This window comes from Babylonia areolata, chromosome 1 (assembly GCF_041734735.1).
Source record: "Babylonia areolata isolate BAREFJ2019XMU chromosome 1, ASM4173473v1, whole genome shotgun sequence".
NCBI classification, from domain to species: domain Eukaryota; kingdom Metazoa; phylum Mollusca; class Gastropoda; order Neogastropoda; family Buccinidae; genus Babylonia; species Babylonia areolata.
This window is the reverse complement of record NC_134876.1, coordinates 83,579,582-83,651,670: the sequence shown is the minus strand read 5'-3', so window position 1 is coordinate 83,651,670 and position 72,089 is coordinate 83,579,582. Positions and strand designations below refer to the sequence as shown.

The 72,089-nt window shown below is 40.1% G+C and overlaps 1 protein-coding gene across 2 annotated transcripts; it reads left to right on the top strand.

The window, feature by feature from the left end:
• The first annotated feature begins 11,607 nt into the window (after window positions 1–11,607).
• Window positions 11,608–67,442, top strand: LOC143288523 (uncharacterized). 2 transcript variants are annotated; one of them, XM_076597118.1, is made up of 17 exons: window positions 11,608–11,767; window positions 19,355–19,409; window positions 35,033–35,132; window positions 37,836–38,156; window positions 47,082–47,217; window positions 47,991–48,127; window positions 53,106–53,209; window positions 55,569–55,733; window positions 56,342–56,527; window positions 58,912–58,992; window positions 61,324–61,424; window positions 61,930–62,289; window positions 63,557–63,608; window positions 64,370–64,468; window positions 65,169–65,530; window positions 66,261–66,393; window positions 66,979–67,442. In XM_076597118.1, exons 2-17 carry the CDS (start codon window positions 19,368–19,370, stop codon window positions 67,357–67,359), a joined length of 2,760 nt encoding a protein of 919 aa, XP_076453233.1. In that variant the 5' UTR covers window positions 11,608–11,767; window positions 19,355–19,367; the 3' UTR covers window positions 67,360–67,442. The 2 variants fall into 2 exon arrangements, with proteins under 2 accessions (XP_076453233.1, XP_076453224.1); XM_076597109.1 differs by lacking the exons at window positions 11,608–11,767; window positions 19,355–19,409 and adding an exon at window positions 28,339–28,837 and having other exon boundaries at window positions 61,948–62,289.
• Window positions 67,443–72,089: the final 4,647 nt, after the last annotated feature.

The following is a 72,089-nucleotide window of genomic DNA, read 5'->3' as shown; positions in this document are numbered from 1 at the left end:
ATGCCAAAAGACATACAAAAGTATATGTTTTCTTGAAGGAAAATGAATGGAGAACACCCAAAGTGCACATGTGCAACTGAGTGTGGTTGTGTTTTGGATTTGTCTCCGGCCGTGAAAAACCATAAGACTCTAGACATTTTCATTTGTTAGATATCCCAGAAGCGCTTTACAATAGCCCATTACATCCTAGATCATGGTGAGACCCTTTGTGTTTCGATTTTATTCAAATTTGTTCAAAATTCGGCTAGTTTTTACTTTTTGAACCCTTACATTGAGCTTCCAAGATGGCGGCCTCCAGCTCACCTTTCAAAACAAACCCTTCTTCCCTTGCATCCTTCTCATGCTGAGATGGTCACGACGATCTGCTCCCACCAAATTATCTCCTGGCTACTACCTTGCCTATTCCTCACCTGTTTGAACCCTCTCACCCCCTATTTCAAATCCTCTGTTGACTTCCATACGTGTTCTCCTTCCGCACCTATGTCAACTTTGAGTGGCGACGATTCAAGTGCCCCCTGTGGTGCCTGTGATCGACCTGTTACATGGGATGACAGAGGCGTTGAGTGTGAATCTTGTGGTACCTGGTTTCACGCCTCCTGCCAACTGATTGGATCCCAAACCTACCAGACTCTTGTGTTATTTGTGCTAATGCTAACTATAGCTCCACCCTTTTCAATCTACATGGTGTAGAGTAAGAAGAAAGAAACAATTCCTCCATCCACTCTATCCCTAACACCGCCAAGGATTTTGACCCTATCCACTCATCAACCCCCACTAGAAACAGCAACTATGGAAAAGAAAAGAATAGACCTCTTCGCTTCCTGAATATCAACTTTCTTAGCGCCGCAGGCACATAGTGTTTAGCACAGAGACATTCTTAGATTCTTCAATCTCAAGTTCAGAATTCTTTCCCCAAACTCACCAACTCTTCAGAAAAGATAGGAACACTGGTGGCGGCAGCGTCTTCATCACCTTCAGGAATGACATTCAATGCGCCGAAGTCCCAGAACTTAGCACGGATGGAGAACTGTTGTGGGTCAAGATTCCCACCTTCAGACGGCAACCTCTTTACCTGTGTGCCTTCTATCGACCAGATGTTTCTGAAGCCGATGGCCTGGCCCAGTTCGAAACCTCCATCAGAAGGGCTGCAGTGATGAAAAACGCTCAACTGCTAGTTGCTGGCGACTTCAACCTTCCGTCCTACGACTGGGTGAATATGACCATGAAACCAAACCCCGCTGTGCGCTGCTTCACAGTGACTTTGTTGACCTCTTGGGCGACACTGGCATGGAACAAGTAGTTAAAGAATCCACCAGACTAGGTAACACCCTGGATATTGTACTTACCAATTGTCCATCACTGATTCCACGAGTTGAGGTGATACCTGGCCTCTCTGACCACCGCATCGTGTACTTTGAATACACTACGCGGCCCGAGACCCTGAAGAATATAGCCCGTCCCATCCTCCTCTACCAACGAGCCAACTGGGAGGCAATGAAACAGGACATGCTTGATCTCCAGGGTGAATTCAGGAAGACTGAGGACACGCCTACAGAAGACCTCTGGCAGCACTTCAGGTTGGCACTCTTAGACAGCATGAAGAAGCACATACCCACCAAAATACCCCGATTGAAATCTTCATACCCCTAGACCATCTATGAAATAAAGAAAATCATACGTAAAAGAGACAGACTTTATAGAAAATGGAAAAAAATCTGGCAATCCTGAGCAAGACAAAGAAATCAATAGCCTGAATAGAAAAATCCAAACAGAAATGCGCCGGTCATACTGGCGATACCAGGAGAACATCTTTACTCAAGCCCCCTCCACTTCCGAAAGCGACTCCAAACCTCAAGGCGACTCTAAACCTCACCACAAAAAGCTGTTTACTTACATCAAACACCAACGCTCAAGCAGTTCTGGTGTTGCAGCTGTCAAACCCAATACAATGGAAAGCTCATCACTGACCCAAAACTCAAAGCTGAAGAGTTAAACGCTCAATTCTCCAAGGCGTTCAGCGAGGGAACAGCGTACTCGGAAGCAGAGTTCAGGACGAAGTGTACAATGCCTGACTCCCCTGACGACTACCCAGCCATGGACGAGATTTCCATCAGCGTTCATGGTGTCGAGAAACAGTTGGCAAACCTCAACCCCCACAAAGCTACAGGGCCGGATGGCCTCACACCCCGTGTCCTCAAAGAACTCGCCAAGGAAGTGGCTCCCATCCTAACCACTATCTACTCCTCGTCTCTCCACTCTGGACAAGTCCCTTCTGACTGGAAAGAAGCCACAGTTGCCCCCGTCTTCAGAAGGGTGAGCACTATAAACCCTCCAACTACCGCCCCATCTCTCTCACCTGTATATGCTCTGAACTTCTGGAACACATCTTAGTGTGTGCCATCATGAACCACCTTGAATCCAAAAACATCTTGTCCAGCCAACAGCACGGCCTCCGTAAACACTTCATGCGAGACCCAGCTACTCAGTTCATCGAAGAAGTCGCCGCAGCCATGGAACGTGGTACTACAACTGAGGTCGTGGTGTTGGACTTTGCCAAGGCGTTCAACCGTGTCAACCATAGCCTGCTCTGCCACAAACTCAACCACTACAGCATACGAGGGAACACCAACCGCTTCATCGCAAATTTCCTCAGCGGCCGAACGCAGTCCGTAGTGGTTGATGGTACCCGATCCAGCTATATCGACGTGAAGACCGGCGTCCCCAAGGGCTCCGTTTTGGGACCCTGCCTCTTCCTGTGTTACATAAACGACCTTCCCTCCAAGATTTCCTCTCCAAGACTTTTTGCTGATGATACAGCAGTCTACAGGCTTATCACCTGTGCAGAAGACCCATCCAAGCTTCAGGACCTCTAACGCCTGGAACAATGGCAGAGAATGGGACATTGTCTTCCACCCAGACAACTGCAGTGTACTGCCCTTCATTCGAAGCCACTCTCCTCTTCTCTCCAACTACACCCTCCACGGCCAGACACTGGAGAGAGTCACCTCCACAAGGTACCTCGAGGTCATGTTGGAGACTAAGCTGGACTCAGCACATTGAGAACATCTACGCTAAGGCCAACAAGACACTAGGCTTCTTGAGAAGGAACTTGAAGGTGTGCTCCAGCCGTACCAAAGAGCTGGCCTACAAAGCAATGGTTTGTCAAATTATGGAGTATGCTTGCACTGTATGGGACCCAAACTCCAACAAGCTCATCACAAACCCTTGAGAAGGTCCCGGAGTGATGGGCAGCCAGATTCGTCACTAACCGCTACCGCAACACTTCCAGTGTTACAGACATGCTGACGCTTCTTGAATGGCCCATGCTCGAACAACGACGTCGCTGCGCCAGACTCGCAATGCTCCACAAGATCCTCAACGATCAAGCTTGCGTCTCCTGCACCGACCTCAAGCGGCAGCCTCAAAGTGGTCGTCGCAGCAATCACAACCAACAACTACAAAGAATCCGATGTCGTACTGACTACAGAAAGTATTCTTTCTTTCCGAGGACCGTTGTCGACTGGAACTCCCTCCCAGCTGATGTTGTCAGGCCCCCTCCTACAACACCTTCTGCTTGAGGGCATTGAGGGCCCTCCAGGCACAGTAGACCCCCGCCCCCCCTCCACTAGGTCCTTCACTCCCCCCCCCCCCCCCCCCAACTAATGATTAATTGCATACGGATTAAGACTATGAGTACGAAATTCTGACTAAGAGCACACACTTGCACTTGCAAAAATGTTAATAATGGTTAAAGTTATGACCGCTGAACATTAATGGAAGAAGAAGAAGAAGAAAATTGCTTCAATATTGACATGATGAGATAACTCCCCATAAGGGGAAGATAACTCTGATTTTTCTTTTTTTAGAAGAAAAACAACAACAAAACAACAACAACAAAAAAACAAACAAAAACAAAACAAAACAAACAAAACAAAAAAACGCACAGAATATATGGGGGAAAAATTCAAGCAAGTTTGTTTTATGGATGGAAATAGTACTAAAATATTAGCAAATGTATTAGACACAACAACCAAGTGCACTTACCTTGTTTCCTGCACTGACTAAAATGTTGTTTTAAACATAATTACATTACAAAACCATTCACACACACCCACACATACACCATCCCACCTAAACACCCCAGCGCATATACTACCACACAATATCATAACACAAAACCTCACTGTAAACAATATTTTTGCTTGAAGCTTTCGTCTGAGGGGGTTTCATTGTTGCTGGAAAACCCCTAAATGAAGCTTTCAACTGAGCTAAAATATCATGGGCTTTTTCTGTACCCACTTCTGACAGGACCCCAACCCCTTCATGCTGATGTACCTTGTAGAATGTAATAATCATCAAGATAACCAGAATCACTTCAGTTGATCAAAAACAACATTACATTCGTTTTCTGTCACTATTTTTGTAGTTGCTATTGTCAACGTTGTGCGGAAAATCAAACAAAATTATAGCCACCTCTTCTGTACTGTACGTTCTGGCAGCTATGTTGACATGCTCTACATCTTTTTGCTTTATGGAAAAAAAAAGAAGAAAAAAAAAAGAAGAAAACCCGCATCAAAATCGAGCTGAAACTTGCTAAGACTGTACACTCCTCGAGGCTTCGCCATTTGCAAGGGAGGTAAGCGTATGCAATTTGGTGGCTGGACACAATGATTATGCAGTTACCTCTGAACGGTCGGGAGTGAAAGGCAAAAAAGACCCACAAAGTTTATTCGTTTTGTTTCATGTTAATCAGTGTCTTACACAAACCTGGGTTAGGCCCCCAAGGACTGATCAGTGCATTGCCAGGTTTACGAGTTCAGGCAGTTTGGGTAAAATTTTCACTAACGACATGAAACAAAAACTGAGCGATGTACAATCTACCCAGTACAATCAGTGCTGATTTTCATTTGTCAGCTCATTGCTTAATGGTTTGCCAGAACTTGTGCTCTCGTCAAACTTACCATAATCTCTGCAGACAATGCAAGCTTTTGAGTTAGGTTCATAGGCCTGCATGGTTATTTGCCATTATTTTTGCTGCTTTCTTAAACACAGGAGTGACCAATATAGTCCAGGACAGATACAAAAATGGTCAAAATGTCTGCAACAAAACCGTTCTTTTCACGATAAAATAGAATAAATCATACTGATCACGCTGATATAAACTTGATCGCTGTAGGTGGCCCGGCGGGAACATAATTAGATTTTAGTTTTTATTAATTATTTGTCACACTTCTAGCCATAAGAGAGCGCCTTACAAAGATCCGCAAGGCAAGAGCAAGCCAGAGTTACGCAAGCGCGGTATAAGGGGTCGTCAGAGGAAAGCGTTTAGCGCGGTACAGTACTTGTGGCTGACTGCTGCCGCGCCGATGCTGTTCTATACCTCCGTTAGTAGGTCACTGCTGCTGATGACAGATACCGTACAGAAAATAAGAGAACTCTTTGGGGTCAAAAGGAAACAAAAAATTTTAATTTCATCTATTATATACTAAATTGGTAGAAAACGCAAATTTGCTTTTATGAATGTTTTACAGTTTCTTACCAGTCCTGACATTTCATAAAGAATGAAATCGGTATTATACTGACTGCAAAGGTGAATTTACGAAGGCAGCACGGGATCATTTAGTTCGTAAGAACAATCATGTTCACATTTTACGCAATGGACAACTTGGAAATACTTCATGCTTTGCTTATTAACGTGTTGTATATGAATATCTCAATACCTGTTAACCAGGTTTGTTTCAATGAACATTGTCGGAACACTGTCCAGACAATTAATTCAGAAAGCATGGAAGGCAGATGATGGCAAAATCGACCAACATCATGTCTTGATGTAAAAAAAACGGTATGAAATATATTTTTTTCTTTGGAAATGAAGCGGTATTTGCAAATGTGACTCACGAACCCTGGCGCAGTAGACATGTCAGTTTAGCGTGGGAAAGAAATGTATCTGGCTGGAGTATGAATATGGCAAAATGAAGTGCATCAGATAGTCATGAAGAGCAAAGACTGCCTGGAAAATAAAAATGGGTCAGTCTCCAGAACTTTGTTGGAAATGGGGGTCTCTCAGTCTGATTCAGAAAAACAACAACATGTGTTTACAATGATTATTCAAATGTTTCACATGTTATTAGGATTGCAATTCATTAGAAAAATGTCTGCAACAATTTTGAGAGAATATGGTTTGTTCTTGTGTGTTAAATGTGTTGAAAATTATTAAAAACATCCAAAATTTCGGCGCCATTTTGTGACATGGCAATGTGTCTGAACATGAAGTGACGTCAAAAACAAATAAGTACAAACCTGATTAAAATCCAGTACATACAGATCTGATCTATATTCATTCGTTGCGATAATAAAGCATTGATCATCAGTAAAAATGGTACATTAAGTTTGAAACATTACGCAAAAAAACCGCGTGACAGACGTAAGCAACCCGTTCCTCTTGACGTATTTTTATTCATTCAAAGGCAAGCACATTCATGAATACACTACACGTTCTTTACTTGCAACAGGTGGTCAACACATCTATCTTCTGCAGCACATACACTCATTTTCTGAAGAAAAAAAAAAGTCTATTCAACTATTTAAATGCAATCGACGTCGTATATTAATTTTCAGTTCTGCTTTTCTGTGTCAGTACTTCTGTGCATGTAAACGACCCAATAAAAATATACACGTAAACAAAATTAGAACTGTTTCCACATAAATCATGCAGATTCATCGTGGGAAAGCGTAAATCGGTTTGACAAACACCATTCAATCGTGTGTGTTTGAACACATATTCAGAGAATGTGTTGTTTCCGACAGCGTGTGAGATGTACATATGTTACACGGAAATCTCCGATATGTTCATTCGCACCCCGTGGTTGCTATATTAAAAAACAAACAAACAAAAAAACTGTGTATGTTAATTTCGTCGTTGTTATGGTTTGTTTGTACATTTATCTCTGATCCGATTAAGTTTAGACACAATCACTGTTTCTGACACATGGCGAGATGTGGTAATATACGGATACTGGCGTAAGATTTCGAACCAAGTCAACGCGTGTAGTTCAGTAAGACAGTTTTCAGTTGAAGACTTGTTGCATCAAAAGTTCCAAACAACAAAGTTCAAAGTAGAAAATCACCCCCTTAAATTACCTTGATTTTGGCTTTTGCTGTCTGGTGAAGTGTTACCACGAAATGATGCAGTTTATCAGTTCACAAGACAGACGAAGTGTGGAACGAAAAAATTTGCTGTATCCGAAAAATGTCAGTCCTACACGCTTATTGTTTTGCAAAATTTTATTAGAACAACCACATTTTACATCACACAAGTTCTGAAAAACCAAAGTATATATTGACTGTGAATGACTCTTAAAATTAATTAAGTTTGAAGCATTTCACGTTTAGTTGTGCTTGAGATGAAGTCAGGTGTCACATTCGGACACGGAACACATGTAGTTTGGTTTTGCTTTACACAGATAATAAAATTCCTTATTTTTAGTTGTTGTTTGTTGTTGTTATTGTTGTTGTTGTTTGGTTTTGTTTTTTCTCAAAGTCTTACTTTTATTACATTTTGTTTTTCAGCAATCCTACATATTTGTTCACTGTGAGGATAACGCTAATCAGTTTTCTGTTGATTGACCGGATAGAAAGATACAAAGAATTCGGTGTTTTGATCACAATTCTTCAGATAAAGAGGAAAACTCTTGTCAAGTGATATAAGTAATACAATTCCCATTTCATAATAAGATGAACGGTAGTACTTTAAACAGTTAAACACTGGGGAAAATTGATGTGAAAATGGAGTGCCTGTACTGTTTCTGAAAAATAAAATCATCCAGGGTGGGGAAGTTAGTTTAGGTATTTTGGGTTCCATGTTACATATGTCATAAGGTTTTAGGTAATCATTAATGAAATACATAATTTTGCACAGGCTTTGTTTGAATGCACTGCACTGGCTAAGGATTGCATGATAGATTCATTACTATCATTATTATAAATCCAGTAATTCAAACATTTGCGTCGGGAAAGTTAGTTTAGGTAACTTGGATTCAATGTTACATGTGTTACAACAAAGTTTTACATAATTATTAATAAAATTTATGATCCATTGTTATCATTATGATTATTATTTATATCCCACGCTAAATCAACGTCTACTGCGCCAGGGTTTGTGGGTCACATTTGCAAATACCACTTCATTTCCAAAGAAAAATATGTATTTCATACCATTCTTTTCACATCAAGACATGATGTTCAATTTTGCCATCATCTGCCCTCTATACTTTCCCAATTTATTGTATGGACAGAGCACCGATAATGTTCACTGAAACCGACCTGGGTTAACACATATTTATTTATATTCTACACGTTAATAAGCGGAGCATGGAGTATATCCGGTCCAAGTTGTGCATTGCGTAAAATATCAACAAAATTGTACTTACGAACTAAATGATCCCGTGCTGCCTTCGTAAATTCACCTTTGCAGTCGGTATAATACCGATTTCATTCTTTATATGTCATGAATGGTAGGAAACTGGAAAACATTCATAAAAGCGGATTTGCGTCTTCTACCACTTAAGTATAAAAAAAACCATGAAATTGAAAATGTTTCTTTCCTTTTGACCCCAAAGAGCTCTGTTCCTAGCTTACTGTTCAGAATCAGTTGTCTGCCGCAGTGACCTGCTCACAGACCAGCATCAACGCGGCAGCAGTCAGTCACATGTACTGTACCGCGCTGAACGCTTTCCTCTGGCTACCCCTTATACCGCGCTTGCGTAACATTCGCCTGTGCTTGTCTTGCGACTCTTTGTAAGGCGTTCTCACACAGGCAGAAGTAATAAAAATATTCGATTCTGGACATTAAAAATCAAAATCTACTTATGTTCCCGCCCCCCTATAGTGGTCAACTTTATATCAGTATGATTAGTATGATTTATTCTATCGTTAAAAGAACGGTTTTGTTGCAGACATTTTGACGTAACGCAAATTTTAATCTAAATTCCCTGGCCCAATAGAGGCCATCTTCTAATCATCCAGTGCCTTCTAAATTTTCGGACGCACTCTAAATATCTAAACGATCAGTTGGTTCTGCTAACTCGTCTGCAGCTCAGGCTAAAGTACGTGGTGGGAGTCCATCAAAATAAGGTCATATTGACTATCTACTTTTACATGTGCCAGCATATTTCTGTTCATCTTCTCTCTGAATCTCCAAGTCTTAATTATTATTATTATTTTTTTTTTACATATCTTGTTTCTGTTCTGGATTGACAGTCGTATGTGCAAAAGAGACAAGTAGAGAGAAATCATTATTCTTTCATAGTCCTGCCATTGTTCCAGTATTGTTCGCCATGTCAGATCTATTCCATTTGTAAAAACAGGTCTGCAGTGGCACAGACTTTCCCCATTCCATCAGTGCAGCATGATGGACCCTTCTGGAACTGAAGATCCTGTATCCACATCTTTGGTGGCTTCAGAAAAGTTGTGAAAATTTGGGTTCTTTCTTCCAGTCATGCAATTTACTTCACTGAGGAAAATCAAACTCTTCCATTAAAAAAACACAAACAAAGCATCTTTCAGTTTGCTGAATGAGACCTCTAGGAATGGAAATGTGCGTAGCAATGAGAGTACTTAATATGTGTGTGTGCATGTGTGTGTGTGTGTGAACCAAGCCGGGTGTGAAATTGCTGCCAAATGAGGCCATGTTCTTGTTATTTTCATTTCATTTCTCTTTTGTTAGTTTATCTGTCTGCCTTTTCTCTCTGTCTCCATCATGATTGACATCTGATTTTTGTCAGTTAATTTTCTATTACTGAGCATCACTGATCAAATTTTTGCATCCTAAATTGTATTTGCTTTCATTGTACCTCTGCTTTGATTTCCTTCACTCTTCTGTAGCATATGGTTTAGGCTCTCAGAGTGTTGGTTACATGTGTTGGTAAACATGTACCTCCTTCCCACCCTGCAGATGTGGTATGTTACAAAAGTTAAAGGTCAAAGCTTATATCAGTTCATACCGGTGCTCTGACGTCTCCTTGGAGACTTCATCGGAGAGATATCTTGGAGTCATTGTTGACTCTGATCTCTCTTTTGATGTTCATGTTAATGAAACCATTAAAAAAGCCAATAGATTGACTGGAATGTTAGTTGGGAATATACAGTGTAAAAGAAAGAACATTATGGTGCCATTATTTAAGTCATTAGTCAGGCCAGTCTTAGAATATGGGAATGTTGTTTGGAATACAGGCTTAGTGAAGCATATAGACAGTATTGAAAATGTTCAACAAAGATTTACTAAAAGAATCACTGGCTTTGCTGATATGGACTATGAAAATAGGTTGCAAGCACCTCAGTTACCTAGTTTAGAATATAGAAGACTATGTGGTGATTTAATAGAGATGTATAAAATGACTCATGGATTATATGACAGCAGAACTATAAACTCTTTGTTTACATTGAATGAGAACACTGCTACAAGTACAAGAGGCCATTCCTATAAACTGTTAAAAGTTTCAGTAAAAACTTCTTGATTTGCACATTTCTTTGCTAACAGAGTGACAAATGTTTGGAATAATTTGTCACAAGACGTTGTTTCCACAGGAACAGTAAATACATTAAAAAATTATCTTGACATTCATTTACAGAATTTTAAATACAAAACTCATCTAGATATTTCTTGACTTTTCAAGCATTGCGCACTTAATGCTGAAAAATGCACTATGCGGGGTCTCTCTTTTTCTTCCCCACTTCAAACGGGCAAGAGGCCTTGTCAGGCCTGCACGCCTTGATATTGATATGATATGATGTACCAGCTGCAACTAACATACACATTTAGCAAGTAGGCCTGTTGTCTCTCAAACTAAATGTCATCGAGCTTTTCGACAACGATGAAAACATGCCTGATAATTTTGTATCGTTTTTATGAAAAAGATCACATAATGTATCTTCGTGTTCAGTTTGTCGATTTAATACATAAGTATTAGGTACGCCCATCATTGATGTTTGCCCCGAAAGATTGTTGCAACAGCTCCATAGAAAAATGAATTCAGTAGCAATGCACAAAACAGCCTGTCAAATCCTCCGTTGTTTTGATGTTGTGATCGCGCGTGCACTTCTGTCTGAATGGGTTCGGTACTCGTGTACCGTTATTGTTCCCAGATTTCCGAGAAGCTTACACTCCTGGCGCAGCGACTGCACCATAAATGGCTTGCGATCGATTGCGAAGACTGTCGTCGTGAATGTTTACACACAGATTACATATAGTTGTCCTTATTTGTTCCGCAAATACTTGGACCTGTAATAACTCAAAACACGCAACGCTGGGAGAAGAAAAAGTACTGCTGCGATGGTTTTTTAAAACATCTTTCATCAAGTGTACTACCAACCTTGACCTTTGACCCTTCAACCAACGCCCGCTGACTCGGCTTTGTTCTCCAGCACGAGAAGTCGGAAAATACTTCGTCAAGTAAATAACTTTAATATATTTTCATGTATACTGATTGTTTTTATTTCTGTATATAGAAAAGGAAGATTTCGCCACAGTCTAAATCAAATATCATGTTTGTCGAAAAATCGGTTGCCATGTTGGATGGATCTCCCATGTGACAGAGTTGGTCCGTGGAGTGTCTGTGTATAGGTTGGAAGTGGGAGCAGTCAGAGTGTACTACATTTCTTTGTAAAGCGGAGAGACTGAAATTCAAATGTTATAACATATTTGAAGGCGGTGACAATAGTAGGAACCCCGGAGTCACCGTTTGTATTCATTGCAAAATCAAGAAAGAAGGTATGATGTGAAATTTGTTTCTCACGTTGCGAATTCACCCGCCATGATACGATCCACTTGTAGTTGTACTGTGTTGACTGGATCCCAGCCACATTATATGTGATGTTTTAAAATGCTTTTAGATTATTTACTGGAATCTTAAATGGTTGGTTTTAGAAAATTGTTCGAGCTTTCATAGTTTCTACCTTCTTTATTTGAGTTTTCTTGTTCGTTAAATGTCGGCATTTGACATTGAAGCATGTGCTGTTTGGGAGTTTGCATCATGTTAATATCATTTCGTTGTTTTCAGTTTTGACAAGTAATCTTTGCAGTCCAATTTTTTCCAAAGCATTTATGCAGTGAGTTTAGATATAATACTTGTTAATTAATGTACTTGCAACCGATTTATAAAGGTTTTATGCAGATGCGTGCAGTTCAGTTTCTACACGTGTCCCGGTCTCTTTGTAGCAAGTCAAGGCCATGTCCTATTTTTAGAAACCCAATTCAGAAGATGGCGGCGCCCATGTTCCAAATTTCTGATTTCACAGTTTATTAACACTTTAGGAAATATTAATTTTTAACCATCATTTATTGTGAATGTAAACTGAAATGGCATTGTAGACTGATCATTCACCGACCACATCTGTCACTGCTGTTAGTGTTCCTCAGTCGACTTATGGTTCGATTATTGTCACTGATGTCAGTATTGACACTCGTCAGTCAGGTGACAGTTGAGTATGATGATTGTCTGTCAGACACCAGTTTCATTGAGGAGCTCAGAATAAACCTCTCAGTGGATGATGATCACAAGAATTAAAGTACTTGTGATGAGTTATTATTATTATTATTTTCTTTTTTTTTTATTATAGAAAAAGGAACATGTGTGCACAACTTAAGACGTCAACTACAACAGGCAACAGCCTAGGGGGAAACTCAGTGTGCTTTGTGTACTTGCACTTTTCTTTGATTTTAATAAGAAGAAATGCCTTTTTAACTCACTCTACCCTCAGTCAAAATGGCCGGGTTTCCCTTTCAAATCGCACTATTTTAAGCAGTTTTTAAAAAATCACAAAAAATCATACATAAAACACATACCAGTGGACAGATATAACAATGAATTTACTAAAAATGCTTACCTTAGGTGAAGGAACCACATGTTTTTGATGATATAGGTAATCCAATATGATACACATTGGCAGGAAAACCAAAAAAAATTTTTGAACACAGGTAATCCACTTCTTCATGCTCTGAATCCTCCTACACTGGTTCAGTCACACTCCTGTACTCTTGGTTTGATGTGCTTATGATACTATTTATGCATCCTGTATAAAAAAAAGAAAGAGATTTGATGAGAATATATTGGAAAAAAAACACACAAAAAACTGATTGCTGCTTGCAGTCTTGAAAAACACACTGGAAAACATTTGCAGGACTGTACACTCATTGGAAAAAACACCACACATACACTCTTTTTTACACAATGCACACACTGTAGACACTTCAGTGACACTGTTACTTGCTGAAGTCTTGTTTGGTGTGGTAGATTTCAAAACAGGGCACAGCACATAGGGCTTTCTGGCACTGTCTACACTGAAACTTGGTGCGCTGCACCCTGTTCTTCAGGTGCTCTCTGGTGGCTCCTCTTGCCTTCTCCTTGGCGTAGCACACAACATAGTGCTTGCAGCCTGTGTTTTCCATAAAGTGTTAGTGCTTGCAGTCGAGGCAGTTGACTTCCTCGTTGACCGGGGCAGCAGCACGATTCCGCTCCTCACCATCCCCAACTGGAAGACTGGCGAGGTCGTAGCATACTGAAATGGCAAATTGTTCCAGTGTCAGCGGTTTTTTCCCCAGACTCCTCTGCAGCTTGTTGTACAGGCAGTGAGACTGGATCATTGTGAGGGTCAAAAGGTGGAAGGCCAACTTCTTCCACCATTTGATGGTCTTCCGGTGGTCTTCCGGTGCATAGGCATGTATGAGATCATCTGGTCACTGCGGTCAACACCAGCCATATCGCCAATGTAGTCAACAACAGCCGTGGGTTTTCTTTTGTGTTCTGACCGTGATCTCACTGTGGTCATTTCAGGGATGTGCTGAGTTGTTATCATATGCACATCCGTCTTGTCCTTCCACCGAATGACCATCACCTGATTCAGTCTCCTGTAGTCCATCTGGACGCGGGCGAAGGCTCCGGTCACCAAATCCTTTGGCATGCCCACCCGGTTAGCCCACACAGTGCCTACACATCCAGTGTTGACAGCAGTGAGACTGTGGGCCAAGGTGGGCGAGCAGTAGTAGTTGTCCACATAAAGGACATAGCCGCAGTCTTGCATTTGGTCGAAGACAACATCATGGGGGCGGTTGCTGAGACCCGGCTTGTGGCAGTAAACCTCAAGGTTCCACACATACCCCGAGGAGCTCTCACACAGCTCATAGAGCTTGATGCCCCACTTTACCAGCTTGTCCTTCATGTAGACCTGGAAAGATGACCAGCCTCTCCAGGGGCAAAGGGCCTCGTCGATGCAAATATTCTGCTCCGGGATGTACACAGTCTTGAAGAGCTGAAACATGCAAACAGTTTTTACTGTTGTGGATAATCACAATATGTATGATACAGCAAACCATCCCCACTACTTCAGCTAATACTACCACTATCTACTAACATTTGCTATCATTTGAACTGATATTTAACAAGTGGGGAAGAATAAATACACACACACACACACACACACACACACACACACACACACACACACACACACACACACACACACACACACACACACAGGCATGCACACACACACACACACACACACACACACACACACACACACACACACACATTCAAAACAAACACACAAAAAAGAAAATAACTTACATGCACAAGGTGGTCAATCAATGGTCTCAGCTTGTGGAGTGGATCATGGTCAGGATGGTTTCGCTCCAGGAATGTAGAGTTGTCGTTCAGGTGGAAGAACGACAGGATGGCTCTGAACCTGTCGCGTTTCAACAGCTTGGAGGCAAATCCAGTCTTCATAACTGGATTAGGGTACCAGTAGTCCACTATCCTTGGTTTCTTTACTATCCCCATGTGGATGAGGATAGCCAGAAATTTTCTGATTTCATCCAGTGTCACAGGCTTCCATATGTTGAATTGTGACCTTGGGGAAAGTTCTTCTCTTTGCTGTACCTGCTGGATATTTTTTGCAGCATAACGGTTTGTCTCTGTTTTCATGTGTTTTAGTATACTTTTATCAATGAAGAGACTGTAAAAATCAATTGCGCTTAGGCACCGCGAAAATCCGACCCCCAACAGAGAAAGGAAAGACAGGATCGACTTAGAGGCAGAAAAAATCGAACGAATCGAGGGTGCCGAGTCGAATCGAGTACACAGAATGTAAGAATACAATAAACACAAGCCGCATGCAACAAAATAAGGCCAAAAGGATACGCTGAACAGCCGAAAAAAAGCGTAAGACGAGACAGAGCGTAAACCTGACAAGATGGCGTGTAGAGCCTTGGCCAAAGGAATGATTAAGCGCTTATAGTTTTTAGAGGCGTTTAATTGGCTGAGAGCGGTGGGCCCGTCTTTTCACTGTTAGCCGCGCGAAATTTGGCCAAGCAGAGCAAACCAATAGGCCTAGTTTGCATCAGTTTGACATGGTAAGTATATGACACCAAACATGGAGTATAATACAAACTCCTCCTGTTTGCAGTCCTCCCAAGGTGGCAATTTGAGGGGGCCCTGAAATCCTGGTGTCAAACCGAAGGGTGGGTTGAGTGGAAAATTGGCCAAATTTCTACTCCAGTCATACATATAATCTGGATCTATATGATCATCAAACAGATTGTCCTGATCTATTTCCATCTCCTCGGGTTCTTCTCCATTAGTTGGAGGATCAGCCACTGCAGCAGGCGCATGTGTTGGTGTCGAGTTTCACTGACCTGTCATTCCGCCTTCATCATCGTCAGTGTCTGCCACTTCGTCATCGTTTTTGTCAAGAATATAGTCAGAATCAGAGTCCGAAATTTCGTCACCTCCATCGTCGAACATTCCAACAACAGCATCTTCATCATCAGACCCGGTTTCATGAATCAATTTGACTGCTTGAGCCATTCTTATGTTCCGCACGAACCGGTTTCGTCTTGATGTCGCCATGTTGAAAACCAAATGGTGGTGAGCGTGAGGGTGGTTCGCTTCACAAACAAAGAAAACTGCTATAGAACGAACAAACAACGGTCTAAGGGAAGGAACTCGCAAGAAAAGTGTCTGAGCTATCTGAAAATTGTGAGTTATCGCCCTTAAATTAAGATCGGTAACGTTAAAAAAGGATCAAAACCTGTCGTAACAATGCGTCCGACAGGCTTTCAAGTGAGCGGAATAGCATCGGAAACCGGCGGCCGACCAGATGTTGTTGAGTTAATGAATTTTTTTTATTTCACTGACATAAACAGAAAAATATATGAGTACAGCAACCTTATGTTTTAACCTTCGCTGGCTATCGTGGGTCGTACACAACCCAGAAGGGTACAAAAACGCAAATATCTCAGCCAGTTCTTAATATTTTTTCTAAGAAATTTCAGAAATGCTTCCTGCACCTAAAAGGCCAACTTTTGCCAAGAAATGAAAAAATTCATTAATTAGTTAATGAGTAATTAAAGGTGGCGTTTTAACTACAGACGGATGCTTGTGTGGGCCATGTATGACCCATGCTTTTTAAAGAGGAAAAAATGTGGTCACCCCTGGAAAGCTCGTGTGGGTCATGCACGACCCATACCTTTTTAATAGTGATTTCAGAAGGTTTAATTTGCAATTAGTGAAAGAAAATAAAGAAGTTTTACTTTCAATAGCCTCACTACCCCACTACTCTCCCACTACCCCCCCCCACACCCCCCTCCCCGCCCCGTCTCTTTCGCCTGTCTTCAGCTATAACCCCCTTCTGTCCCTTTCTCTAACAGCATGTACCTGTGTGACTGAATATCTTTGTGCGTGTATAGGATGCTATGAGTCATCTCTCTCTCTCTCGCTCTCTGTCTGTCTCAATCTCTCTCTCTCTCTCTCTCTCTGTCTCAGTCTCTCTCTCTCTCTCTCTCTCTCTCTCTCTCTCTCTCTCTCTCTCTATCTTTCTATCTCTGTGTGCATAAGTAGGGTTTGTATGAATGTGCATGTGGTGTTAAGCGTTGGTGTGTGTGATCAGTTGTGTGTGTGCGTGTGTGTATGTGCGTGTGTGTGAGTGCGTGAGCATGTGTTTCTTCTGAGTGTATGTGTTTGTGTGATTCTGTGTGTGCGTGTGCGAGCGCATGTGTGTGTAATCAATTGTTACGATATGTTTTCCTTGTCTATATTTTGTTATAAGCTTTGGAGGAATATACAGGTTTTTGTCTCTTTACAAAGTATGGGTCATGCATGACCCACACAAGCTTTGGAGGAATATACAGGTTTTTGTCTCTGAGCTTCCGTGTGTAGTCAAAAGCGACAGCGGTATGGGTCATGGACGACCCACATGAGCTTCCGTGTGCAGTCAAAAGTGACAGCCAGCGAAGGTTAAAACTAAATTTGTAACATATGAGATCCTTTCATAATATATAATTGTTTGTGTATGGTGATGTGTTGTGGGGAAAGGGGAGGGTGTGACTGCTTTTACATTTTGCATTCTAAAAAAATTTTTGTGTATCTTTTATTGTATCGTGAAGTGTGTGACTGGTGTGAAGAGTTGGAAATGAATTTTCAGTATTGTGGTATTGTTTTTGTTTATAGTGATATCATGAGTAGTTTTAAGTATGGATATCTAATGTGCATGTGTGTCTGAAATTTCCTTGAAAGTTTTTTTATATTGTTCTTGGATATCTAATGTGCATGTGTGTCTGAAATTTCCTTGAAAGTTTTTTTATATTGTTCTCTTTCAGTCTTTGTTTCTGGCTTTGCCTTTTCTCTCTCTCTTTTTTCTATCAGCTCTTTTGCCATTTTTCTGTCAACTATTTCTTTGAGAAAAAGTAAATATTGTGTTGGTCTCAATCACAGCAAAATCTTTTTTATGAATATGATTCATCAGTTAGAACATTTTAACTTATTGTGTTTCTTGATGTATTGGCCATTTGTGGATTTTGGTTGTGTATGTATATTTTTAGATATATGATTTGGGGTGTTTCAGATGATTATTTTTATATACAAAACAAAACAAAAAAACTGGCAAAAATAAATATATTAATTATCAAGCTTTCAAGGCTTATGTGCGTGAATGTATCTTTTCTTCTCTACTTGTGCCTTGTTTTCTGTTGTTTTATTTAATCTATTTATTTAAAAGAAAGAAAGATGCCTGTGCAGTATGTGGACATACTCTGATCACTATGGTCATTGTTTTTACAAATTTAAGTACTGGAAGTTTTATTCAGATAAACTGAATCATGATTCTAGATAAATACGGTGTACAAAGTGATCAATGCTCATTGGATAAACTTGATGATAAAGCCTGTTTTGAATGTTTTTCCACAAATGTATGAGAGGTTAGTTGTGATGACATCTTAAAGCTGTGTGGAATAGATTCACTATGATAATTTCTGGCTGTTTCCATGCACAACCTGTTCAGTACTATGCTCCCCTCTATTCCCCCAGTATGCAGATGGTGTGATATGCACATTAATTTCTGGTAGTTGTATTTTTGTATTTGACATTGGAAGTGTAAGCAAAAACATAACAACACCATTCTATGTTAATGGACGCAGATAAAGTTTTAGGTCTAGTTTTAACCAAAGACAAAAGTGAAGTGGGCTATTAGATTTAGTTTGATTTTCATGTTAGTTTTTTTTTATTTTTAAGACTGCCTTGCGAATAACATGAGTCACTGTGCTTTGCCAGCACTACAGCAGTGACACAGTACACCCTTGCTCTGATACTGAATTGTGGCATTTTTATCAGCTGATTTTACCAAAATTAGAAATTGAGAAGTATTCTGGCAAGCTAATTATAACTGTTAAACCTTAGATCTACAAATGAATGCTTATTCATGGAAGGTGTCACATATCAGTTTTCTGTTTAAAAAAAAAAGAAAAGTATTTACTGTTGTTTCTAATAAATGGAACATTGCACATTTTAATTTCTTGATCTTTACATCTATCTGTATGTCTATCTGTCTATATATAACTATATCTGTCTGCATATACATGTTCACATTCCAAACTCACTCTTACACATTTAGTTTTGTTCCAGACTCAAGCCACTGATTTCTATAGTAGTTGTTTTTTTCCAGTGTATCTGTCAGTGCAATATTTTCTTTTAAAAAAATGCCACAGTTTTCAGATTATGGAAACTTTTTTCTTATATTTTTTTTTAAGACCTCAAACTTGGCTCTGTAACAAAGTAGATCATTCTCATTTGAAAAATAAACAGTAGTCCACATTGGCTCAAAACCAGCCCTTAGGTTAAGGAGAAAGTGGTTTAACTTTTACTCAGTTTTACTTTTAGCTGAAGTGGATCGGGGGATGCACATACCATGACAGACATATTCACACAACATGCTTGCTTTGTAATGGTTCTCAAGGCTAAAATGTAAAGGAAATTCTAGCCTTGCCATGGATGCTTTGCTAATTTTTTTGTTTGTTTTTGTCTCACAGGATAACACTTTTGATGATGACTTCGGATCAACAAGAACCTGATCTGAACAGTTCTGTAAGTAAAGATTCCAGTAAATCTGCAAATTGATATGATTTATTATTTATAAATGTTACAGCTCACAGGGTGTTAATGTATAGTTGGTGTCAGTTGAGTTGACAATTGTCATATTGTTAAATTGCCAGTTGATGATTGTTAAATCTGTTGCTGAAAATGTGAGATGTTTTCATAAAACTTTTTATACAGGACATCTTTGATAATCATTAATGAATGTGGACATGATAAATCTATCTGGCTGTACTGAAACAGAACATGGATTTTATTCAACCACACATTTAGCCTGCAGGCAATACACATTACATGAGACAGGATTGAAAACTGCAGGTATAGTAATATTTATTTTCACTCACATATGTAATCCTCAAAGTGAGTCTGTGAATCATCCTGTCTCAGGTGTGTGTAAGTGTGTGCATGTTTGTCTGTGTTTGTGTGTATTTATTTGATAGTCTGGTGGACTTAGACATTTGCATTTTCTCAGGCAAATGACTTGAAATGGTAGTAATGTAAAACTTAGCATTATCAATTCATTATGATGGATATTGATAAAGCCAGTAATCAGTCCAGTCACCCCCTTCTTAAATTACTGGTAGTTACAGTACAAATTCAAGATTCAAAAGTCATGGTAACTTGGTACAGTGATAATATATACTTGAAACTTGTGGGCATGATACAGCTTGTCTATGAATAGAATTATAGATGCAGTCTTTATCAAACTTTGTACCATGTATTATGGCCTTTTGAAAATAGTGTCACATATATATGTGAATCCTATTGAGATTCAGTATCACATGTCAAGGACACACCACAGCATGCTAGCAAAGGATATCAGTTTGATAAATCATAGAGTTTGGATTTTGCATATTCATTTATTGTGTCCAGTCATTGTCAGATATGGAATGTTGATTGGTCATAGGGAAATCTAGACCCCAAATCAAAACTATGGAAAGACAAGGGCAGGGCATCAAGACATCAAGGTGGAACAGTGGCCAAGTCTCAGTCTTGACTACCCAGTTCTAGAAAATGTTGTGTGACCTGAGTTTGATTCCCGCATGGATCAGAATTTTAATTGCCCCATCTCTCTCTCCACTGGAGCTGACCTGAGTGATGTTCTGTGTGCTAGTATTTTGGATGAAGTTATGAACCAAGATTCCGTGTGCAGCATGAATTTTGAACATTGATATAAATGAATGTAAAATGTTTGGTTTCTGATTGTTGGCTGAGGCACTGATGGCCCTGTCTCTCCAGTACCTGTTCAATTGATATCAGTAATGGAGCAAGGCCATCACAAGCTTAAATGTTTAAATTCCCATGTGGCATAGGCATGTAACTTGGAATGGTGATGTACTTTCCCAGAATAGTGGGTATTAATGAAACTTGAAAATTAGTGAAAGTATTAAGAAATAAAGATTGAAATGCAGATTGAAACTTGTAAAATGTGTCTCAGTGCATACGTGCATGATCAGAAACAACGGTGATAGTGAAACGTACCAACGTCCAAATGAGAGAGAATCTGGACACACATTCGAACAAAACACTTTGCATGCTGGTAAAGCAAACGAATCTTTGGAACTCCAGCTGTTGATTTAAAGCTGGTACATTAAGTGCAGCCATGTAGTGTATTGCCACACTATTGACATAATCACAGCCACACGCCAAAAAAGCATTTACATCAACTGCAAAGAAAATTTGTCTTCACGGACGAGTATGTGCGGCGCTTCTATTTTTGGCTTGCACCATCACTGTGCGTGTGTGTGTGAGTTTTGTGGTTGGAAAGATCGTTTGTTTTTTGTAGTTTGGTTGTTGTTTTTCTGCCTCATCATCTGTACCATTTCAGTGGCATTACTCCCATGCCGCTCATTTAGATTCCCCCATACACGACCACACCCGGGTTCGTCTGTCACAGTTCCACCGTTGGCAGTCCGCAGGGAACCATTGATCTTAGATCACCAGGCGGCCACACACCAGAGGAGACCCTGGACTGCTGCTGAGTCACTTTGGTGGTGTTCAGTGGTGCCTGTTCTGATTCAACATACTTAGGACACCACCTACTAAGCCCCCTACTAATGACAATAATGTCTTAGTCGCGGAGCCAGACTGAGCGTCCCTCCCAGAGTGGAGACCGCCACCACGCCTCTCAAACAACAGGCCCCTATGAATCTGCTGACACTGAAGACATTGACAGGACTTGCCCCAAGCACAGAAGTGGAGGGGTATCGAAACCGAGGTCACCATGAGAGCAGGGCATGAAAGGCCACAGACTTTGAGACTGTTTTATTTATATTGATGATGATGAAGGAGGAGGAGGATGACGATGTTGCTATGGAGGTCCATTTTGGTTTGGGACTGCGTGACAAGGCTGTACTCTACGCTTCCTGTCATAATGATATCCCGGTGTTAACCAGACCCGAGAGATACAGACACTTGCAGTGTTGGTCAGGTAATTAGAGCAACACACCCAAAGATGCATCCTTGAAGTGGATGACACTCGACTGTGTGGTTCCAGTCTCCCCATATAAGCCAACAGCACACTCAACTCTGGTTAGGAGCTGGCTACGGGCCAAAAAACCCACCTCCGCTGAGATTCGAACCCACATCCTCCCAGCTGTCAGTCCGCGATGCTAACCACTTTGCCACGGTAGCTGGTAATCCTACACATCCTTGTGCTGAGAACTGGAGGTCCTTGTTAGATTTATGTGCATAAACGACGTGCTATAGAGCGTCACTGCTGATGAAGGTGAACAAGATGCTTTGGATTAGATACTCCATTTCATGCAGGGCAGCATGGAAGTAATTATTGAGTGGATGGCTTGATCAGTCAGTGTGCAAATGACCCTCTTATTCCACCTAAAGTGCTAAAAGAGATTAGCAGGGAGTTATCTGTACCGCTGTGTCAGCTTTTTGATAAATCACTAGAAACTGGTATACTTCCAAAAGATTGGAAAAGCGTTGAAGTAATAGCAATTTTCAAAAAAGGGTGCAAAATCAGATGCTAGTAATCATAGGCCAGTATAGTGGTGGTGGTGGTGGTGGTGTGTCCATCGAGATCGATGATGACCATCATTGTCATCCAGCTGGGGGAGGGTGGTGGTGGGGTGGGGGGGAGGATGCTCATGAATCTATCTGTGAATGCGCAGATGGCTTAATAGTCCAATCTGCGCACGAAATGTTCGCTGACAGTTGGGGCAGACAAAGACAGGCATATCATTGTCAGGGAGCTTGTTTGCCCGTGACTTTCTGGCCTGCCTCTTCTGAACAGCTGCAGCAGTCCTGTTGGCCTCGCACAACTTGGCGCCTTTGTGCACAGCAGCGCGCCATTTGTCACGGTCCACTGCAGATTCCTCCCAGGAGTCAGGGTTGATATCAAACGCTTTAAGAGAGACTTTCAGAGTATCTCTGAAGCGCTTCTTCTGACCTCCGTGTGATCTCTTCCCTTGTTGCAGCTCGCCATAGAAGAGCCTTTTGGGCAGCCGATGGTCTGGCATGCGCGCCACGTGTCCAGCCCAGCGAAGCTGGGACTGCATCAGGATGGTGAAGATGCTGGGAAGGGTGGCTTTTGCGTGCACCTCTTGTGTCTGGGGTCCTGTCTTGCCACTTGATGTTCAGTAGCTTCCTGAGGCATGTTGTGTGGAAGTGGTTCAGCTTCTTGGCATGTCGTTGGTACACTGTCCAAGTTTTGCAGGCGTACAGTAGTGTGGGGAGAACTACTGCTCTGTAGACCTTTAGTTTGGTCTCAAGACTAATGCCTCTTCTGTTCCAGACATTTGCACTGAGTCTGCCAAAAGTTGCGCTTGCTCTTGCAGTCCTGACGTTCACTTCATCGTGACAGTGTGCTGCCAAGGTATGTGAACCGCTCCACCGCACTGAGTCTCTGACCGTTGACTGTGATGTTGGGCTCAACGTAGGGTTTCCCTGGGGCTGGCTGATGGAGAACTTCAGTTTTCCTCGTGCTGATGGTAAGGCCGAAGTTCCTGCTGGCAGTGGCAAACTTGTTGACGCTGAGTTGCATGTCAGCTTCAGATCCAGCGTTGAGGGCACAATGATCAGCAAACAAAAAGTCTCTGATGATGTCTGTCATGACCTTCGTTTTTGCTTGAAGCCTTCTGAGGTTAAACAACTTGCCATCTGTTCAGTACTTCAGGCCGATTCCAACATCGCCATCTCTGAAGGCATCAGTAAGCATTGCAGAGAACATGAGGCTGAACACCGTCGGAGCCAGGACGCAGCCTTGCTTGATACCGTTTGTGACAGCAAAAGGGGCAGATGTTTCGCCATTGTCCTGGACTCGAGCCTGCATGCCTTCATGGAATTGGCTGACCAAGGAAATAAATTTCTGGTTGTCCAGAGAGGCGGATTCCAGACGATCTTCCAGCAGCTCCACAAAGGACTGTTTGATGGTGATGTTATTCAGCTTAGTGATGTTGAGCCGTTTTGGAGCCTTCTGGCCTTGGGGGCGTCTCTTGGGCTGGATTCGAATATTCAGCTTCGAGACTACAAGGCGATGGTCTGTCCAACACTCGGCGCCGCACATGGTCTTTGTTACACGTACATCTTGCCTATCCCTTTTCCTGATGATGACGTAATCGATGAGATGCCAATGCTTTGAGCGTGGGTGCATCCATGACGTCCTGTTACGGGTAGGGAGGCAGAAAACTGTTTTGGTTATCAGCAGTTCGTGCTCTGCACAAGTCTGAAGCAAAAGCAATCCATTTGGGTTGCAGTGGCCCACACCATGCTTTCCAGTCACTCCATCCCAGGAGATGTAGTCAGAGCCAACTCTAGCATTGAAGTCCCCAAGAATGATGAGCTTGTCTGCTTTAGGGATAGCAGCTTCGCCTTCACTTCATCCGGGTTGGTCATGGTTGGGGCGTAGGCACTGACAATGGTGAGGTGCTTCTGGCCAGATGCCAGTGGGAGTTTCATGGTCATAAGCCTATCGCTGACTCCCTTTGGGATTCCAGCTAGCTTGCTGACAAGTGCTGTTTTTACTGCAAAACCAACGCCAGCCTCACGTCGCTCTTCGCTTCCTCGTCCACTCCAGAAGAAGGTGTAACCAGATCCCCGTTCACAGAGCTCGCCTTCACCTGCAAGCCGAGTTTCACTCAAGGCTGCGATGTCAATGTTGTATCTGGCGAGTTCGGATGCAACTAGTGCCGTTCTCCTTTGGGGTGTGTCCGCGTTATCTCTGTCCAGGAGAGTCCTTATGTTCCAAGCACCAATGGTGAGAGGAATGATCCTTGTTTTTTTCTTTTCTTTCTTTTTGTTTCGACCGCTGATGTAGGGTCCCCGCCAGCCGCGGTATGCTGGCCAGGGTGATATGGAGCAGGCAGTTTTTAGGGCACCTTTTCTAGCCCCTTCCTCATGCCAGGGAGGCGAGCAGTGCATTCCTAAAGAGGGCTGCTCAGACACTCAGACGGCTGCCGAGCTCCATCGCTGCTCCTGTCGACGAAGAACGACCCTATGGCCTGAGCCGCCTGCGTGCAGGTCTGCGGCTGCGACTGCCAGTGTACCCACACTTGTCGTTTTGTCGCTCGCCTGTCGCCACAGGACTTGGGGGTGATGAAATGATGAAGGATGAAAGGTCATTTTGGATGACTGATGACTTGCGCGATGAGTTTGTTTAAAGTGAAGAGGAGTTGCGCAACGTCGACCTCACTCTCTCGTCCGGGTCCACCAATTTCCAGTGGCAAGACTAAGTCGAGATGACTGGAGGATGAGCACGGATGCAGTGGATGACCAAGATATCCTTTCGGTGTCTCATCTTGCTCTCTGCACTCCACAGTGCGTTGCTGTAACCGCCTTCCTCTCCGTTGAACCGATAGGTTTCTTCTGCAGATTCTGCCGGATCCAGACTTCGCATGCATGGGTAGACACACCCCGGGGGCCAACTGCGTGTGGCATGCACACAGCACAGTGGAGCTAGATGGCCGTCGGTGGCTCTCCTGAGCCGACGCCCTTTTATGGATCTCCATAAGGGTGTCTAGCCACCCGCCTCACCAGTCCCGGAAGGGAGCAGTGGGAGTGCCGGTTTAGTCGCCGGCAACCCGACCCTGAACAGGTTGTACTGGATTACAGGTTACCAGTAGCAGATCTAATGACCTGACCTGACCTCTGACCAGTATAGTAAGCTTAACCTGTATTGTATGTGACATGTGCTGTAGTCTGTTATAAGAGATGCCATCGCAGAATATTTTACTGATAATGATTTATATGCAGAATGTCAGCATGGTTTCAGAAAAAGACGTCCATGTATAACTCAGCGACTAGTTATGGAAGACCTTACCAGCTTAATGGATGATATCCACCATAGGATGCTGGGGGGTCTTTCAGTATAAATAGCATCCCGGAATTCTGGAAATTCTGTGCTAGAAATTTCCTCTTTTCTGTCACTCTCTTTGGTTCAGCCTTTTTTCTATCTTCACTGTTGTCTCCTTTTGCAGCCTTCCCAGTCCATTCCCATTTCTTTTTTCAAGCAAGCCTTGACACTTTTCTCTTTTCCGCTGTCTGTGATATACTGTCTTTGCTGTTTTGCTCTGGCGATAAGGTAGTGAGATGTAGACACTGGGATGGGCACTAGCTGCCCATTCTGCAGTGTTATTTGCCTATATGGCCTTTTTTATGTATTTTTTATTTGGCTTTGAAGTAATGTTTTTTTTCCTTTTTTTTTTTTTTTTTTTTTTTTTTTTTTGCAATCTGGGGATGATAAATTAAGCGGAATGGCTGGCGTCCTCAGCATGGTCGAGTCTTATTTGCCACAAGGGGCTAAATGGTTGGGATACTGTGTCATGAACTGTTTTGTGGGTTTGTCAGTGTTTTTTTTGTAGATGTGATTGTTTTGTGTTCATGCGGTTGAGCATTTATGTGGTTTGACAGTCCTGATATTGCCCTGTGCAGTCGGCTGGACTATAAGCAACAAGAATAATGGATGATAATTAAGCAGTTGATATTGTTGATTTTGATTTCAAGAAGGCGTTCAATTCTGTCCCGCATAAACAACTATTGATAAAACTCCAGTGTTATGGTATCCAGGGTGGTGTATTTCAGTGGATAAGGATCTTTTTGCATGGTGGTTCACAAAGGGTATGTGTGGGTGAATATATATCAAATAAAATTGACGTTCTCAGTGGCATCCCACAAGGCAGTATTCTGGGTCCCATCCTATTTATAATATTTATTAATTATCTGTCAGATAAAAATTAATGATCTGTCAGATAAAATCCAAAGCATGTATAAGGTATTTGCTGATGACACACATATCTGCAATAAAGCAGCTGATAATAATGTCCTTCAAAAAGATATAAAGATGTTGCATTGCCCCTGTGCAAGAATGGTCAGATACATGGAACCTCTGCTTTAACGTATCAAAATGTAAGGTTATGCTCACTGGCAAACAAAACCCTGGTTATGACTACACTATGATTATGAATATATTGGTAATCATGTTAAAACTGTAGAGGCATGTAAAGAGGAAAAAAGACCTAGGAGTGACGTTTGATGGCAAAGTTTCCTTTGCGCCTCACATTCAGAGAATTATAAATAAAGCTAACCAAATGATTGGACTTAAAAGAGTTTCTACTTCATCTTTTAAAGATAAGGTTACTCTTTTGAAATTATATAACTTTAAAAGGCTTTTGTTAGACCTCATTTGGAATATGGGAATGTTGAAATATCAATCAATAGTTATTGAAAATATTCAGATTATAGCTCCTAAAATGTTGAAGGAATGCCAGAATATGACATTTGGAGGAAGATTAAAATATTTGAATTTGCACTCTCTGAAGGGACGAAGGATTAGGGGAGATTTGGTACAGACTTGCAAAATTATTAATAACAGTGAGGACATTGATAATAACAAATTTTTTACTCTTCGCCAATCAGCATAACAAGAAATTTCGAAGGAAAAATATTTGTTCAACCATTTTGCACTAACAAAAGAAAATATAACTTTTCTATTTGTGTTGTTAACAGGTGGAACTCACTACCACATTCAGTTAAATTTGCAAAAGATACTAATAGATTAAAGAACTTTGTGGACTACAATCCAAAATTTGGTAATGTTTTATAAATTTGATGAATAATTGCTTTGATATATCTAAGATGAAGCATGCAATGCAAACCAAAAAGATACTAATACAAAGAGGGGACGTTTTCTGGCTGCGAGGCCCAAAGGCAAAAATGCCAGATAGTACTACATTGGATTGTTCTGTTCCTTCCATGCATAGAGTCGAGTGTATAATATTGTGTGGGTGGTTTGACTGGCCAGTACGAAAAAGATCTTTTGAGTGGTTCAAGTCAGTACAGACAGGATGGAGGTCTTAATTTTGTGTCCTGGCTAGATCGGTGAGTATGAAAATGACCATTTGGGTTGTAATTTCTAGTACAATAATTTGGGGAAAATAATATTGTGTGTGTGGTAAGACCAGTCAGTTTGAAAATGACCCATTGGATTCTTCTTTTCCATGCAGACAGCATAAAGGTCACAGTAGTGTGGGTGGTTAGACAGGTCAGTATGAAAATGACCCAGTCTAGCCATGGCCAGTGAACTGCTTGATGCTGTACTTTGTTGCACGTGTCGTGCTGCTACCACGCCTGGCATTGCCATGATAATGACGGGACTGAATCTTTCACAGCCGTCCCCGTCTGTCACATCGCTGAGATTTGCTTTGTGTTGACGTGTTTGGTCTCGTGGACTGTCTCTCTTTCTCGTGTCTGTGCATTGCCCTGTAGCACTCCAACAGAAGAGAGAGAGATGGGGGGGAGTGGCTGAGTGAGCCAGCCAGCCAGCCACACACCGCCAGGCTTTGGCTGTGACAACGCACTGCCGTGTGATGGGGCCAACTTGCCTGCCTTCCATGTGGCAATCCACCACCACTCTATATCGCTCGGCTGCCTACAACTCTCATTCATTATGACGAGCAGTGGCCGCCTCGCAACACGGACACGGTGTTAATATTTTTCTGTGTGCTGTTGTCAGCCAGTCCACCACCTTATTTTCTGGCCTCTGGATAACGGTTTTGATCGGCGTCTTGTGAATAGACAGGACAGTACCTAGGCAGATTAGCAGGGGGCTGAAGGCTTGTGCCGTTGGAGAGGTGACACAGTCCCCTGGTCATGTCACAGCTGCCGTGGCTGAGTGCTCCTCAGATCTCGCAAGCCTTCGCTACGTACCTACCATATGGTAGCACTCTGCTGCATCTTGAGCCGCTTGTCCACTCGGCCATCGAGACACTTTGCATCTGCCTGTCGAAGCCAGATTTCTGCCTTGGCTAGTCATTGCCCAGGGTTCCAATCCCGCTCAATTTACTTTGCTTAGGCTGTTGGAAACGGGGTTGTCCACCTGCGTGCTTGTTCACATGCTGCCTGGCGATGTCTACTACTATTCGGCCAACTCATGCGTTCTGTGCGTCAAGAGAGGCCAGCTGAAAAAGGTAAATCTGTTTTTGATGTTATAGTGTTTGACTGCCAGGATCAGTGGTGTGTTTAGGTGCGAAGATATGGTGGTGGTGTAACAGACTTGGCAATGATTTGGAAGTTGAGAAAAGCCTTGTCGTTGAGAACATATTTGGTGGTGTATCCCACCCACACACTGAAAGTGAGGGAGACATTTTTGAAATGTGTGTGTTGCAGGGTTGGTGGTCACTTAAATAATAAAAACGAAAGTGCTTGACTGGATTGAGATTAGCCCTAATTTGAAACAGTGCTAGAGAAAGTAAGAAAAAGCACTGACAGAGCAAAGTCAGAGAAATTCATGAACATATGCTTTTATTTTAGTGATTTATCTTGTAAAATTACTTGTCTTTTAAATCAGTCTGTTATGTTGCTGTTGGGTATGAAAGTTGCTTTTAATGTCAACATACCTATTCACCTGGGTACTTGTGTCTGTACAGTCACTATATACTTCCAAGTAGAAAACTTCACGTTTGAAGCACTCATTGCATTGGCATTTTACACATCCTTTAAACACAGTCTTCTGTCCCTCTGTGATTAATCCCATCTCAGCATCTGCCTTCAACACTTAGCAGTCATGTTAAAATTGAAGTACAACATGTGAGCACAGTTTTAGCTTTAAGTTTGTTGATGCCTCTTTTGCCTTTGTTTGCATTGTGTTAAAGTGTATTGTTGAACATTAAAATATTATTCAATCCAACCCAATGTTAACATAGTCATTTGTGGCAAAAGCCCAATCAGTTAATATGTTCATCTCTAGTGAGTTGTTTTCCTGCACAGAAGACTTGAGAAACATTGATAAGAATCTGTTGTTGATAGACAGTAATATCTGCTGACCATTTGACCCATGGCTACACTGTGATGTGAACATGTATGCAAGACAGGCTATGGGGTTGGCTTTTGTTGGTGTTAATTGGGTTGGTCTCCATACAGTGATACAGTGAATGGTTGACAGATGGTTGCAAACCTTATACTGTTATATTTTGATTCATTGCCAAGCAAGAGTGATGTTTGCTCATGTATATAAGTCATAATATATATGACTTAGTTATACCAGTGATCTGGTTTCCATTCACTTAATAAAAACATTTCCACCACTTTCTTTTCCTTTGTTTTTTTAACATGTTGCAGTTTTTTCCTTCTCTTTTTTTTAATTTTTTTAATTTTTTTTTTTACAATTTGTCATTCCTGAGAAGCTCAACTGCTCAGTGTAACAGTATTTTCTTATTTTTTAAAAACAGAATCTTCCGGGACCTTCCTTGTTTTCAATAGTAAGGTATGCAGCCCAAAGTTGAAAAGCTATAACTTACTGGTAACAGTAAACTTTTCTTTTCCTTTATTTGGCAGTGTTATTCTTGATATATGTTTATACATTCCCCATTTGCTGCCAGCTCCTTTATTTTATACTATACAATTTTTCTGTTGATGTTACAGTACCGTTGGGTCTCCAGCAATGTGCTAAATCTGTTGAAAAGACAGTCAGGAATCTGATCAGGTGCTATTAAGATTACCTTTCTCATTGATTGTTACATGACGGTGTAATTCTAATCAGGTGTATGTAGTTGGGTGTATATCCCAAATGAAACGTAGGTTAGACCAGATATTTGTGATTGATGGTAGCAATGAGTTAAGGATATAATTTCACAAATCAGAACTACATAGACCTTGCCACTTTTGTCAGCTCAAATGAAGTTGTAATCATGTGATTACAGGTTTATCAGTGACACATTTGTTTTGTTCTTGTACAGGCGCAGGCATCTAAGAACTGCAACTAACAAATTCTGATATGTTTTAAATTGTTACTGTTATTCTGTTATACTTAATGTGTATTATTATTTTAAGTTGACTTTAGGGGTTTTCTTAGAAACAGTGCTGAATATTAGTGGCAGTTTGTGGTATTGGACAAGATTGACAGTAGAGCAATTTCAGTTGATTTTCTCCCTCCTGGAGATGCTGTGGGTCTTCCGGTATAAATAGCATCCTTGCCCTCTGGAAATTCTTTGCTAGAAATTTCCTCATTACTATTAATATTACTGAATTAACTCTCTTTATTCCTGCCTTTTTTTCTTCCTTCACTGCTGTATCCTTTTTCTGCCTCCTCAGTCCATTTCCCCAACGGCCTTTCATTTTGGAGCAAGCCTTGACACTTTTTTCTCTTTTTCTGCAGACTGTGCTCCTTTGGTCTGGTGATTAGGTAGTGAAATTGTAAACACTGGGTTGGGCACTAGCTGTCCATTCTGCAGTGTTATTTGCCAGTATGGCCTTTTTATGTATTTTTCGTTGTGCTTTGAAGTATTGTTTTTTCCTCTTTTTTTTAAATTTTATTTTTACAATTTGTTTTGTATTCTGGGGGTGAATGAAGTGGAATGGCTGACGTCCTCATCATGGCCTTATTTGCCCTTAGGAGCTAAATGGTTAAGAATAAGATAATGTGTCATGAACTCTTTTTTAGGTTTATCATAATGTTTTTGTGTGTGGATGTTACAGTTTTGTGTTTAACGAGATTGAACAATTGTGTAGTTGGCAGTCCTGACATGGCCCTGTGCTGTCGGCTGGACTATAAGCAACAGTTATAATGATATATATATATTCTCTGAAACATTACAAGGTTTGAAATACAGTTGAATGGATTAAAAAAAACAACACACTATAAATAAATTATAAAGCAAGCAGAAACTGATGAGGCCTTAACAATTTATTTACATTATTTTGCCTCTTTAATATCATAGCAACAGCAAGAATGAATTTTTTTTTTTTTTAAGTTTTTTCCTCAGAATCTTTGTCGTAAGTAGTAGAGTCCAGAAAAAACACTTTTTCAAGGCCAGAGATACACTTTTTCAAATGAAGTCAGTCTTGTTCAGATTCTGGTAGATGATTGTAAGTATGGGCTGTACTGTGACCATGTGTTGTCACCATGGACAGAAACCGGCCTTGAATGGAGTTCTGTTTTAACAAGAAAGTGATATAACACAGTACAGTGGAGTATAGTACAGTACGCTCACATTTAGATCTGATGTCATGCAGCTTGTGTTCAGTACATCACATTACAGAGCCATACATATGGACAAAGTGAAAATAAAGGGGCGGAGCTGTAAAATGGAGGAGGCAGGGAAATTGATAAAGTTTCATCTGTTATCTGCACTATTAGACATCAATAATCCATTATCAACAGTAGTTTTGGGTGTTCAGAAAGTAAAGATCCATTGCACTTGGGTTCTGTGCTCAGGTGGCAACAGATGTTGCACTGCAGTCAAAGTTGCCATAGATTGTTGGGAATGTAAGCACAGTGGTGATGTTTTTGACAGCCTGTTACCTGTATTGCAGCAGGAGTTTGTATTAGATCAGCAGGTTTTTGCTTATATATGTGTGTGTGTGTGTCTGTCTGTCTGTCTGTCTGTGTGTGTTGTTTAGTGATAGTTATTACTATTGTATCAAGTAGATTATTATTCTTTGTTATTATTTCCACTATAGGGTACCTTCAGTGCAGCAGTGCTGCCTGTCAACAAGAAGAAAAATCAAACTTGATTAGACCGTATTTCTACTGCAAGAGTTGTGTACAAACATTAGAAAACCTCTTTCCTCACACACATGCTTCACACATGCATGCTGACACACATATTGAACCCCCCCACACACACACACCCCCCCCCCTACCCCCCACTCACACACACACAGAGGTAAGGAGGATAGCAAGCCGGGAATGTAATATGCATTGTTTCATTTTAGTTCCTTTTGTGTTTTCATTTTGTTGTTGCAGTTGTTTATGAAAATGCAGATTCAAGTTGATGATCAGATTTTCTGAGAGAAAGACAGCAAAGAGATCGGTGGTATAATCATGAGTGCATATTCTCCCCTTTTATGTTATTGTTAGATTTACAAAATTTGAGGAGAATTGCCGGGTTGATAAAGGACGGGGGAAAGAACCAACAGGAATGAGTAATTACTGAAATTCCATCACGTCTCAGGGCTGGGTATTATTTTCTTTGTCATTCATTGACGCACAGCATTGATATTTTTCCTTGTCAGTCTGCATTGACCCTGCCGTCCGCCCAAATGCCACGTTTGATTTTTCACCATGTTGATGAACAAGTCAGCGTGTAAAAGACACATGACCGCCACTTTTTTTTCCCCATGCGAGTGACGAGACTGACGTTTTACAACATTTGATATTGTTCTTGCATAGTTGAATTGTATTTGTGGGTTGATAAACGGACTTCCTGCAGCAAGCAGACAGTGTTGGAATGGGAGGGGTGTGGGGGGAGGGGAGAAAAAGAAAGGTGCATTCATAGGAAACCGTTGCCATGAGCCCGTGGGCACATGAAAGGATTTTACCCTAAGTATACAACACGCAAATAATTCATATTGAAAGTTTGTGCCGTTTCTATCCATCCGGCCCTTCAGCTGCTCGTGCAGTGGGGCCCGTTTTTTTTTTTGGAAACAAAAGCCGTTTCCGACAACCATCGCTTTCCGTTTAGCTTCTGACATCGTGTCATCCCTCGCTCACGCTTTTCCTTCTTTATCCCCTCTCGGCCCCTGTCGCCCTTTCTTCCCACTCTTGCTCTTTCCCAATGTAAGGTTGCATTTCGTTTTGAGCACTTTTTTGTTGTTGTTGTTGTCTCTTGGACAGTACAGTGTTTTAACAGGTTGAAGGTGACCGTGGTGATGACAGCTACAGGCGAGGTGGTTATTCTTTAATACTGTTTGTGTGTGTGTGTGTGTGTGCACTTGGATATTCAGTCAGTTCCCAGATTAAAATTTATTTGTTTATTTTTTGTTATTGCAGGTTTTTATTTTACAGCAGCTTGCAGGCAAATTCATTAACTTTTTGGCCGGTTCAAAGCCAGTGTTGTTCATCATTAACAATATTTTTTAAGTAATTACTTTTTTATTGTTGCTGATAGGGATAGTATTCCATCACGGCATCAGAGTGGCATGAGTCTCTCTCACACTGCCAATAATGTGTGTTCTAATCATCACAGTCCCAGTGCCAACAGTGCGCATGGACTACCAGTATGAGTGTTAGGGTGACTTAGAAGCCACCCGCCAGCAGAGACACCAAATTGCACTGCAGCTAAACAATTTGCTTAGTTTCTTTGACAGTGGTATCTGTTTTGCTTTCAGTATGTGCAGCACTCATTCAAGCTGCTGCAGATACTGAGCTCCCAACTAATGACTATGATTGCTTTTTCATGAAGCTTGGTACATTTTCTTGTTAACAGAACTTTTGCGACCAGCTTTTCAGTCTTCCTGTTGTCCATTATCATGGTTTTGACAAGTGGGTGAGGAGACGAGAGTTGTAGAGTAGGGGCGGGGGTAGTAGAAAGAGAAACATGTGAGACTGCTGTGTCAGCTGATGAGGCAAGGCTTGAATCTGTTGATAATCACAATAGGGAGGTGAGAGATGATGTTTTTGGATTACAGTTGATTTCTACTGTTGATGATACAGATTTGGCAGCTGTACTTTTTCACAGGTTGTTTCGAAAAGACAAAAGGGAAGTAAGTACACTGCATTTGGTTTGGGTGTAGGGAAAAACACAGTGATGCTTAGGTTTTGTTGCTTGCATTCAATGTAGGGGAAGTGCTATTGTGTGGAAAGTACAGTACAGTCAGGGAGAACACAGTGACAGACTGACACGAACACTGTGACACAGAGGTTTTACTTGGCCTTCAATTTGAGAGGAAGTGTGAGTGGCAAGGGCAACAGGAAAATATTGTATGTGTATACACAAATAATTGATTCAGATACTCCCACCACTGTTACCCGTAATGGTGGTGTTTGCTGGTCTAAAAGGTTTTTATGTATGCTGATCTGAGCACAGTGCACACATTTAGATAGAGATGCAGGGGAGGGAAGTGGAAGAGAATGAAAAATGATTTATTATTACTATTTTAATCAAAGGGAAGAAATGGTGTTTGTAAGTTAATTTGGAGGAAATGATTCAGACAGTATGCAGCTTCAGATTGTTCATCCTTGAAGGAAATGAAGCTACTGATAGATTCCCCCTCCACAGTTTGTGTGTGTGTGTGTGTGTGTGTGATAAACTCATGTCAACACTCTTTATGTGTTTCTTCATAAAATTAAGAGCACTGTACAGTTTCCTCCTTGGAGCGCTCTCTCCTTTCACTTTCAGTCTCCTCCTTTCACTTTCAGAGTATTGTGCTTTTTATGTTGACAGGTACAGAAACCAGGAACGGGCCTGAACCCTTACGCAGATGCATTTTTCTGTTCTAAAACTCTTACAACACCAGCAGAAAAGAGTTGGGAACCAGGAGAAGGTATGTTGGCAAGTCCGTTATTTATAATATTGATAGACCTGTGTAACTCATAACTGTTGACATAGTAGTTACCATTTGTCATTTTGTGTAATTTTGATACTTGCAGACAAAAATTGTAAATTTAGCATTGGTCAACAGGCTGCAGTGTTGAAAGCTTTCAAGAGAGAGTAGACCTGTAATCAGTTTAGTAGTACCTGTGGATGACGAGCCTTGTCCATGTAAATGTAAATGGACATTATGTTCTCTGCACCTTGGCAAGTTGTGTCATTTATTGTAAAAGCATATTTAGTGTGAAAAATATGATACCCTGTTTGTCTTATGTATGCAACTTACATGCAGTGCAATTACACACTTAGCACTTGGAATATATGATTTCAGTATTTATCTCCTTATACTTTTCACTACTTTTCACTTCTGATTTAATTGAATAAGGAATGATTTTGTATTAAAAAAAATAAAAAGAGAGAGAGAGAGAGAAAGAAAGAAAAAGAAAGAAACTGTCATTGAAAGTACTTGACAGTGACCAATTGAAAAGTTTCTTGTATAGTTGTAAAATGTGACAGACTGGCTGGCTGTGCACAATCATGAATGCCTGCATGCACCCAAACACCAACATGCATACATGCATTTATATACATATGTGGACAGACATTAAACTGAGGACATAATAACAAATAATTATATCCGTCAGCCTGCCTACCTCCCATGCTCTCCATCTGTCTTTTTTTTGTCTAACTGTGAATTTTCAGGCCCTCAGTCTGCCTTACCGGCCCATGGTTGCACAGGTGTGCACATATTACCTCGTTTCATAAAGAGGGAACATGTGTAAGTTCCCTCCCTCCACCCCTCCCAAAATGCACCTCTCCCCCCACCACCCGTTTTTCCCTCTGAAGGGAGATGTGAAAAAGGACAAGGATTTACAGCTGTACTGTGGACTGGTGTGGGTTTCTGTGTACATACATATTCATGAGAGTGATGAAAGCTGTGAAGTGGGCCCTCGGGTGCCAGTTTGAACCAGTCTGTCTTACTATTCAATTTCTGGAAGGAGATGGGGTCATGCCAGTGGTGGATCCCCAGGCCTACCTTTGTCACCTGGAGAAGTGCTGGGTCATCATGCCTGCTCTTTTAATTGGTTCCTGCATCAATGTGGGGGAGGGGTGTTGAGGGGGGATGGGTGGAGTCCCTGGTGTCTCAAGTGTTGCTGCACGTGCTGCTGTTGTGTTGGGCTATTGGTATCTATTGGGCAGTATGAGGAAAGGCTATCTGCTGTTCTGTTAAGCGAAGAGTCTGTGAGTGTATTGCATTGTGGAAAGTGGGTCATGTATTTTTTTTGTTATTCTTGACTTTGTCTTTTTTGCTATTCTTTGTGTGTAAAAGTAGCATTTTTGTAATGTACTTACCCTGTTTCAGTTGGGTATGTGGGTCGGTGGGTTAGGGTGGAGGGAATGGCATTTTCTCATCAATTGCACCAAACTCAGAAGAATGGTAGGTTTCTGGTATGTACTGAAAAAACCTATCCAGCCATCGCCATTGTGAAAGTACTGTCCCAGATGAAAGTCATATATCTCAACATTTCAGCTATAATTTTAATGTAATATTTGAAAGTAAATTAACTATTTTCTCAGAGCCAATCATAGATTATGTCTATTGCTTTCTGCATTGGTGAACGTACATGGACTGACGTTTTCTTGCACCCTTATTTTAATAATTGAAATATATCTCTCTTGGAATACTCCATGCAATGAATGCAAAGCTCCTGTTGCCTTTATTTTTCCATCCTGGATGGGCTTTGTGTAAAAGTAGGGAAGCAGTCGAGTCACAAGTAGCACATTGGCAAACAAAACGCATGAAAGCAAAACAAATGACAGTTGACAAGAGTAGTTGGCATTGAGATCTTCCTTTAGAATTATGTGTGCTTTGGCAGTAGGCACACACTAAAACAATAGGTGGCTGATTTTTGACATATGATCTTTCATCAGTCATGTCCACTAAGATGAGAGATGGCATTGTATTATTCCCTGTCAGCACAGTTATACATGTGAACAGTCTTTGTTGTATAATTGGTCAAAAGTAAGACCCAGAACATGTCTAAAGATCAGTAAGTTGATGTCCATATTATGCTTTGATTTGGTGAGGGTGTGAATGGGGAAAATGAGATTGGGGAGGTGTGGATGCTGAATCAGTGTGTAAGCAGCATGATGGTGATAATGTTTTAACTTTAAAAAAAGAAAGAAAAAAAGAAGTTTCTTTTGTATGATGAAAAACAAGCGAACTTTACCTAGTTTGAACAAGCATGTTAAAATATAGTCTTATTGGTCTAAAAAGTATACTTTAATACTGTTAGAAAACTGCTGTTCAGTGTATTAACATGGATTAGATTTATGCATTTTGAGCATTCAGATACTGCTTCTCCTACAACACCATAAACACACACACACAAACATGCACACTCTCTCTCTCTCTCTCGCTCACACACACACACACACACACACACACACACACACAGACGCACATACTCACTCCTTGCCTGACTCTCTCCCTCTGCAGCATATGTGTGTAATTTGTATTCTGTAAAGAACTTCCTTATTTCAAATCTGATATGTGTGCACACCTCTTGTGAGTGCAGTTGCATATGTTTGTACATAAAACATTCAGTGTTGTGTTAATTGTAACATTTAGAAAATCTCTGTGAATGATTTTCAGAATTTCTGACCAATGGGGACTTGAGTGTTCAAGATGAAGTGGGGGGTGGGTTCTCCTCCGGAGACTCTCCGGTGTCTGACAGCCCCCCTGCCCCCACTCTGGACGGGAGCTTGGAGGCGGGGGCAGGGGCCCCACCCCCTGAGTTTGTCCCTGACTCCCTAGTGGGCACCATGGCTCCCATGCCCCTGGTCCTGGGAACAGAGGCAGACAGTCCTCTGGTTGGGGAGGACCTAGCAGAAAGCTTGGACCAGACTGGGGAGAGTGTCCCCCCGTTGGACATGGCTATGGTGGTCAACACTGTCACCATCCCTAATGGGCTAGGTGAGTACCTCTTGCCATGGTTGTCTGTGTGTGTAAGTGAGAGAATCAGAAAAAGAATTACCGTAAGCCGTACAGACAGCTTGGCGCGTTTCGTCACATGCCACCTTGTTTTTCGGTCTTCTCCAGTGGAACAACATCCTGTTTTCTTCGTCCTGCTGTTGAAACTGAATGTGCTGATGTTGTGGAATGTTCTCTCTCTCATTCCAAGATGGGAGAAAGAGGCGTGACATCAAATTGGTGCTGCTTTTTTTTATGGACTGACATTTACTTGTCTGTAGTTTGATTGTTTAGGTTGAATGATCCTGGCTTATTTAAGGTTTAAAAAACCTGTTTATTTATCTATTTATTTTTTGTTTGTTACAGTGTGAAATCTCATTTGAAAACTAAAATCAGACATCAAAAGAAAAAAAACAACCAAGCAGATGAATTTGTGCAGCCTTTTTTGATTGTTATTGTTCTTGTTTATAATGTTTTGAAAAACATTTGAAAAAGACTTTTGAAAAGTGATAGCAGAATTGTGTATGTTTTGAGAAAAATTGTTTTTTGAATATTTTTAAATAGAGATTTATTGTAAATTGGATATCTGAACAGTTGATTATGTTCACTTGTTTTTTTTTTACTGTTGTTCTTTGTCATTTTTGTTATTCTAATCACCCCCCAATTGTTTTTTTCTTTAACAGAACTGTTGCTCACTTGTTATACACTTGTTTTCATACATGATATTGTTCAAAGTAGTGTTAATTAGAAAACAAACTGTTCTGTGTAATAGGTAATACACTGTATAAATGTATTAACACAAATAAAAGATAATAATAAATAATGCCTATATTTGTTTGTTCCCGTCTTTCTCTGGAATGAAAAAAATGTTTGCAGAGTTATTAATTTCTCTCCCCATATTTTTTTGTTCAGGTGATACAACTTATTATCAGAGATGTTTGCTGGTGACACCAGTGATACTTTTAAATACAGACACTGGTGCCCACTGTCATTTGGAAGAACATGAGAATGAGGAATTACTGAGCCCTGTCACAGAATCACCTGTATTTGATTCTGGTCTCTATGATAGATCATCATTAGGTGACCCTTCAGTTGGTGTTTCTCATATGAGCACCGAAAAGGCAATGGTAGATACTGTTGTCCCCACACACGAAGAATGCTACACCCATGCGGACACAGCTCAAGGTAAAGTGTTCAGTGTGATAGAATTCTGACAGATGTGTTTAACATAATTATAAATATGTGTTTGTATGTTTTTGTGTGTGTGCGTGTGTGTGTGTGTGTATTTCTTATACAGGGAAACAGGCATCAAAAGTTGTGAAGTGTAAGAGTTGCTGCAGTCAGAAAAGGAGAAATGAAGTCTGCAAAATAACAGGCTTGCCTTTTCCCCTAACTGTCCTTTTTTATGTTAAATTTTTAAAGATTTTTTTAACAACAGAAAACACTTATTTACATTTGGTATAAGGTGATAAATATCCGTCTTTTCAGTCAGAAATGTTGTTAAAAGTTTCAATTCTAAATTTTTATTTCAAAAAGTGCCTGATCGAAAACAATTTTCAGATAATGAAAAATAAAAGTGATACATATAAATAAAACATATATTTATCTTATGTATTTGAATTTTTTGTTTATTTATTCATTTGTTTATTTTAAATGTATGTTAAAAAGAAGGTATGAAGTAAAGAGAGAACTGTTGTTTATTTGCACTTGTTTTCCTGCAGTGTTGTACTGTATATGTTTTTTTTTTACTGATAAAAAAATGTCTGTTCTAATATAATAATCCATAGATTATCAGTTCTTTAAAAACAACCACCACCAAACAACTAAAACTGCTTTGTTATATTTTTCATTTGTTCATAGACAGAAAAATGTTAACAGTTCAAGTGATTTATTTTTTCTCTACTGTTTTTGTCCAGGTACTTTGTCACAATTTCGCAAGCGAGTATTGTATGTTATATATGAAGAGAACGAGGAAGAAGACACAGAAGAGGAGAGTGATGCGGCTCTGGAGTTACCTGCAGAGTCTGATAAATCTGTTCACACTTCTGGCATGGATCAGTTTGCGGATGCTAATGGATCTTTTTTAAATCCATTAGCATCTGCTTATGTTCCTGTCATGGATCCAGTAACAGTGTCTGCAGAGGACATGGTAGACAGTGCCACTTCTGATGGCATGAGACTGGTTTTGGGTCCATTAGCTGACCCAGGAGTAGGTGTTACTGATACTGGCACTGAACAGACAGTGGTAGACACTGCTGTCCTCACTCTTGAAGAATGCTACACCCATGTGGACACAGCTCAAGGTAAAGTGTTCAGTGTGATAGAATTCTGGCGGATGTGCTTGACATAGTAATGTATGTGTGTGTGTGTGTGTGTGTGTGTTTCTTACATTTATTTTTTTTAACTCTCTTTTACTGTTAAAATAAAGTCTGTTCTATGTAACAATCCATAGAATATCAATTCTTTAAAAACAACTAGTGAGTCCACCAAAGAACAAAAACTGCTTTGTTGCATTTTGCATCTTTTCATAGAATGAAAAATGTTAACAGTTCAAGTGATTTTTTTTTTCTCCCCATTTTTGTCCAGGTTTTTTGTCACAATTTTCCAAGCGGTTGTTGTATGTGATATATGAAGAGAATGAGGAAAGTCAGGAAGAAGACACTGAAGAGGAGAGTGATGCGGCTCCAGAGTTACCTGCAGAGTCTGATAATTCTGTTCACACTTCTGGCGTGGATCAGTTTGCGGATGCTAATGGATCTGTTTTAAATCCGTTAGCATCTACTTATGTTCCTGTCATGGATCCAGCAACAGTCTCTGCAGAGGACATGGCAGACAGTGCCACCTCTGATGGCATGAGTCTGTCGGTGGTTACAGTAGCCAGCCCATTAGTAGGTGCTAGTTCCTCTAGCATCATGCAGGCCATGGTAGAGACTTTTGTCACTTACTGGAACACCATGTATGTAAATTGTAATAGAAGGGTACTCTCTTCCATATAGACCTGAAGAAGGTAAAATGTGAAGACTGATAGAATTCTTAAAGATGTGCTTGACATGATGATAATGAATGTGTGTGCATGTTTCTTGTATATACGTTTCACCCATCTGGCTTTTGAACACATGCAGACACACATTTTTCTTAACAAAAAATGAAAATTAAACCGGATTCGCAAGCTGGTTGTTGAGCACCATTTTTCTTTCTCTCTCTCTCCTTTTTTTTCTTAAACAGGTGCGTTTATCTATGGATTTAAAAAAAAATTGAAATAATATATTGGTGACCTGTAAATTTCACATTTGTAAGATATAAGTATGTTTGTGTTAAGCGTTTTATGTTCATGTGAAGAACCTGTATTAGAGAATGGGAGCGATGCAAATGTGTATCATTATTGTTTTTAGTTCTAAAGATTTTTCAGGTTTGCTCACTTTTTCTCCTTATCAGTGACCACCTTTTCTTCTTGCATAGTATGTCAGAGAGAGAGAGCAGCACAGCGTTTTGTTTTCTCTTTTCTGCCTCTGAAAATGCTGATGGTGTAACCGTTTCTTTTCAAGATGGGATTAAGGGACATCAAGCCAATGTTGCTTGTTTTAAAGGAGTGTAAGTTATATGTCGGTTGTTGAAATTGAATGACCCTAGTTTGGTTTAGATTGGAAAAAAAACAACAATCTTTCTTACACATTCTACAAGAAAGACCGAAAGAATGATGAAAGAACTTGTATGTTGTTTCATAGGTGAATGGTTTGAACGAGTGATGTCAAAGTATATGGTGAAAATAATCTGTGTGTGCGTGCGTGGGTGCTTGCGTGTGTGCGCGCGCGCGCGCGCGTGTTTGTGTGAGAGAGAGAGAGAGAGAGAGACTATTGATGTCTTAGAAAATGAAAATCTGTGAAAATCTTAGCAAAATTGAAATCTTTGAAAATAATGGAAAACCAGCATCATTGCTGCATTCAGAAACGTTGGAATGAAGTTGGCAACATCACAGGCTTGCTTTTTGCCTAAACTGGAATTTTTTTTAAAAACATGTTTACTCACATGAACACAGACTGAAACAATGGCCAGCTGTGTCACAGCTTCTCTTATTGAACAAAGCAGTGCAAGTTAAAGTCATGAAGAAAATAGCGAGGTGTATTTGTGGAAGCCATCAATCAGAATGGGCAAAGGACATATAGCTGATTTTCTTTTGGTACAAAATAATAACCAAAAACCATTCCAGTCTTATGGGTTTAATGAATAACAGTAAGCAGACATTAAAGGATGAAGTTGTGTAAGTTATGTCTTAAGTATTTGGTAGGCTGGAAGCATTGCTCTTCTTTGAACGAACATTTGCCATATTGTTGTGAATAGATATTGTTGTGCACCATAAATATGCATTTGGTGTCATATACTGTACCATGTCAAACTGATGCAAACTAGGCCTATGGTTTGAGATATGCATTTTCTCTCTGCTGTTGAGATGAGGTATGAGGTAAATGTCAATCATTTCAGTGTAAAATGTTTATAAAGATGTCCACTGTGAAATGAGTAAATGTGTATTTGCCTGACTGAAAATGTTTTTGTTTTTGTGTTGTTGTTTTTTAGATAAAGAAAACATCTGTGGTATATTAATACAAATAAAACAGATGTTTTATAGATACATATATTTTTAATTGTTTTTATTCATTGGAATGAGAGAAGTATATTATAAAGAAACTCTGAAGTCATGATAGAACTGGTGGTATATTTTTTACACTTGTTTTCCTCCAATATCATGTTGCTCTGTACATTTTTCACAAAGGAACAATCTACAAATTGTTTGTTCCAAGTACATGTAATTATCCATTGAATATATTTTTAAAGAAAAAAAACCCCAAACACTAAAAGTGCTGTGTTATACTTTGTATCTGCTGAAAGAAACAGAAAATGTTAACAACATGAATAATTTTTCTTCCCATTTTTGTTCAGGTACTGATGCTCATGATCCCAGGCGTTTTTTGCCTGTGAGACTTGAAAGTAAAGAAGAGATGTGGGCTGCAGCCCCAGAGTTATCAGCAGATTCTGATTATACTTGGATGGGTCAACTGTCAGAAATTCACACTTCTGACATGGATCAATTCGCAGGTGTTAATGGGTCTGTTCTAAATCCCTTAGCGCCTGCTTATGATCCTGTCATGGATCCTGCTGCAGGCAATGCTGAGGACATTAGTTCTGACTGCATTAGTCTGTATGATCCAGCAGCTGACCCATCAGTAGGTGGCAGTGATTCTAGCACCAAACAAGCAATGGTAGACACTGCCGTCTCAGAATTAAATACCACATGTGAAGAGTGGTACCATGATATGGATGCAGCTGAGAAAGGTAAAGTGTTAGAATTGATAGAACTGTGACCTATGTGTTAGACAATAATAATGAAATGTGGGTGGGTGTGGTGTATGTACACATACGCACATAAACAATTTTTCCTATTGAAAAAAGAAAAGATAAAAAGAACACCTAAGTTGCAATCAGGAATGGGGGCATTTTTTCCCCTCTCTTCTTTACAATCTTTTTTCTTGGTGCTTCTACGTTGTCATTTGTTTATTATTATTTAAAAAAATTATTTTGTTGTTGTTGTTAAATATAAATATTGCAGCATTGAGATGTGCATGTGAGTATTATGTCATTTTTTCACATGAAGCACAGTGAGCTCACACAGAGAATGGGATACTTGATCTGATCTGGTTTAGGTCAGAAAGAAAATCCTATTACTTATACATATTACAGGAAAGAAAAACTGAATGATTGAACCCAGATTTTCTTTTATAGTTGAATGGTTTTACCCATTGAAGTTCAGTATGAAGGATTAAATTATTCATATGTTTGTGCATAAGTGTTTATATTAGATCAATAGATGTCTTAGAAAGTGAAAGGGAAAAGTAATAGGAAATCAGCATCAGAACTTGCGAAGTGAGAAAACTGCTGCAGTTCAGAAAAGGGGGAATGCCGTCTGCAAAATCATAGGCTTGTCATTTTCTCTGAACTGAAATTTTTTTGATAATACACTTGAGCACATGTGTACAGATTGGAACAGTACTAACCAGCTAAGGCAGTGCTTCTCTTCTTGAACAAAACAGTGCAATTTAAAATTGTGAGACCTGATTTTATTATGAGGAAGGTTAGAACTGGCAAAGGACATCCTGCTGATTTTCTTCTGGTAGGCATGAAGAAAAAAAAAGTGTTCCGTAGAGGGTATATCGCTTATGAGAATGAATCACTTTGTGAAACAAACAAAGAAGATACGTTTTCTTGTGTGAGTAATGTCTTTATTTGGCAGTTAGGAAACATTGTTCTTGTTCAGATGGATGTTTGCTGTTCTGCGCCAAATAGATTTTAAAATATATTTATGCTATAATCGTGTGTGCACTGTGAATCAGCATTTTCTCTCTGCAGTTCAGATGATGTATAAGTCAAGATATTTATGGTAAATGTTTTCGCAATAAAAATGTTAATGAAAAATTCTGTAATTTTTGTAGGAAGTTTGTTTACAGGATCAAAATGATTTGTAGGTGATGAAAAATGTATGTGGGTAGGGGTGTGTGTGTGTGTGTATATATATATATATATATATATATATATATATATATAAAACATTTATTATCTGTCTGTATGTATATATTTTTTTCTCTCTCTCTCTCTCTTTAATAAGGACAAAATCATTCTATATCTATTAGATTATTTATTGTACAAACCAAAAAAACAGGCAACTTAAACCAGTTGGCTGCCATTTGCATCTGTTCATGGAGAGAAAAATGTTACAGTTTATGTGATTTTTTTTTCTCTCCCCATTTTTGTTCAGGTGCTTCATCACATATTCCCAGCCGGGCTTTTTATGTGACATGTGAAGAAGATGAGGAAAATCAGGAAGACACAGAAGTGGCGATTGATGCAGCTCCAGAGTTTGATAATTCTGTGACTTCTGGCATGGATCAGTTTGCGGATGCTAATGGTGGTTCTGTTTTAAATCCGTTGGCGTCTGTTTATGTTCCTGTCATGGATCCAGCGACAGTGTCTGCAGAGGACATGGCAGACAGTGCCACTTCTGATGGCAAGAGTCTATTGGGTCCGTTGGCTGACCCCTCAGTAGATGGTGATGATTCTAGCACCAAACAGGCAGTGGTAGACACTGTTGTCTGTAACTTAATTCCTGCCTGTGAAGAATGGTACCCTGATTCGGATGCTGCTTATAAAGGTAATGTGTTAAAAGTGATATGTATGCTTAACATAGTATTATAATGAAGTGTGTGTGTGTCTCTTTTTTCTTCTTCTTTTTTTTTTTTTTTTTTTTTTTTTAAGATAAAAAAGATTTGATTTTGTTAGGACTGGTGATTTGGGGCTGATTTTCATTGCTTGGTGTCCATTCTGCAATGTTATTTGTCAATAAGGCCTATTTTTGTATTTTGTATGACTTTTATCCCCCTCCTTCTTTTTTAAAACTATATAATATTTTAATCAAGGGATAAAATTAAAAGGAAGGCTTGTGTCCTCAGAAAAGCCTGGTCAAGTTTTCTTTAAGGAGCTTAATAAGATATGTCATGAACTGTATTGTTTTTCAGGTGGCGGTTGTTTTTGTTTTTTTTTCTTTTTCACTTTTCTTTCAGATGCGACACTGTCCAACTCACTGATTTAAAAAAAAAAAAAAAGAAATTTTTTTTTTTATATTCATTTAGTCCAGATATGGCCCTGTTTGGTCTGCTGCATATTAAGCGACAATGGCATACGCCAAATTCATTACCTGCATAATTAATTAATTCATATTTATATGGAATTTTGTTTTGGCATATTATGATATACTTCCTGTACATTTATACCATCACGTTATAGTGAGCATACAGCTGCCTACAACTGTTTTAGTATTGTATTGGATTACTCTTTTTTTTTCTTTTTTTTGTCACAACAGATTTCTCTGTGTGAAATTCGGGCTGCTCTCCCCAGCGAGAGTACGTCTCCACGCTGAGAGTGCCACCCATTTTTTCTGTATTTTTTTCTGTCTGCAATTTTATTTGTTTTCCTACCGAAGTGGACTTCTCTACAGAATTTGGCAGGGACAACCCTTTTGTTGCGATGGGTTCTTTTACATGTGCTAAGTGCATGCTGCTTAGGGGACCTCAGTTTATCATCTCATTCAAATTACTAGCGTCCAGACCACCACTCAGGGTCTAGTGGGTGGGGAGAAAATACTGGCGACTTTGGGATTAGAACCAGTGCGCTCAGATTCTCTTGCTCCCTAGCAGTAGGAGGATGTGTTTCCTCTAGGCCAACACTCCATCTGTGAATACTTGCAATTGAAAAACGAGTTGTTCCCATAAAAGAAAACGTTAACTTCATTTCAAAAGTAACTCAGAAGTTTATGAATCAAAAACTAGTAAATAAACAAATCAGTGACAATCATTTAATTTAGTTGACCATCAGACAAAAAGGACCAGGATCTGGTTGTTTAATTAAAGAGTTTATTTAATTAATGCATGTTGTTATAAGTGTTGTTTGTATCTCACACATGCATGGACACATGCATGCATGCATGTTCACACGCACATTTTGTGGATTATTTGATGCTTGCATGTATTCCTGGTTGGCTGGAGAAAAATTACAGTTTAGTCCTTTGTGAAGGATTATAACTATTACGAGGCAAGTTTGCACTGGCTCTTAGTGTTGCGGCCTTAGGGGCCAGTTCTGAGTTGGCCTTTGGGGACCATCCCAATGCTGACTGTCAAAAAGCTCTCTTGGTTGAGAGAGTGGGTATGTAACTTGGGCAAGACATTCTCCACTATGATAAAGTTCTATCCCATGCAGTATTGGCAGCAGTTGCCTCCTGCCATTTTGATGTCATGGTGGGACATGACTATCATACATAGGCCTGTAATTCTGGACCTGGCATATATGTCATACATTTCTCAGTAGATGCCTTTGGTCCATTTGTAGGTCCAGCTGCTGCTCACCAAGGCAGTGCTGAGGGAGTGGCCCCAGGGGCTCAGGTGTCGGAGTCGTCCACTTTGAACTCGGCGCCTTCTGATCTTCGCACTCAGCTGCAGAGCCAGCTTGAGTACTACTTTTCCAGGTCAGTCCCAGGTCTTGCTTGTGACCAGTTTTTTCTGTGTCCATCATTGGTGATGTTTTGATATTCACATATTTGCATTTAAAAAGGTCTCTCCAAAATAAGAAAAAGAAAAGAAAAGAAAAAAGTTTTAATTCTTGAAAGTAAAGTATGCATTTGTCAAGTGATTGCAAAAACAACAACAACAAAAACCCCAAAAAAACCCTGTCATTTACCCATGTGTAGTATGCATTACAACCCCGACCATGTTTTATGATGCCATATCTGTTGTAAATCATGTGTCACATATGGCTGTTTTTCAGTCTGATAAGAATGAGAAACACAATTTCTGTTTTTAACTTGTGTGGAATTTTTTTTTTAATCTTAATTTTTACATTTTGTGTGTTGATTGTATGAATGCGTAATTGTAAAATATATGGTCTTTTTTTCTTTTTCTTTCTAAAAAAAATTCTTTTCTGCTTTTCGTTCAGGGATTTTTCTGTTTCAGCATTCAGGATCATCTGAAGTATATTGTAATGTTTTATTTATATTTCCTTCGAAGAAGTACTATCAGATGATAAAGAACTACCGAGCATGTAACAGCCTTGAAATCTTGGTTTTGAAATCTGCAGTCCCAGTAATGATTCACATAAACTGTGTGCAGTTACAGTGTGATTGACAAGCAGGTGTGTACAGAAATATTGAAAAAGGCCATGAACACTGAAATTCTGGCCCAGGAAAGGCACTATTTTATAAAATATCCATATCAGTAAATCAGATAAACTGTGCCTTCACAGGGATAACCTGGTCCAAGACCACTACCTCCGGTCTCAGATGGATGGGGATCAGTATGTGCCCATTACCACCATCGCCAACTTCAACCAGGTGGTAAAGCTGACCACCAACTATGATTTCATTGTGGAAGTACTGAAAAGTAAGTATTTTTTGTTGTTTCATGTTTCAGTGGTGGTGGTGTTTTGTATCTTTGCCTTTGTTGTGATTTTGTTAATTGTTTTTTTTATTTTTTATCTTGTATTGTTGTCTTCTTCATCAATACTTTTTGGTGGTTATTTTTTTTCCCCCACACCCCTTTTCTTTTTTACCTGTTAAAAACTGGAAAAGTTTCCTTTTACAACACACACAAACGTACGCACGCACACGCCATCTCTGCATCAACCTTCGGGCTGAAAACATTGTCACTTTTCGCAACAATCACTTAGTAGCAATTGTGTCAAAAACTTTGTAGCAATTGACTTTGAGTCTGTTTCTGAAATTTCGTCGCCAAAAATGCGGCAGTACACTTCATGGTTGTGTTTTAGTACGTTATTTAGATCTGGGAGTACAAGCCGAAGTACCAAAGATTCATTTGCATCACATACATGAAATAATTGCTGATGATGTTCAAAGTGCCACTTGTCTCTCATTTGAACATTGACCTGCCTAATTCTACGATTCGTCATAGTTTCTATGATTCAAGCCCTCCGACTACGGCACTGCTGACTGTAAAACCTGATAGTAACACACACAAACACACACACAAACACAGTCACAGAGCAAATGCCAAGAAGTGCCGCACATATTTGTCATTGGAGAAAAACTTCCGTAGCATTTGACATCTGTTACATGCGTGTGGGGCGTGGAATGTAATAATCTGTGTGTAATGTCAGCGTGCGTTATGTTCCTGTTTCTCTCTCACACACCACACACACTTCCAGTTTCAGGTACAAAATTAAGTCCACTACAAGGTTGGTAGTGTTTGCCAACTCTTTTTTTTTTTTTTTTTTTCACAAGCAAAACAAAACATGGATAATTCTTCACATATTACTGTTCAGTCATCAAATCTTAATATATTTTAATAGGTTAATTATTAACAGTTTATATAAACATGCACTCAACAAGATTCTTCTATCACACCATCACTCTTCCATCCAAATCAGAATCTCAAAAAAAAAATCTTTTCTTTTGTGCAGTGTCTTTTCCAAATTCACATCCACCACAAAAAAAACAACAAAAACACATATCTTCCACAACAAAACTAAAGTATGTTTCATCACCCAACAACACAGACAACTTTGTGTCCTCTGCTCACAAATTCAGCAGGTAAATATAATGTTATCTTTTTTTTTTTTTTAACATAGACTAATAATGTCCTCTGCTCATAAGTTTAGCAGGTAAATATAATGTACGTTTTTTGCTTTTTTTTATTTCATTGTCTTCAAGGTTTTAAAAAAAAATTATCACTCCCCTCTTAATAAAGTTAATGAACTTTTATGAAGGTTGAAGACCCAAACATCAGTGTTCCTCTCTTCAGGTGGTCCAACCACCAACATCAAGCAAGCCCTGTCAAAGGCTGTCCGCTGAAAACATATTTATAACCATAAGTTTCCAATGAACTGGAAATAAACTAGCTTCAGTGAATTTCTGCTCCCTGTCAACTTCATCCTGTTTTTGTGACGAAGCAAGATTTTATTACTGACAAGGTCACCCTTCTGCAATGGCGAACAGCACCACACGACCAATAACTCCAACTTAATTTCCAGAGCCCATTTTCAGTACTTCGTCAACCAAACCCAATATCAAAAAGTAAACAACCCGGACTCACCTACAAAAACACATAGCAGGTATACGTTTGAGCTGGTCTCGGAAAAGGGTGTTCACCTTTGAATGTTAATTAACCAACTGACCAAAAAACTCACTCCTGCAAGAGCTCCTAAAAAAAAAAGGGGGGGGGGGGGGGGGAACTGAACTCGCGGTTAAAAAAAAAAATCCCTCTCCATTCAGAGTAATCCCCAAATTCAGAGTACTTCTAAAATGCCTTCGTCACAACTTTTTTTTTGTTTTGCATATTGATGTGATTATGTAAGTCGATGATGTGGCTACACTGTATTGTTGCAGTTGATATATGCTGCTTAGATAGGGATCTATAGCTGACATTCTGTAGACTCATCTACTTTACCTGCATGTAGTGTTATGTTTTGTTCAAACGTGCGTGCGGTCTGTATCATTTGGACGTTGGTTCATTTCACTATCGCTGTTGTTTTTTATCACACACGCGCGCACACACATGCATATATATATGCACACGCGTGAGTGCTTTGAGTTTGACAGACACGACACATACAAAGACACACAATGTATAGATGTGCACACACATATATACATACACAGACTGGCATTGAAAATAATTCACGCATGCACACACACTCATACACACGCATGCTTGTGCACACACACACACCAACGAGTACGCGCACGCAGCACGCATTCCTTCAGGTACTTTCTTTCCTCAATAGCTCCAGCTCTGCAAGAAGTGTTGCTTATGGACATTATAGAGTATATAGAACACTTGCACATTTTTCTCTTCAGTAAGATAAAGAATTGTATTATAGTTTTTTTTCATAATAAAAACAATGGGATTTGTCTTTTATTTGAATAAAACTGTAATTGACTTTGTTTTGTTGAGTCAACATAGTATTTTTAGGCTTCGGTCTGGGCAGAAAATTTTTTTCTAGGCTTCAGTCTGGGCAGAAAAAAAAATTCAGGCTCGAGTAAGTCTCTCTGCTTGCACCCCAGTGACAGTCGCAGATGTGCAGGAATGCAACAGGCACAAATATGCAAATATACCACACATGACTCATGAGTGCCTACATGTGTGCACAGACCCCACACCCCCACCTCACCCTCCCATTTCATGCACAGCACACTGGGATATATGCTTTTGTATGTGTGCACACATGCACACACATACGCACATATGCACAGATAGCAACAACAGAGGTGAGACTAAATAGAAAATGAAAAAAATAAAAAGAAAGAAGAAAATGTAGGGAAAAGAGAAGACTTAAATAGTATACTAGTAATCAGCATTGTTTGTGGTGAAAGGGTATAAAACAGATTGAGGTAGTAATCAGCTTTGTTTGTGGTGAAAGGGTATATGGTCAGTAGAGTGATGGATGGCACTGGTCTGGTATTGATTGTAATTGTCAGGCATTCTGTGTCCTTTGCTTGCTGTGTATTGATCAGCTCTGTGGCCCCTGGCTGCTTGGGAGGGTAACAGCCAGCGCTTGCTACTGCGGGGGCGGGAGACACGAACAGCTTCTGTGCCATTTCCACAGTCCTTGACTTTCCACACCATGCCCACACTCCTCACTCCTTCACTCCTTCTTCCCTTTTTGCCCACCCACCTTTTGACTCTCTCCCCACTGTCTTCCTGTTATGCACAGCAGCATCCATTCTTCATGGGCAGCAAAAGAAGGAAGATTGCAGCCTTTATTTTGGCTAGATTAATTAGCCTTCTCCCAGAACTGCACTGCCTGAATGATGATTTGATGACGTGCTGGGGAAGGAAGAGGGGACCTAAGGTTGATGAGAAAACAAAAAGCTTGTTCAGTTGATCGTTAAGATACTCATGAAAAGGTCAATTAAGATGCTAATACTGTTGCAGGATCAAAAGCAGTGCAGATAAATTGGTGCAATGTTTTTGGCCACAATATAAGAAACTGAAAGTAAAAATAGAGACTTAGTGTGGCAGGGTGAGGAGGTTTGATGGGGGGAGGAGCTAGTGGGCAGTGTGGGGTGGGAGAGCTTCTTGGTCACTTTGAAAATAAACATATATATATTACTTTCCTTTTTATAACCTGACAGCATTTGAAAATAATCATATATTACTTTCCTTTTTATAACCTGACAGCATTTCAGAGCCTAAGAAGAGTAAATGGGTAATCTTATTAGAAGTGATTCAGGAAACTTGTCTGCACATAGATTCATGTGTATGCATGTGCTTTCATGCTCTCTAGTGCTTCCTAGTCCTGTTAATTGGGTGAAGCACTATAACAGAGATGACACTAGTTAATTTCAGCAACTATGTGTTGCTGACATTTAGAGCACATTTCTGTATAACATGAGCTTTGCATTCAGTATCCCTATGTGCACTATTAATTTTTGTATGGTGTTAACATTAAAATAGTTTCCTGGCTCCACCAGCTAACAATAGATGGAAAGATCTCTTTCACTTTGTGGAACTTGTCTCACCAGCGTTGGCTTTGTTTCAGTGTCTTGGTGGTCATTGGCAAAGGAGTTGTAAATAAAGCCCTGGAGTAGAATGGAACTTTGATCCCCCCCTTTTTTTTTCAATGCACATTTTGTTTATTTCTTAACTTGGCCATGTGATAATTTTAAAAAAAAGTTTTATTTATTTTTTAGCCATGTCTTTAGATATCACCAGCACACATTTAAAATGGTGTATAAACAAGCTATGTGCTTATATTATGGTAGTTCATATTATAGAAACCGTTAAGCATCACCAGTGAAACAGTTATTAAATTCTTTATCATGTAATTATTGTAGCTTGATACTACTACTAAAAAAAAAACAACAAAAAAAACAACCAAAGTGTTGGACATGGCGTATAACTACTCACACATGTACAGTGATGAAGCAGAGTGGAGAAAAAAGATTTTGAAAAAATTAATGCAGTAACCCAAAAAGCTTTATGTGTAACAGTATTGGTCTTAATCCCCCAGTCACTACATCTGCAAATTCCTCTCTCCTTAATGGAGATTTTTTTAATTCTGAATCTCTTAGTCTGCACACTTTGATAAGTGTTTGGTGTTTGTCAGTTCAGTGGCAACTGGGAGCAGAATGCCTAAGCCTGAACTGGGACAGAATTGTTGTAACATGTCTGTGTATTGGCTGTCTTACACAGGTTATGGTATGATTTTATGATATTTTGATAATTCAGTTGCAGGATATTACTTGTGAGTGAGCTTTGAGGTTCACTACAGCTTTGGTTTGCTGTGTTGCTTCATATCTTTTAAGGCAGACTTGTAGCATTTGATGCATGACAAAATGAGTGTTTTGTGTGAAGTGTCTAGTCTGTGAGGTTACTGAGATTATCCTTGACTGGTGTGCAGGTTCGAAGGCAGTGCAGGTGGATGAAACAGGCACCAAGGTACGACCCAGGCTGAACCGCACAGTGCTTATGCTTAGAGAGATCCCAGAGAACACACCTAAATCGGTGGGTACATGTTTGTTGCTATGCAACTATTACAGATGCTATTATTGTTTTTGTGTTAGTCAGAAGGACAAAGTTTTCTATCACTGCACATTATTACTTGTGTTGTATATCTGTGTTATAGATTGGGCATATGTTACTATCTGTCACATCTTGGGCAACTCCATATATTGTTTGCCTGTGTAGTTGATATATTTTCTATGAATTGCAAGATGTCTTCTCTACATTAACTGGAGTTAAATGCTAAGGCTTTTGTTATGTGTTGACATTTCACAGAACTGAATAGGCAAGGAAAACATCAACATTTTCCTCAGTATATGAATCAACTGTTTATTTTTGTTTGGTATGTATTTCTTCTTATTTGAGTTGAAAGACATAAGTGGAGTAACAGTTTGGCGACAGAATTGGTAGAAAGACAGGAATGAAAAAGGACTGAATGTTTGTGATTTTGCAATTAAAAGAAGCACAAATCAGAAAAAAAGGAGGGGAAAAGGGGCTGAAAATAATTTGGCTGAAAGTTGTCACAAAGTATATGTCAGTATTGGAAGGTAAATTGGGGGCTGTTAATTAATAATAATAATAATGATAGTATTTATATAGCGCTGAACTTGCAGAGACAAATCTAAGTGCTTTCACACCAGTCATTTACACACATGCATAACTCTAAAACTGAAGAAACTGAAGACAAGGAAGAGGCAGGGGAGGGAGGCTATCTTGTGAAGAGGTGGGTTTTAAAGCTGAGTGCGGAGACCTGACGAAGCAAAAGAGGAAGTTCATTCCAATTGCAAGGTCCAGATACAGAGAAAGAACGGCGTCCTGCAGTGGAGTGTTTGAATCTGGGTATGCATAAACAGAGGGGATCCGAAGCTGATCGTAGAGAGCGAGATGGAGTGTTGAGGTGAAGGCAGCCTCAAAGATAGGAAGGGGCAAATTTGTGAATACATTTATAACATAGAGTGCTGATCTTGTACTATATTCTGTGTGAGACAGGGAGCCAATGGAGATGTTGCAAAATAGGAGTGATGTGCGCAGATCTTTTCTTTCTGAGGTCGAGTTGGGCAGCAGTTTTGTATGCGCTGAAGGACTGAATGGATGAAGCAGGCAAACCAGACAAAAGGGAGCTACAGTAGTCAAGGCGAGAGAGAATGAGAGAAACAAGAAGTCTAGATGTTGCGTCGGTGGACAGATATTTCTGGACGGAACTGATGCGTCGCAATTGACAGTAGCAGGATTGACATGTCTGACTGATAAATTTTTGCATGGACAGTGTGTTGTCAAGGACAACGCCAAGGTTCCTGACTGCGCTGGAAAGAGGTGTGGATGTATTGCCAAGTTTGATTTTGTCAGCTGTGATGAAAGAGTTTTTGTTTAGTTTCTGTGATCATTGCTTCAGTTTTGTCTGCATTCAATTGTAACTTATTTAGAGTCATCCAGTTTTGAATGTCCAGGAAGCATTCAGATGTTTCTTGCAAGAGTTAGGACAATTTTTCAGGGATATCACTCTTCTGAAGTTGAGTGTCATCAACATGGGAATGATGACTAACATTGTGGTGGTTGATAATTTCAGCAAGAGGAGCAGTGTACAGTGTGAAGAGAACTGGGCCTAAAACAGATCCCTGTGGGACTCCATGTTTAATTTTAACAGGTTCAGACTGGAAATTATCGATGATGACAGACTGGAATCAATCATTGAGATAAGATTTTAACCAGTTGAGAACCAGTTGATGCCAAATGTAAAATGAAGACGGGAAAGGAGGATTGAATGGTCTATCGTGTCAAAGGCAGCTGATAAGTCGAGAAAAGTGAGAAGGGAAATTTTTCCTGGGTCAGACGCTAGCAGTAGATTGTTGAGGATGTGAAGGAGAGTGGTTTCGGTGCTGTGGTCAGAACGATATGTAGACTGAAAAGGGTGAAGGAGATTATTGAAACAAAGGTGGTGGTTGAGCTGCTTCAGGACAGGTTTTTCAAGGAGTTTGGACAGGAAAGGAAGGTTAGAAACTGGTCGATAATTTTTCAAAATGTTTGCATCAAGGTTGGGTTTCTTCAAAAGAAGCCAGGCGATTGCAGTTTTGAAACTGGGTGGAAATGTTCCAGTCAGAAGGGATGAGTTGACAATTCAGCACTAATCATTGCATTTTCTAAACAACTGGAGGCAAAAATTTTCTGTTTCAGAAATTTGTTAAGTGATTTTTGTTTACAAGAAACTGGAATTAGTGTGGAAAATACAGTAATTGTAGTATGCTTCATTTTTTATGCCTGAAAATTGTGTCAGCTGTATCATGAAGAAAACTGAAGGTGTTGAGAAGGTACACACAAAGTAAACAATATCCATGTGGTGTGTATTGCATATGTGTGTGTGTAGGAAGTGGAATCATTATTTCAACATGAGAAATGCCCTAAGCTGGTGCACTGTGAGTTTGCCCACAACGGATATTGGTACGTGACCTTCAACACCGACGAAGATGCTGCCTCTGCTTATTGCTTCCTGAGGGAACGCAATGTCATGTTCAGAAACAAGCCAGTTTTGGTAAGTAGCAGTTTCTGCAATTGCTGAATACTTTGTTTTCTTTTGCATTGACAGTTTTATATAAAATAATGAGAAGAAATGTCAGAACCTGTTGTTTTTTGGAGGGGGGTGAGGGGGGGTTGCGGTGCTGTGTGATTTTTGACTTGAAGCTGATATGAAAGCTGAAATAACTGTGAAGCTATGTGCAAGAAAATGAATGGAGAAGTTTTGAATTAAGATAAAACAGGGCATGCATTTTTGTGTGTACTTTTAAAATGCATATTTTTGGTAGTGGAATGGAAGAACAGATAGGTAACAACTGAAAATAAAGGTTAACTAGAATATTAACCTTTATTCTTTACTTGTCAACCATATAATATGAAAAGGTATATGAGTATATGAAAGTTGAAAGGTGAAGTTGATGGCAAGAGACTGAACAGTCTCTGTTCCTTTTCCTTCAGTCTCAGATCAGAACCTGATCAAAACATTCCCTTTCTCTCTTTTCCTACTGCTTACAGAATCTCCCTCATTTCCCTTTGATTCAGCCTCAGATCAAAAACCTAAACAATATCTCTCTTTTTCCCTCTGCCAACATAATAACTTGATCTTTCATTTCCCCATGCCATCAGGCACGGATCAAGGCCAGGCCGTTGGTGCGACCAGGTGGAGGGGGTCACTACATGAACAAGGCGCCGAACCAGCCACAGCAGGATGCCGCGGTTCCCTTCATGCGCCAGCAGCAGGCCCAGTTCCCCATCATGGCTGCCCCTGTGCCCCAGTTCGTCAACCAACAGCAGGTCCCACAGCCCGTCTCCGTGAGTCTCCTGGTTGTCTGGGTCAGGGCATTGGTTCCAGCATGGAGGTCAATGATTGGCTGGGGTTGGGAAGGGTTCTGTTCAGTCATTGTCTCATTTCTGCTGTTTCATGCCTTGTTCCTGTGGCTCCAGATAAGAAGAAAATTTTGTTTGATTTGTTTTATGACATAAGTTCAGACGTTCAGCATTGAGTACATTTGTGGAAATGGGTATATGCCTGTATTTTTTCCCCCTACAACAGTGGATTGGATTTAGTTTCTTGTTCAAGATATGTTTATATTTAAGTCCCGATATGTTTTTATTTTATTTTATTCCTTGATCGAGTATTTACTGAGTGAAATTATCAGTGGAGGACAACAGTATATGTAGGAACCGGCAGCCTCACTTGTTAAACTGAAGCTAAGACTAAAAAAAAGTCGATTTTGCGCATTTTCCCCCAAGTCTCTAACTTGAGTGACGATTAAGAAATAAAGATACATTTTATATGGAAAGAAAGTTCACTTTCTTCTCTTTCCAATGCTGTTTTTGTTTTCCATCTGTATTTTATCTTTGTTGAATAAAAGAGTAAAAATTGGGGGTAGTCGAAAGGCTTCTTGCATGCCGTGGCCAACCGCTCCGACACAGATCGCGTCAACTGGTTTTCGCATCTCTCTTTTTGACTTGCCTGCTCTGTTTGATCTACAGAGCTATTTTTAGTACAGCTGTGTTTGGCTGAACCTCTTTCCCGTGAATATTAGTTTGGCTTGCAAATCCGCATATTGCGAATATAGCACGTAAAAAATGATTTTCGCTTGACTTTAAATTTAAAATTCTCAAAATTGGTAATAAATACAATAGTAATTACAGATATTAAAGAGAAGCTTTTTAAATTTTCTTGCGAAAGGTATATGCAACTACTGTGTGGTATTACTGGTGCAGACAAGCTCGGAGTTGAAAGAGCGGTTGTGCATCATTCGGATGCCAAAAGGGCAGTAGAAGCTGAGCCAAACTTCAACAATGATCTTGGTCGGTTCTGAAACCTTTGAGTTCGTTTGATTTTACTATCACACACTGTTGATTATATCATCGATAAACATTTAAGAGGGGGTATTTTTCATAAATGAGTGCATGAAAGTGCTCAATCATTGGGAATACCCCATACTGCCACACCTCGTTTCAAATCTAACTGAAGCGATGATTGTTTTTTCTTATTTTCATTATGGAATTAATAAGTATGTTATGTTGTGGTTTGTTGAAATGAAATTAATCAGCAGATATATTCTATAGTAGTGGTTTCATTTTTATTTACAAAACACAAATTATTACACAATTTTTTTTTCATTTTTCTAGAACATCATCATTTCTGCAACTTAATAACATTACTTTTTGTATTAAACAAAAAAAAAGAAGTAAAGAAAGGAAGAAAAAAATTTGCTGAATGTGACTTTTACTAAAAAGTCATGGTAGTGTGTGTGTGCGTGTGTGTGTCAGAGAGAAAGAGAATAGCGATATGTATTTGTGCATGTGTGTCTGTCCAGTTATAAAAAAGAAGAATTTGATGTTAAATCTTACAGATCATATGAAATAGATCTTTTTTTTTTCAAATTGAATTATTGCTGTACCCCATTTTAAAGGCCTTGCTCAGCTGAATACAAATCACTTTATTTCATAAAAATAGCTTGATAAATGAAGAAACTGCACCTGTTGCTATTTTGACAAATTTTGCCGTGTGAGAATTTGCAAAACAAACTGGATTTTATTGCTCAGTATCAATAAACAATCAGGTAATATAGCTGGGGGAAAAAATTAGGCATCTTTACTGAAAAAACAAAATATCATTTTCCTTCATTTTTAGCTGTCTCTGTTGTTTAGTATACATGCAGTGATGCTGTAAATGTGGAGATTTGTCCAAAAGCTCAAAATGATATGCAAAAAGGCTCAATTTTAATGACCTTCAATTGACTGTAACTTTGGTTCTAATACACATACAAACATAAATTTTGTGTTGGAATGTTTGTTTTGACTTGCAGTTTTAATCTGGACTTGTTTAAATGTTGTTTTAACAGAATTTATATATTTTTTTTAAAAGGTTGCCTGTACCAAGTATATGAATTATTCTGTTCATGAGAGTATTTCTTCACAGTGAAAAAGGAAAACCAACATTGCTTACAATTTGTTGAAAAAAAAAGTCTGCAGGACAAATGTACACTTGATTTGTTATTCATAATTTCGCTAATAATTGGTTGTAAGGTCCTTCCGCGTAGTGTTATTCACACAACTTACTGGTTTTCATGATTGGAATTGTATTGGAACTCATTTGAGGCATAAGATGGTTGCTGCAGTGAGTAATTAACTGTTCTGTATATGTGCGTGTGGGCACTATTTGTTCTTTTATATTGTTGCAGCCATTCCATCTGTATAACCTCCAAACCATGTTGCCTCAGTGGCCAAATACTGCTGCACCGACCTTCCTGGACCCTGGCGCGGTGAGTCAGCATTTCTTCTAGAAGTCAGCTAGTCGGTATAGATCTCCAGTGTGGGAATTGCAAGGATTATTTTTTTTGTCGTTGAAAATACTGTCTGCAAAGGGTGATTTAATATTTTTAAAATCTCTGCTTAGGATTTTGTTGTCAAAAATACCATATCTGCTCAGAGTGATTTAATAGTTTTGGTTTGTTTGTTTTTTTAAAAAAGGTATCTCTGCTTTAGGGTGATTCTGCAGTAAAAAAAAAATTAGCTTTGCTTGGGGTGCTATCCCTGCTTAGGGTGATTTTGTAAAAAATTGAAATTGTTCAAAATACTGTCTCTGCTCAGGGTTATTTTGTCTAAAAATCAGTATCACTGCTTTGTGTGATTTTATATTTAAAAATACTGCCTCTGCGCTGGGTTATTTTGTAGCTGAAAATAGTGCCCTTGCTTGGGGTGATTTTGTAGTGAAAAGTGTTTAAGGTGAATCTGCAGTAATAAAAACACTACTGTCTCTGCTTAGGGTGATTTTGTGGTTAAAGATACTTTTATCTGTTTATATGGGCTTCCTGAACTTCATGTTTAGATAGTTTTTTTGTCATTGTTATTTCCTTGTTTGTTTTATTTCTTCTTTCTGGTATCTCCCTCTTTCTGTCTTCCAGTCCAGGCATCCATATTTAACCCCTGGGCTGCCTATATGACGAGATAACTCGTCATGGCAAGCATGTACGCTTCAATGCCACAATGTCGAGATAACTTGTCATCGAAATATTCTGACTTTTCCCTGCTTTGCATTCAGGTCGTTGTTAAAAATGCTGGTAGCTTTAACTTGGGGAATCTTTCTAGATTCTATTCATAGCTAGAAACACCGTCAACGTCATGAGGCAGTCCTTTATTTGAACGTTTTGGTTGGGTTACTGGCCGCAGTGTTTGCCTAGCTCCTCTCCCCGCTCGCTCAACAAAATGTCGGACTGACGTTGTGCTCAAGACATGCGATCGTGGCGAACTAAATCAACCAAGATCGCTTTCTTTAGCTGATGCTCAGAAAGAATTGAAAGTAAATTCGAAGGAGAAGACAGTGATGAACATTTATAGGATGATTTGATAGAAGATAAAGGGAGCAATCAAGAGAGTGGCCAAGATACAACTATCAGTGTGTGATCCCGGCTGTACAATCATAGCAGACGACAGACAGAGACCAAATTATTAGTAGGACACACTGTGAGCAATTTTCTTGGCACTCAGCCAATGCAGTCTGATGAGAACTGGATAAAGTGACCATGTGAGAGGGGTGAAGAGGAGGGGGTGGAGACTGAGGGGGCGTGGCCTCACATCAATATTATCACTTGGAGAAGTCACAATGCATTGTGTATCAATCTCTTTAAAAAAACATTTTTTATTGTGGTTCTAGTATGATTTTGTGTGTAGATATCCATTTGTCCTGAAAATATGATGTTTTAGTGCAAATTACCTGACTAATGTTTGTAATGAACAAGATGAAAATGTGACAAAAAACAAAACACTGATTTCAAAACAACATGATGTTACTAAAAATATGCAAACAGGGAACACATCATGTGTTTTGTATTCTTTATTGATTTACCTTTCAGAAAATATATACTTTTATGGGTCTTTCTCCAATAACAAAGAGTACAGAATTTTTTGAAAATTTATACCCATTTTTTGTGAAAAAACCTGGCAAATAGATTTCACTTAAATCTTATTTTCCTGGCAGCAAAAGGGTTAAAAGAATTTGTTTTAATTACACATACTGTACCATGACCCACTAGTGCAGATTCCAGCAAGAGTTGGTTCCTGTCCTGTGCTAACTACTACCTGCTTCTGCAGAGAAATTGAAATTATGTGATTAGTGACCCCCATTAGTCTGTTACCCTCCTTCCACGTGTCTGTACAACATACTCTCTTCACAGCAGCCATCTTCCATCCTGAACCTGTGCTCTTCACATGGCTAAATTTCTCACATTTTCTTCCTTTCTATTGTTACATTGATCCTCTATTGCTGTAAGTTGTCATATCTTTAAACAGGACACAAGATTATGCAGTTGGGCACAAATTGAGCCCAGATCACCATCGACTGGACAAACAGGCTGCTCTCTCTCGGGCCCTGATTATTTCTAAAACCTTATTTTTGCAATGGTGAAAGGTGCATTTGAGCTGTTCATTGTGTCTCTGTGTTTTTGTCTGTCTTCTCTGTTTGAACTCCATAGCAAGCATCACAGCATAATAAAACTATATTTTTTTAACTTCTGGCCATTTTCAATTTTGTAAAGTATGCTTCTTTGAAATATTATTTTATATGGGCTGTGTGGTATTTATGGTCTGTTGCACAGATGCTGAGTATGAACGGATTACAAGCCACAGCGGTCAAGCCGTCCACAAACCACAGCCGGAATCTCTACCACCACCCAGTGCGTTCCAACAATAATAGAGGGTAAGTGAAAAGTGTATAAAAAGTCTGAATCCTGTATGTTTTATTGGCAAATATGCTTTTGAGCAGGTACTGCTCATTGAAATAGATCACACCTTGTTGTTTACTTGGGTATGTGACACACATACATTAATTTACTTTGTCAGTGTCTATTGTATGAGCATCAGCTTTGTGAGAGAGTTTGGGTGAACAGGTTGATTACTCTCTCTGCATTTGTGGGCAGTAACTCCAAACTTCTCAAGTTGTAGCAGGCTGGCATATATGTTGACCTTGGAGATCTGAAAATTTGGATTACTTATAATCCATCAGGCACTCTGACCAAGATTTAAACCCAAACCTTAAGATTATGAAGTCTGGTGCTCTAACCACTCAACTACTGTGCCCATCAGGTTACGTTACTTGGTTGGAGTGATACAGGTTTGGAAAGAATTGCATGCAAGGTGCATGTATAGGTCCAGTAGGGAAGACAAGGTTGAGCGAAACATCTGGTTAATGCCAGGGGTTTCAGTTGCAGACCTTGTTACAGAATGGGTAAGCCACACCACCGGCCCCAGTCCATCAGCACGGACAAGGTGCAGGAGTCGCGCCCCCTTGACCGGACTCACAGCAACCACCTGCCCTCCACCCGCACCAGCCCCCGCAACAACAGTCACCAGCAGCATGCCCCTGAACTCCTCTCCTCCCAGCCCCCTCCTTTCGCCCGAAGCCGCAGTGAAGGCTCTTCCGGGAACAGCAGTCACTTTAACAGTACGATGCCCAGCAGTGTGAGCTCTGCCCCCACCCCTCTGGTCCCCCCTGAAGACAGTCTGCACCTGCCTGCTCAAGCATCTAACACCAAGGGGGACAGTGTGTCCTCAGTGCAACACAAGTAAGGCTCCGCTGTGGGTCGTTGGTGTGGAGTGGTGCAGGATGTGGTTCTTGGTGGCTGCGGATGTGATGTGCACTCAAAGCTTGTGTGAGGCTGAATGCATGGAGACAATGTCAGACTGAGAATGGATGTTTTATTTACTAACCATTAGCCCCCAATAAGTCTGTCATATTTATATACTCCCCACCCTCCTGCCCCCTCATGCCAAATCATCAGCACCATTTCACTGGCATTACCTCCTCGCTGCTCACTATGAGTCCCCCTATGTACACCACACTTGTGTTCATAAGCAGCATTCCTTGTGCCAGCAGTCCACGAAGAGCTTACAGTGTTAGGCCGCCAAGAATCCAAACTGGAAGAAATGCACAACTGACAGGCGATATTTGGAAGTCTTGATTAAGCTTATGCAGGAAGCCCCATCCTGTTCACAGTTGCTTTGTCACAGAACCAGAGTGAATGAGCATCACCCTGGAGTGAAGACTGCCACCATGTTCCTCCAATAACAGTCCTCAGTGAATCTTGTCAACATGAAGAAGAATCTTGTTGACAAAAAGACTTTGAGGGGAACTCATCAGAAGCATGGTGCTGGAGGAAAAATTGAAACATGCGTCATCTTTAGATCTTTGGGGCAAAATGACAGTCATGACTAACTGATGCGCTGCAAGTCCATTTTTGGTTGAGGGCTGCGTGACAAGATTCTACTTTGCACTTCCTTTCATTGGACAGAATCTGAGAGAGAGAGACCTTGCAGTGCTGGAAATATGAGCATTGCTTCTCGAGATACATCTCTAAAGTTGATGACCCCTTGGCTGAGTGGTCTCAGATTTCGCATTTGATCCAATAGTACACTCTAGGTAGGAGCTGCCCATAAGCTGAAAAATCTTAATCAAATAGGGCTTGATCTTCTTAGTTGTCAGTCTGTAACATTCACCATTTTACCATGATGGCTGGTCTCATGTTTCTAATCTTCGATGTACAGCTGCAAGATCAGGGTATTCAGAAACTAAGGTTCATGTCTTGAGCACTAAAAAACAAAACCAAAAAAAAAAAAACCCACAAAAGAAACCTACCCTCTCCACAAAAACCACTTTTTCACACAGCAGTTTCCTTTTCTTCACCAAGTCCCAACATTTTTGTAATTATGAACAGGATCGGGTATCAGAAGGGTGAATTTCATCTTTGAAGCAGCTTCTCCTTTCATTTCCTCTTTGTTCATATCTGATCTGCTGGCGTTTGCCTACTGTGATGGACATACTCTTGATTTCAGGAGAGGAAACTATCGCAAGTCCAGACGGAATGAAGATGGTGCTAAAAATTCTGTAAGTTATGTTTACAGTCTGTGTCGAGTTTCACAAATGTTTAAGTTTATTTTGTGCTTTGGGTCATGAGAGTGTGCTGTTTAGGTTTATTTTGTGCTTTGCGTCATGAGAGTGTGCCAAACGTGTGTGTGTGATTTCTGCAGTGGCCGATTTTCATTGTTGGCTTTTTTTTTTTTAATTTTTTTATAGTAGTGAAGACTGATGATATTTATAACATGGTTGGTGAACAGAAAATACCTCTGAGCATAATGATATTTTGCTCTATTATATATATATATAATACACACACACATATATATATATATATATATATATATATATATATATACATACATATATACAAAGAATTTAGATATTCATCTGAAGTTTGGTTTAATTTTATACATCTGCCACTGATGCCACTGTCAAAGCAGGTTTGTGAATGTCAACCATTTTCTGGTTAATGAAGGGTTTATCTGTTTTCATTGCATTATATGATTTTTTATCATTACATTTAGAGGTGAACATAGTTTGCTGGAAAGATATTGACACAGTGGAGTACAGCACACGGCTAGTGATCACAGCTTAATTTGATTTAATAGTTTTTTTGTGATTGATCACATTGCTTTTTTCTCCAGATGTTGTTGCAAACTGTTTGCTTAAATGCATGTGAGAACATGTAGTTTCATAACTGCATGATATGCCTGTTGGTGTGTGTGTGTGATAAAAACAGTGCGCCTGTGCTTAGGGGACAGTTGTGCAGAAAAAGATGTTGTTTTCAGAGAGCGAATGCCAGCCATGGTGGTGCTAAAGAAGGAAAGCCTCATGAGCCCCAATTTGAACTAGAAGCCACGTCTTTCCCTCCATTGCCTGGCTCTTCTGTGAGTAAATAATATGAATATATATATTGACAGAATAGTTCTGTGTGTGACGAGGAATATGTTAAGAAAAGATTTTTTTTTTTTTGGCGGGGGGGGGGGATCATTTATTGTTTTAAACAGGAACAGTCACCCCCATGTTTTTTGTTTTTACTCAGTATTGTAAAGATTTTGAGTGCCTCCAGATATTTTTGAATGTGGTGAAGACAGCTGTGTGTTGTATGCTGCATAATTTCTTTAAATGTGCCTTATAGCTAAATGAAAGTAGAATGTGCATTAATTTACTTGAACAAATTGTTGTCAACTTGTAAATGTTGATAATAAGCTATTTACGTCATTTTTACTTTCTAAAGTGAACAGCTTGAAAGAACATTGCACAATTTGTTATTTGCAAGAAGCCAGTAAAACGATGGCAACTTCAGAGATGGTTAGACCTTCAGGTTATTTTTAATCTATGTCTTTATCATTTGTGAAAGACTAATTGAGACAAATTTGCAGGCAGCATGTAGAATCATGTGACTCTTGCAGCAAAATTCACTGTTGTCTGTTATGTATGTTTAATTTCTTTGAGAGAAAGTAACATTGTTGCAGGATTGACATTTTTGACTTGGGGCCATGATGTTGAAACAGTGCACTTTTGGAAGTTTGTCTAATTGCTTTCTGCTTTATCACTGCAGTTAACATTGCACATACTGTGTTCCAGAATAATTCCTCTTCTGGTGATGCTCCTGAGGGTAGCAAACTGTCAGATGTTGTCAAGGGCACCACTCGTCCTAATAACTCGCGTTCAGAAGATCGAGTTGCCAAAGCTTCACCAAATCTTTCTGTTGCCTCTACCCCTGCCTTGGCAACAGTTTCTGCGCCTGGTCCTATTCCAGTCACTGACATGGTCACATGCCCTGTTGTGACCAGCCCCGTGGCAGTCTCTCCTCTGGTTGCTGGTGCTGCTGCAAGCCCTGCTGTTGTGAAGGAAGTCGAGGTGGCTGCCAATGGAAACCACTCACACCCTGTTCACCCTGCTAGCACCAGTGCCACTGCTGTTGATTCGTCCGCCCACACATCCAAGTCAGTTGACACTGCCTCACCAATGTGTGTGTGTGGTGTGGTGTGTGTTTGTGTGTTTTGTGTGGTGTGGTGTGGTGTGATGTGATGTGCGTATGTGAGAAAGTGAAAGAGATCCTTCAACAATTATTATGCACTTTATTTTCACAAAACAAGTCTGGAATAATCTTGGTCCATATGTCTGTGGTATATTCATGTGTGTGTGGTAAAAACACTTTTAACAGCAGCATTATATCAGATACCAGTTGGCATCTGGTTCTTGCTGATGAAAAATGTAGTTGGATGATGGAATTGTCTCCCTTGTCTTGGCTATAACAACTAATTAAAATGAACAGAGAGAATGAAAGGAATTCAGGGATGACTGCTTTCCCACATCCCCTTCTGCCTCACTGTCCAGTGTCTGCCACTCTGTAAAAGCCTAAGTGTTTGTGTGTTGATGCATTACACATGGAGTGTTCCGGCTTGTGCATGTCCTTTCTGCTTTAAAAACAAAATTTTAAAAATACTATTCACTGTCCATAATATGTCTGCATTGATAGCCATGTGTTTTGTTGCCCTGAACACCCCTCATTGAGTGAAAGGATTGAATAAAACGATCAAATGCATGTGATATCATGGTGTAGGATTCTTTGTTCAAGAAAATGAATGAACACTGTGGGAAGTCATGAGAACTTTTAAGCCCTGGTTTTGTATTTACCTGACATGTGTTAACATTTGTGCATGTTTAATTCAGAACCAGCAAGACCTCGAGTCAGCCATCGTCATCCCCTGCTACCAAACCATCATCAGAATCCTCTACCACCCCAAAACAAGCCACCATCAGCACCACCCCAGTGAAAGGGACTGTGGCACCCACCCCTGCTGCTGTAAGAATAGTACATCGAATGTCGTTTTGACTTTGTGCATGTTGATTGAAGTGTGTTGATTGTTGTGTTGGTGGGATTGTCCTGTGACTTTGCATTTATTGAAAGGTATCTCTGGGCGTTTGTATGAGTGGATGGGGGAGGGGGGGGGGTGGTGGTTATTGTGACTTTGTATGCATTGAAATGCATCAGTCTGTTTTTTGTGTGGGAATTATTGTGACTTTGTACACATTTTAGTGTAAATGTGTTTTTTTTAGGGGGTATTGTGACTTTGTTTAGACTTTGTACACATTGAAGTGTCACTGTGTTTGCAGGAGGGAGTGCGGGTATTGTGACTTTGTTCATGTTAAGCCTTTTCTGAGTGGAAACTGATAAACTACTTGCTTCCATTATGTTGTAAATGTTACGTTTGCTCATGTATTTGTGGGATAGAGATCATCTCTACCTCCCTGTCTCTTACTTTCTCTCTCTTGTAAAATACTTTTATAACCTCCTGTTCATATAGGGCTAGGGCCTTTGAATAAATCATCTTGGCTCTCTCTCGTATGTACATAAAGATAATAATCTTTGGTGGTTTCTTTTTCACAGGATGTGGCCCCAGCTCGGCTGAGTTATGCCCAGATGGTGGCCCGCAAGCAGCAGGCAGAGAATGTTGCCAAGCAGAACTCGGAGGAGGGAGGAGCCCAGCAGGCAACCCCCCCTGCCGCTGCCCGCACCACCGCTCAGACCACCCTGAGAGAACAGAGTCAAACCCAGGCCTCTGCCTCTGTCTCGGCCTCTGCCCCTCCCAAATCAGCCAGTGCCAGCGCCAACGCCCGGCCCCCTAGCAAAGAAGGCCTTCGCAAAGACTTTGAACCGAAGGAGCAACGTTTTTCAGGTGGTCGTGGGGCGAAAGAAAACCGCAACAGCCGCCAACCTCGTTTTGACCGTCGCCGTGTTGACCGTGACGTCAAAGTACCAGCCAAGTGAAGTTCCTCAGGAATTTTAAACTAGTCAATATGTGGCAATGTCTCGGAAACATGGTCTGTCTGCACAAAACTGATGGTGGGGGGGGGGGGGGGGGGGGGGAAATGTGGGACTTGGGAATGATATTGGTGCTATATGGCACAGCACAGTTTGGCAAAGGGTTGGCTGCCGGCAGTAGCAGTTTCTCTTCTTCGGGAAAAGGAAATGGATGGAAAAAACTCTGGGGTTGTTAATGAGAGGAGGAGTGGCGCTTTGGACTTGGATTGGGCAGACAGTGCCCAGCTGGATATCTCTTTGGGCATGGGACAGGAGAAGTTTGGGACTGGAGATAAAACACATGGCTTCCAGTGGCACCAGAGGGAGAGGGCCACCGACAACACTACTCGGCGCAAGTGATGGGATGGCTTCAGTCAGCTCGTCTTTCACCTTCACTGGCTCTCCATCCTGTGTGTGTGTGTGGCATAGGATGGATGGAGTGTTGGCTCAACACTGGGAGGAGGTGGGTTGGCATGCACTTCCCCTGGCTCAGCCTCCTGGGTGGTGGTGGTAGGCTTGCGGTGGTAGGATAGTGTGGAAAGCAGCCCTGCTTGGCCAGAGGTAATGGGAGATTTGGAGTCCAGCATTCATTAAAAAGAGTAATGTTTATCAGCTCAGGTGGATGGTACCCTGTTGTTCACAGGCACTACCATCTGCTCACTTTATGTTGCTGAATACTTGTTTCCTTGTGGTTATGTGTTGGGGGGGGGGGGGGGGGAAGGAAAAAAATCTTGCCAAATTGTTGATTGCTTTTCTTTTTCTTTCCTCCCCCCTCTTTCCTTCATCTTGTCAGACCGCCTGATGAGTAAGGGTTATGGGTTCTGTTGTCATCAAAACGGACGTGTGAATGCATCATATTGAGTGTTATATAAAATAAACTTGGGGCTGTTTGTCTTTTTAAAGCAAAGAGCATATCTGTCAGTGCATTAAACATTTGAGTTTTTTTTAGGCCGGGGGACATGGGTGAAAACTGGGTAGTAGTTTCTCTTATTCTTGCACATGATTTTTCTTGTTTTGATTTGATTCTTGAATGTGAGTATTAATGTGTCGAATATAAAACCATAGTGCTATAGCTTGTCTGTTTTCGTGGAAGAGCGTATGGAACTGAGTCTGGCAGAGATTTGAGTGGTTAAGTTTATTTCTTATGTCATTTGGTAGCAGGGTGATTTTACTGCAGTACATTTAGAAATAATTTTTGTTTTAATGTTTACTTTTACTTCTTAAGTTTTGTTTTGACTTCCTCTTAATTGGTTCAGGAGTCTGTATTTATGCATATTTTATTTATTCCATCTATTCTCATATTTTCCTATTCTTTTCCAGTATTTCACTGGCTAGGTTGATTGAAAGCGGGAGTCGGAGGGTGGGGGTTGGGACAGAAGAGAAAAAGAACCTGCTGATTAAATAGTCAAGTTTAAAAGAAAAAGAAAAGTTATTTTTACGGGGTTTTTATGTTTCCAACTGATTCCAAAACCATTTATCAAAAACCCTTTGAATGAAGGTAGTGTGTATTTTTATCTAATACTTTTATCCCTATTCGGAAAGAAAAAGAGTAGTATAGTGATTCTTTGCAGTAACTTTTTTTTTAAAGTCGGATATCTGTTGTGTTATAAATATCTCTGAAGGTTTTTGCCAGCTTTCCAGAGCACAATAAAACACACCCGTGTTGTTTTACCTGTCAATAGTTTTTGTGACATGAGGAAATTAGAACTACATTGCAAAAAAAAAAATCAGTTCCTAGCGTTGATTGGGTGGGGAGGTCGCATTGAACATGACACGAAACTGTGTTCATTGTTCTATTATTAGCCATATTTGTATTTCTCTCTCCTTAGTCTTGCCATTCTGTTTTTTCCAGCCCTCAGTTTTCAGTTAGTGCATATGATGACTTTGATTGGGTTAGATGATTAAATGGGTTGCTAAGTGGCTTTGTTCCATTGTTTTTCATATTAACCCCCCCATCCCTTCTTTTTTTAACAGACTTGATCTATAATTTTGTTTCTCATTTATTTGATAAATTATTCTGTTTGAAGTGCATGGCATTTACATATCTCTGTGTGTCTGTGTGCATGTGTGTGTGTGTGTGTGTGTGTGTAGTAGATGTACATATTTTTTATGTGTTGAATAATGCTGCTTATGTTGTATCTTTCTATATTATTTCTGTTTAGTTCTTTCATAGTGGGAAGTTGTTCCATGTAAACACTGTATTATACTTCTTCAGTTTCAGTTTTATCAGTAAAATAAACCAGGAAATAAAAGTTAAAATGGAAAAAGGTGGAAAAGGTCTGATAGCAGTCTGTATCTAGATTTGTTTGTCTTTAATTTTGGGGATGGTGGGGAGGGGAAGGGTGGACGAAGCTTGGCAGTGGGAGTTGTCTAAAAGTTAGAGGTGGGAGGATGGTCTGAAAGGAGAAGTCAGTTTTCTTATGGAATTACTTCATGGAGAAAATGGTTTAGTCTGCTTATGGAATTATTTCATGGAGAAAATGGTGACTGAACCAAAGATACTTGAAGACTATGGCCAGAAATGAGATAAGAGAGTCAACCACTGTTGATGATCTTCTCCATTGCACTTCTGGGAAGTGAACAGTTCAGCCTCTTGTCTAGGATCAGTGCAGTCTAGGAACCATGCATAATTTGCATGTAGCAGTCAGCAGTATCGCTACGTGTTGTCCAGAACTGAGTTTTCATCACTTCAACAAGTGTGGAGGGAGATTGGGGGATGGGTGTGTGGTGTAACAAAATGGGAAGTGTTTGTGGTCTCCGTGTGAAGAAGTTGGATACGTCCATTGTTAAAACTGTGCTGGGTCTGCTGTTGAGATGGGGAGAAGTCCAGGCCAGGCCTTCCCTGTGTGATACTTTGTTGATGACTGACTGTGACCTGGGCTGGGAACATGGAGTACAGATGAGGATGTGGGAGGAGAGGGGGTTGGGGGGGTTGCTGTTGTACATGTCCAGATGACCAGAAAATGCAAGTCTGCTGTAGTTTTCAAGGGTGTCTGCTGCTGTTGGGTACATGGTTGATTTTAATGCTTTTTTTTTCTTTTGTGGTGTGAATGATTAAGTTCTTCATTAAATGAATTGATCGAACTTTTTTTTATGTATGTGTGTGTTTTGTAGTATGCCTTTGTTTCTTGTGGGTTGAATGATTAAGGTTCTCCAAGAATGAAGTGATACTTTTTTTGCGTTTGTGTGTAGTATGCCTTTGTTTCTTTGTGGCTTGAATGATTAAAATATTCCATGAAATGATGTGACTGAACTTTTTTTTGTGTGAGTATCCCAGATATACATTGATGTACGGAAACAGTGATTGGCTCCGTCAACTGTTGCATCCTGGAAGCTTTAAACATGATGGTCTGAACTATAGATTATTTTCATTCTGTGTGTGCCTGTACATTTGTGTTGACATTCTTTTTCACAATGTGTCAAAACCACATTTGTTTGCTGTACTGGGTAACAGAAGTAAAAATTATGGAAAAGTATTCAAAAATGGAAGTGTAGTGTTTCTGCAAAATGATGGGCCTTTGGTTCCACTGTGTGCTTTGCACTGAAGTTCATGAAAATATAAAAGGGAGGGAAAATAATCGTTCTCTAGTTTGGTTACCTTTGGCAGGTCTCGCGCATCAGTTGTTTTTTTTTTCTACCAGCAAAAAGCAACGAAAAAGCAACAGCAAAGAAACCTGTTGTATTGCACCAAACATTTGTGAAGATAAGTTCTAGAAAATTTCCTGTTGAATTAATTGGTGCTTGTCTGTATAAGATGAAGCAGATGCAAAGAATCTGCATGAAAAATTCACAGATATAGTACATACTTTACTGTGCATTTGCACATTCTTTGGCATGTCAGCGCAGTAGTTGGTTGATTTGATTCCCATGCCTTTGGTATTTCAGTGCAGTAGTTGATTGATTTGCTTCCCTTGTCTTGGGAGAGAAAAATTGTCACATCCTACTGGAAACTTCAGACACTCAGTTGGTTTAACATATTCTTTATTGCCTTATATACCACTTTCCAGTGTACAAAATGTGCCCTGTGATGTGTATTTGTGTATGTCATTAAAGGAAAATTCTTCCACCATATTTTTGACAAGGATATTCTGCTTTGCACGAGGGTGAAAGCTAAGGCTTTTTTTAATTTTTTTTTTTATTTTTATTTTTTTATTGTGAAGCAAGCCTGCTAGAGAATGAAATGTTTTCTTTCTCCAGGTCACCTCTGGTCTCCTTTTCAGTGACAACATAGGCAGAAATTACCAATACACACAGCGACTTGTTGGCTCACTGAAATATGAGTAAATGAAATATCCAGTACCAGTTTAAAGGGGTTTCATACTTGGGTTGTATTTTTTTTTTTAATTCTGTTGAGGAGGTGTGAATTAGATTCAGTAGGAATGAAAGACTGTCAGGTTTCATCGGCTAATTAATTAACACAATTGTATATTGCATACTTCAGATCTTTCTGAATTGGGAAGTAAAATGGTAAAAAATACAATAAAAACTGTTTTAGTTGGGAAAGGCCACACTGTTTTCAAGAAACATGCAAGATGTGCTTACTTCCTGTTTAACGTGCTTGCTTGGAACTGAGGAAATAAAATCCTCAGCACCTGAAAACATTTTGACAAACATTTGACTCCGAGTGCAAAAATTATAAAGAAGGGTGAGGCACGGTGGCAGTAAAGAAGGTAAACCTCTGACCATGCCTGTGTACT

Bases quoted from the DNA above. Each gene is read 5' to 3' on its own strand.
- LOC143288523 (XM_076597109.1), top strand. From the start codon at position 28,763: ATGCTGCCTGGCGATGTCTACTACTATTCGGCCAACTCATGCGTTCTG. The intron at 38,157-47,081 runs GTGAGTACCTCT...GTCCATTTGTAG, and splicing joins CACCATCCCTAATGGGCTAG to GTCCAGCTGCTGCTCACCAA. The intron at 56,528-58,911 runs GTGAGTCTCCTG...ATATTGTTGCAG, and splicing joins AGGTCCCACAGCCCGTCTCC to CCATTCCATCTGTATAACCT.